This window comes from Vigna radiata, chromosome 4 (assembly GCF_000741045.1).
Source record: "Vigna radiata var. radiata cultivar VC1973A chromosome 4, Vradiata_ver6, whole genome shotgun sequence".
Lineage (NCBI taxonomy): Eukaryota > Viridiplantae > Streptophyta > Magnoliopsida > Fabales > Fabaceae > Vigna > Vigna radiata.
Window position 1 is genome coordinate 6,333,144 of NC_028354.1, and position 61,862 is coordinate 6,395,005.

General features: G+C 31.8%; 6 protein-coding genes across 10 annotated transcripts; 4 read left to right on the forward strand and 2 right to left on the reverse strand.

Moving 5' to 3' along the window:
- The first annotated feature begins 7,780 nt into the window (after positions 1-7,780).
- Positions 7,781-8,603, forward strand: LOC106759045. Its single transcript, XM_014642057.2, has one exon. The coding sequence runs from the start codon at positions 7,896-7,898 to the stop codon at positions 8,202-8,204; it is 309 nt and encodes a 102-aa protein (XP_014497543.1). The 5' UTR covers positions 7,781-7,895; the 3' UTR covers positions 8,205-8,603.
- A 4,279-nt stretch (positions 8,604-12,882) lies between these two features.
- LOC106759603 (ABC transporter G family member 3) lies at positions 12,883-18,921 on the forward strand. Its single transcript, XM_014642854.2, has 12 exons — positions 12,883-13,100; positions 13,867-14,502; positions 14,606-14,685; positions 14,785-15,071; positions 15,187-15,358; positions 15,619-15,732; positions 15,837-15,965; positions 16,560-16,751; positions 16,887-16,973; positions 17,921-18,193; positions 18,306-18,413; positions 18,538-18,921. Exons 2-12 carry the CDS (start codon positions 14,031-14,033, stop codon positions 18,796-18,798), a joined length of 2,175 nt encoding a protein of 724 aa, XP_014498340.1. The 5' UTR covers positions 12,883-13,100; positions 13,867-14,030; the 3' UTR covers positions 18,799-18,921.
- A 441-nt stretch (positions 18,922-19,362) lies between these two features.
- LOC106759486 (dolichol kinase EVAN) lies at positions 19,363-26,268 on the forward strand. 5 transcript variants are annotated; one of them, XM_022779710.1, is made up of 14 exons: positions 19,364-19,747; positions 19,814-19,926; positions 20,039-20,227; positions 20,448-20,552; positions 20,995-21,065; positions 21,161-21,241; positions 21,316-21,527; positions 22,180-22,369; positions 23,174-23,239; positions 23,489-23,577; positions 23,687-23,801; positions 24,858-24,909; positions 24,987-25,112; positions 25,753-25,878. In XM_022779710.1, exons 1-13 carry the CDS (start codon positions 19,512-19,514, stop codon positions 25,103-25,105), a joined length of 1,638 nt encoding a protein of 545 aa, XP_022635431.1. In that variant the 5' UTR covers positions 19,364-19,511; the 3' UTR covers positions 25,106-25,112; positions 25,753-25,878. The 5 variants fall into 5 exon arrangements, 3 of the variants coding, with proteins under 3 accessions (XP_022635431.1, XP_022635432.1, XP_014498160.1); XM_014642674.2 differs by having other exon boundaries at positions 19,366-19,747; positions 24,987-25,087; positions 25,753-26,148; XR_002667499.1 differs by lacking the exon at positions 24,858-24,909 and having other exon boundaries at positions 19,363-19,747.
- A 7,042-nt stretch (positions 26,269-33,310) lies between these two features.
- Positions 33,311-34,142, forward strand: LOC106758290 (auxin-responsive protein SAUR36-like). The gene has a single exon (XM_014641226.2). It carries the CDS (start codon positions 33,357-33,359, stop codon positions 33,999-34,001), a length of 645 nt encoding a protein of 214 aa, XP_014496712.2. The 5' UTR covers positions 33,311-33,356; the 3' UTR covers positions 34,002-34,142.
- A 2,209-nt stretch (positions 34,143-36,351) lies between these two features.
- Positions 36,352-40,825, reverse strand: LOC106759530 (ABC transporter F family member 1). Its single transcript, XM_014642740.2, has 6 exons — positions 40,606-40,825; positions 40,284-40,502; positions 39,070-39,143; positions 38,762-38,972; positions 38,438-38,672; positions 36,352-37,760 (listed from the first exon to the last, which is right to left on the reverse strand). Exons 2-6 carry the CDS (start codon positions 40,491-40,493, stop codon positions 36,703-36,705), a joined length of 1,788 nt encoding a protein of 595 aa, XP_014498226.1. The 5' UTR covers positions 40,494-40,502; positions 40,606-40,825; the 3' UTR covers positions 36,352-36,702.
- A 1,365-nt stretch (positions 40,826-42,190) lies between these two features.
- On the reverse strand, positions 42,191-43,531 carry LOC111241509 (heavy metal-associated isoprenylated plant protein 3-like). The gene is made up of 6 exons (XM_022780138.1): positions 43,523-43,531; positions 43,288-43,438; positions 42,978-43,147; positions 42,793-42,886; positions 42,515-42,711; positions 42,191-42,466 (listed from the first exon to the last, which is right to left on the reverse strand). The coding sequence occupies exons 1-6, from the start codon at positions 43,529-43,531 to the stop codon at positions 42,191-42,193; spliced, it is 897 nt and encodes a 298-aa protein (XP_022635859.1).
- Between the last annotated feature and the right edge of the window lie 18,331 nt (positions 43,532-61,862).

The window sequence follows — 61,862 nt, forward strand, 5'->3', positions numbered from 1 at the left end:
TGGACTGAGTTCATTTCTCGTTAATGAACTAAGACTCATTATTATTTAAGTCTTTACATTTTATATTTAATTGTAAATTTTAACTATTATTTAAAATATTTAATTAAAATTGTAAATGATGTTTTTATCTAAAAAAAATATCTAAAATCTTTAAAAAAAATGTTTACTCAATTATTTTTTTGGAATTAACTTTATTTTTTTTAAAGATTCTACGTCAATTAGATATAAAATAAATTTAGTGTAAATTTTATTTTATAAACCAATTTTATAAATATGAATTAAACTTAAAATTAATTTTTTAAAATAATATCATAACCATTTGATTGATACTTACCTTTAGATCACTATCGGTATTTAATTTGACACTTATATCTTCACTTGAGAAATATATATTAAAAATCCATGACTAAAAAGATAACAAATCGATTTAATAACGTTGAATTAAATTTAAATTCTCGTTTTAAAAATCTTTTAAATGTATTACACGACAACTTTCCTATATTTTGTATATTAAATGTTTGACTTTTATTTTTAGTTTTATTCCATATTTACATGGAGGTAAGGTAAATAGAAACTTACGAGAAAGATATATAGATGTGCACAAAAAAAAAAAAAAAAAAGCTAATGTAGAAGAAAGCGATGAAGAACAAGCACCGATTAATCTTTAAAAATATTGATTAACCGTATCAAAAGAATAGGCCATGTGTCTCATTTTGCGTTTGAAAACTACTCCCACTTAAATGACTTTTATAAATTTTTATGAACTATTCGTATGTAGTATAGACTGAACGGTTATCATCTAGGATCGGTTTAGACGCTACACCAACTAAGTTCAACTAGATTAAATGATGTTGGATCAACATTTGAATTATTATTGGATCAACAGTCAAGTGGAAGATAAAATAATCAAAGATATCTGATTAAAGATGTTGATAAACTGCTTATGAACAACTAGCCGAATATAAAAGTAAGTTTATTTTATTGGATTTGTACTACTTTAAGATCCATAAGATGACTTATAAATATAAAGCTAAAGCCAAAAGCTACGTTATGGTAAATTCAAATACTTAATAATGATAGCAATGCACTGAATCTTCAATTGTGAGCATTGCTTTTACCAAGAGTGTAAGTGAGCAGTCCAGACTGAAGGCAAGCGAGCGGTCCAGACTAAAAGCAAGCGAGCGAACTAGACTGAAAGTAAGTGAGCGGTCCAAACTAAAAGCAAACAAGTAGAACATACGACTCAAACATCAAAAAAACAATAAAATTATGTCAGAAAGATTAATCTCTCAGTCCTATAAATCTCTACCGATACACGAACTATCAATTTTTTTTAGTTGGCGCATGCTTTTGAGTTTTTCTGCACTATTCGTGAAAGAAGAAAAATTCATTCACCCTCCAAAAACATGTAAGAATTTTTTTTTTTCACTAAGAAGTGCCAATAAATATCAATAGGTAGAAGAAAGGGAAAGAAAAAAGAAAGTATAACTAAAAGATGACAAAGATTCGCTGAGGTTATTAGATTCGGAAGAGTGGGAAGCAGTGACATGTTTCGCGTGAGGAAAGTAAATTTGGGTTCTGCATATTTCTGAACCATTTGTCGCTTTAACGCAATAACCAACCCGTGGGGGTGCCCATTTCTCAATAAATACATAACCTATAACATATCATTTTTTCATATTTTATATAATCTTTTTCTATATTTAATAAATAAGTCTGAAATATTTTTTAAGGATGTTTTCTTTTTAAGTTAATTTAAAATTTTATTATAAATTAGATAAAGTTTTTCTTCGAATATTTGAAATATTGAAATTACTTATCGAGTTAAAATAGCATTGTATTCACTGGATCGAGGATTTGTCATTGAAGCATCCTCACGTGGAAATTGAATCTCTTTCATCCATTTAATGGTTGAGAAATTTATTGAGTTTGCGAAATATAAATAAGAAAGTATACGTGGAGGAGCATGTATGAATAAGGTTCTGTAAATGCTTCTGGTAGAATCTTAATCCCATTTCTTTTCAGTTTTGGATAAAGGAGTAAAAGTGCAGGAGAAGGACACAACCATGTCTATTACATTTCCAACCAAACATCACCAATTGTTCCCACTCTTGTTAATATGGAAGTTGGATATTTCTTATAGGAGGCTGAGAATCATGGGAAGCTGGACTTTGATTTTCACCACATATATTTTTCCTTCCAATCATTAAATGTTGCCTATTTATTTTGTTGTTATGGTTGGAAATTCCTTGTTCACCAGTACAAAATATATTTTTTATACAAGTTGTAGAATATAACATGTATAGAAACTTTTGATGTCGATTTTAGTTATAATTAATATAAAAAATTATAATAGTGACATTTTTATAATAAATAAGAAAACTTTTTATATTAATTATAATTATAATTGACATAAAAAATGGATGGGGTAACATTTTTGTAATAAATAAGAAAATTTTCTATATCAGTTATAACTGATATAAGAAATAATTTCTTATTTTGTTTTAACACTAGTATAAAAACGCTAATTAACGTCGGTTATTTTGGGCTTTTAACATCTACAAATGAATCGACATCATTTCCGGTGACGTCAATGTGACGTCGAAAAAATAGTATAACCGACGTCAGTCACTGACAGGTCCGACGTCACTAAACGTCGGTGTATGGGGAAAATGGATGTCTAAAGACATTATATAGACGTCGGTCTTAGCAATACCCGACGTCGAAGAGGCACTAAAGACTTCGAAAATGACACTGACTGACGTCTAAGAGGTACTATAGACGTCAATGTATACATTAACCGACATCTAATACAGTGGTTGTGTTTTAGTGCAGTTTTGTTCCCGTCTTTGGATAGCCTAGTAGCACAATCTCCTTTTGCTAGTTTCCCCCCAAAAAAAGCTTGTGTCTCTTAATTTCTTATGGATCTTTTCAACCCAAAACCGAACCTAGGTTCTTGCTTAGTTCCATTTTCATCCGCAAGAAGAAAAAATCACGGTGAAACGATAACTAGGCAACGACCCAGGGTCGTTTTTGGGTTGAAATGATCAAAAGAAATTCACTAGACACCGCTTTTTTCTGGGAGGCAGCTAGCAGAGGGAGCATGTGTTACTACATTACCCCAAGAAAGGAACAAAACTGCACTAAAACACAACACAAAGAAAGAAAATTTTAATCAGTTGAATTAGAAGATAATCGATGAAAGACTAAACAAAGTTTAAACAGTAAGCATAAAAAAAAAACCACGCACCTGGGATGCCGCAAGAGAGAAAAAGAAGAAGAGGCAGGATAAAGAAATCAGAAACAACAACGGAATGCCGCAAGAGAGAAAAAGAAGAGGTGCCGCAAGCGAGAAAAGGAAGAGGCTGCAAGAGAAAATGGAGAAGAGGAAGACGATATCAGAAACTGAATGTCGCGAAGAGTTTGCGGTTTTATTTAAAATGAAATTGGGCGTCGGTTGCTCCAGACACCGACGTCTATATTCACATAGACGTCGGTTATCTCACTAATATGACGTCCAAGTTAACATTTCAACTGACCTTTTGAATACCATTAGACGTCAGTGTCTAGGAGAGCCGACGTCCAGAAAGCTGAAACGATTGACGTTTGATTTCCTTTCAGGGATGTTGACGACAGTTGTGATGGGGCGTCGACGTCTATAATGATGATCATAATTACTTACAGGCACATAGACGTCGGTGCCCCTTCTACCCGACGTCTATGACCCTCGAGTTTAGTGAACTTAATTAATTACAAGCACATAGACGTCACTGCCACTGAACCCCGACGTCTAAATTGAAGATTTTTTGTCTTCCCGCCTTCCATTCAGGCCGTAGACGTCGCCTTTTGACTACGCGACGTCTAAGCGCCTGTGAATTAGGTGAAGAGCATTAATTGTAGCCCCATAGACGTCGACCTCCCTTGAACACCGACGTCAATGGACTGTATTCTCACCTACCCCAGACCATTAGACGTCATTTTGCGTCAATGTGGACGTCTACAGTGTAAACGACGTCGCCTTAACCTAAAACCGACGTCTAGGTTACGAAACTATTTACAATAATGTCATCGTCCACTCGTATACGTCGAGTTACCCACAAACCGACGTCTATTGGGTAACGTTAAACAGCGTTTTTGCACTAGTGTAAATAGGATATACTAAAATCCTAAACTTTCCTTAGTGACAACATCCATGCGAGCACCTTCTTTCCCATTCACACTCCCAACATGAGTGAGAACCTTCTTATTCCATCCATAGTCCTTGCACCATGGATCTACACATTTGTAGACCTTTAAGCTTCGTCGCTGTTGCAAACCATGACTATCAACGAGCATGCTACCATGTATTTGCAATGTTGGCAAGCTTTTTCCTATTATGGAGGCTTGCTCCTTCTCGTTCTCTAATTCACAGTTTAGTTTCATTGATATCGCATCTTCATCTCTCTTTCTTCTCTTTATTTTTTTGGCTAATTTCTGTGAGTGAATGTGAGTGTTGAAATGTAGTGACCCACTTGTTCAAAAAAACAAAATGCAGTGGCCATTTAAGGTTGTTGTTGGTGTTAATGACAAACTCATGATTTTTGTCAAGTATAAGGGTTAGGAGAACAAGTTTTGTGCGGAGGAAGTATCATATGCAGTGCTCTCAAAGATACGAGACATTGTAGAGGCACACTTGGAAAAGTATGTAAAAAAATACAATGGTAACTATATCTGTGATAAATGTTTGATAAGTGTATCAACTCGTTACAAGTAATACAGTGAATAAGTAAAAGTATCATCTTCTAAGGGAATATGAGTCACATTATTTAATCAAGCTTGTTTATCAAAAATTTACTGATGATAGCATTTGATTTCAAATTTGAAAAATTGCATAAATTTAACAACGTAAAAATTGAATATCGTAAAATTGAATAAAAGATCTTTGGAATTGGTTTTAAATTAATATTAGAGTAACATTATGAACAATATATAATCTGAATTCAAGCAATCACATCAACGTATCTTGATTTAATTCCTTAAAATAAGTTCTAAAGTCCTCTATTAGATTATTAATTCCTTAATTAATTTAATAGATAACTTTGTATTAAAATCTAATGTTAAGAATGCTAGAAGAAAAAAAGTTATTCCTAGCATTATGTTTAGTTGTTTTTCTTACGTTTAAGTTTCAAAAATACTTTCCAATACAAAAGAACGTTAAAATAAAATTATACTTCCCAATAATCACAAGTATGTCAAGAAAAGCATATGAACACAAATATATATTGCACGTAAAAATTACATTAATAATGAAGAATTATACAACCAATTCCAATGAACAAAAAAAATTAGCTACTTCTAGTCATTTAGAACGTACATAATTTTGCAATCTCTTACATACAGTATTGTCTGGATGCCTTGAAGTAGTCTCCTGATTTCTAAAAAAAACAAAATGCAGTAGTCATTTAAGGTTGTTGGTGGTGTTAATGACAAACTTATGATTTTTGTCAAGTGTAAGGGTTACGAGAACAAGTTTTGTGTGGAGGAAGTATCATCCATGGTGCTCTCAAAATACTAGATATTGTAGAGGCACACTTGGAAAAGTATGTAAAAAAATACAATGGTAACTATACCTGCCTATTTCAATGATTCTCAGTGCAAAGCTACCATTGATGTTAGTGCTATTATATCCCCTTAATGTTGTTCATGTAATCAATGAACACATCACTGTACCAATTTGCATATGGTTTTGATAAGAGAAATGATTCTGTTGCCAAAATGAAATATATATATATTTTTTTTACTTTGTTGGTGGTACATTGATGTGTCTCTTCTCAGAACAAGGTTTTCAAAGGGTAGGGCCACTGCAGGAAACACTCATATTGGCGGTGAGGACATTGATTTTTGTTCTTTAATAATTTGAGTAAAATTTGAAGAGATTTTTTCTACACCAGTTGTAATTTTAACCAGAATAAAAAGTGTCATTTTTTATACCAATTTTGAAATCGGTAAAGTCAATATTTTCTATACTTATGTTTTTATACTGGTTTCATATAAAAAATCCTTTTAAATTGGAATAAAAATACTTTTCTGTATTAATAATTATCTAAAAGTAATATTAATTTATTATACAAGCTTGATTTAGTTCGTAGTTTATAACAAATTTAAGTATTTTTAGCAAATATTTATATTTTTTAACTGAGTTTTTTTATTTACATTTTATTTATGTTAATGAAGTGACGTGGTTATTATCTCATTTAGTCGTCTTATATATTTGATCTCTATATTCATAATACAAAATAATATTACAATTAATATAAAATGTCGAATAATTATTATTGTTCTTATTGAAAAGGTTAACATTGGTAATGATGGTATAATAGACGAATATAACACCTCATTATCCAACATGTTTTCAATAAAAAATATTAAAAGTTATTAATATCATTAGCACCTAATGTCTTTTAAACATAAGCAAAAATAACAATCATGGATTCTTTAATAGAAAAATAAAAAACTCAACTAAAAAAAAATATGAACACTCAATAAATTAATACAATTTATTAAAAACTCAATTGAAAATTTAAGTATATAATATATAACCGAGACAACACTCATTTTATAAGAGAATATTGTGATTATATAAATTAATCATAAAATCGTTTCTAATATAGTTATTGTTAAAATTCAAGTTTAAAAATAACATTAAAGTTATTTTTAGAGTTATCAAAATGGATCACCCGACCCAACCCATCATCATGAGTTGGTCACATAGTGAGTCAATTCAATGACTCATTTATTAATGAGTCAGAAAAATTCGAACCCGGTCCAATCCATAGGTTGATGCTTAAACGGGTTGACTCAGTGACCCATTTAATTATAACTTTTTTAAATAAAAAATTATAAACTTTCTATAATTTATAACTAAACAAATTTCACTTCCAAATTTTACTCCCAACATGAGTGTTTAATTAATTTTGAAAATAGAGAACTTAAATAATTTTTTCAAACAAAAAATGATAATAATTTTTTTTTTATAAAATTAAAATTAAGATTTAATAAAATAAAATTAGGTAGGTGAGTTTGTGGATAACCTAGTCCACCACGGGTTCAATTCGTATGAGCTGAGTTTAAATGAGTCGGGTTGAAATTTTACCCACATAAAAAAAGTACAATATTTTTTCAAACCCAACTCGTCCAAACCTGTGGTAGATCGGATTGTGACCTAGTTTGACCCATCTAGTTATTTTGATTGAATTTTTTTTTTCTTGGTAGTGATTTAAGTCTATTGAAAATGAAATGGAACATATATTAAGGGATGTGAGAGAATAAACTTTTGTAAAAATCATGCAGTTTTCCATATCTTTACTAATAGGATTTATTCAGAATTTGTTTGTGGTAGGGGGCAAAGCAACCAACCCAAAAGAAGATTGTTTTGGTTTTCTTATTATATACCAACCAATTTAATGTGAGCTACGACTAACTTTCTTAATTGTCTTCAATTCTTACTGTGACTCATCAACCGCCATGAAGAAAAAACGCAAGAAACTTTTAACTACACCATTACGCAGCCATTAATGCCTTCTCCAATTGCTTGAGAAAAACCTCTATTATTTTACTGCTACAACATTTTCATTTTCTTTGTCATCTCAAACACATTACAAGTTTATAAATTTATAATAATGGTTTGGTGCAATAAGATGAACTCACGAGCTTCCTCACTTGCTGCACAGACCAAACGTGCACCCACCTCGCCAACTCATCACAGCCCCATATAATAGCCTACCAATGACCTATTCACGTGCCTATTTAAGGCCCTTAGATTGCAACCCTTTGCACCATAAATAAAAACCTCTTCTTTCTTCTAAGTCTGAAATCAAAGAGTGATAGAATCAAGCTACAACTTCAAAAAAATTTAAATGTCTACTACAAAGTTTTCCCTTCTTGCCATTTACCTTCTCCTTTCACTCAACTCTCTTGGCACAACCATGGCTGGAAGAATCATTCCTCCTAGTGCTCCAAGCACAGTTACCAGGCCACTCGTTTCCTCCGAAGTTGAGAACTACGTGAAGCCGCAGCTGAATCACAAGCAGAAAGCCCTGCAAGGAAGAGAAGTGAAGGGTTGCTTGCCAAAAGGTTCAAGGCATAACTCTGCTCCCAGCAGATTCGTCAACTACAAGACTCTAGGCTCTGCTGGCTGTTCCAGAATGCATTCTGGGAAACCTTGAATTCATGATTCTTGAGTATTAGAAGAACACTTTTGTATATGGCTTTTCAATGTGGTTCAGACATGAAAGGTGAGATGAGAAAATCAGTTTTGAACGATGTGCATGGGAAGTGAAGATGTTATTATATATTGTATACATTCGTGAGACATTACTCAAACATCGGAGAAAGAATTATGATGTTTGTTTTGAAATGCTTAGGATGTGATGCTGAGTGATTGGTTTCTAGGATTCGGAGCATCGAATGAAACTCCGAGATAGCTGGTTATGGTAGTGTTGTAGTTTTGCAGTTTTGTAGAAATATAAACACCCACGTTTAGTGTGATTTGTAGTTCAATTTTGTATTATGAGTGGGATATATATTATGTTTGTTTCCTGAAAACATTTGCTGCTTTCATTGTTCTCACAGACAACTCAAAAAAGTTTACGTTATTTTAACGTTATTTCTTGTTTTTTATAATTTTATATGGAAAATGATAAAATGAACAATTTGAAAATGGGAAACAAAGTGAAAAAAGGTAGAATTTTGTAATTATTATCACTGTAATAGATAAAAGGTTTTCTCAAACCAGACAATTGTCAAACACTGTAGTTTTCTCAAACAGAAAACGATTTTTAAAGTAATCAATGTAGTTTGGACTTCCATCCTTGAAGTAAAGTTTAGGTTAGAGAAGATATGAAGAGAATAAGTAAATGAATTTCGAAGAGATTAAAAAAATATTAGCTTTAAGTAAATTTGAAGTTTGTAAAATTTTATCTTATTAGTAAGGTAAATTAAAAAAATGTTTTAATAAATAAAATTATATACTAATTATTTTATCTTTAAAAATAAAAATAATATAAATTTAAATATAAATAGTAAAAATTATATTAAAACTAATTACAATTTAATTTAATCTACGAATGTCCATTACCAGTAATTTTATTTAGATCTCATTTTAAAAATCTTTAAATTATTTTTTATTTAAAATGTTGAAGGTATCCATAGCAAGTTTTAAAATAAAATAGTTATTTTGAATATTTAAGGTGAGCCAGAAGAAATTGGGGGATGCAGAAGTGAAAGCCCTCCGTGGATCAGTCAGTGGTCAAAAAGCCCAACAGAAGCACCGCAAAAAAAGAAGGTTGGGCTGAATACCATAACAAAAAACATTTATTTGAATTGCAATGTGTTTAAATGTTGTGCTACAAAAGAATACGTTTGAATGCATAAACAGTTCCTTAATGTTGTATATAATAAAAATAGTAATTTTATATTTTAAAAAACTAAAAATAAAAGAAATGTCAAAAAAATTAAAATTAAAAATAAATAACGGTGACAATATATTTAAACCATTGCGTTGATTTAGTTATGATAAGTTAGTGCTATCATGTACTGCAATGATTGATATGTTGTCATAATTTTGCTTAATATATAAGTTTGTTGGCATTAAAGCTTGGCGAATAAGGGTTGGAATACTTTACGAAAAGAAAGAAGAAATAAACTCATCCAATAAATTATGATTATCATTATGATAATGAATCCCGGATATAATTAACGTGCAATTAATACATATGTTTTATATTCCTTTATATAGAAAGTTTTCTCCCGAACAACTTTTGAGAAAAAATATATTTATAAATTAAAATTACTTTAGATAAATACTAAAAAAAATAAAATTCTAAAAATTATATGAGAATATTTCAATAAATTATTTTATAGATGAACAGACTCTAACTAAAGAAAATTTATTTTCATCTTTTTTGTTTTATATTTCGTTAGCAAATCTTTATAAAATAATTTATTTGAATATGTTTGAATCTGCCTGATGTTTCAGAATGACATCTATGTAAAACAATATAAAGAAAGATTATCTTTATTTTTCATGAATTGAAACAAGCTTATTTATAAATTAAAAGTATTGGCTAAATTATATAAAAAAGTTAGTTAGTATATAATTTACTTTTAACTTATGAAAAAAAAACTTTTCAATAAACATTTATGAAAGAAAAATTATTCACTTTAACATACTTGCCTTTTCTAGACCCTTCAATATGTTTGCATACAAAACATTTTCAATAACATATAATATTGTTTAAATTATGTTTAAGATTTGATAAGTGAAACTGCTTTACTTATGTTCTCTTAATCGATCGCGTCTTATCATATGAGACTGTGTATTTTTTAATTGATTCGTGAATCTTTATATACATTGTCTGCTAATACATGACTAATTAATGTTTATGTTTAATTCTTTTCTGACATCATTTTATTACGGATAAATTTCTCGAATAGTATCATAATCTGTTCGAAGTATATAGGGATGGCCAAAAAATTCGCGCCTGCGAATATCCGTGGATAAAATCCGCGACGGATAGTTGATACCCGCAGATATTTACTATCTGAAACCCGCGGATAGCGGATATTTTAATACCTGCTTATAAACGGGTCGGGTGCGGGTATTATACTATCCGTACTCGCGGATATCCGCTACCCGCAGAAAATAAAAATAAAAATTTATTTTTTATTTTATTAAGTTAAATATAATTAAAATTAACATTAATTTATATTTTAAAAGGTCAAATTTAATTAAAATTGTACTATATGAAATATACGGATCGAAATTAATTGTCATTTATTGATAATTAACATGTAGTAATAGGTTTGATTGCCTTCCTCTTTACAAAATATTCGGTATTGATTATTGGGTTTGATTGCCTAAAAATATACTGCAACGAATTAATTAATAAGTCAGATTGTCTTACTTTTTACAAAATATACGATATTAATTTATTTATTATACGATACTAATTATTTATTATTAGATTTGATTGCCTAAAAATACACTACACTAATGGTTAATCAATGAGCTTGTCTGTCCTAGGTTTTATAAATATACAATTCATATCTAGGTACAATCTTGCTCTTCTATCCTAATAAAATTTAGACCTTGAGTGTCACATTATCTTCTACACATCAACAACCCATCAGAGTGTATGATATTCTAAAAAAGGATTGAAGATCAAAAGAGAACAAAGCAAAGAAGGACGATTGACCATCGAATCAATTCAACCCAAACAAAAATTAAATTTTAACTTATATTTAATTTAATTTATATTATATTTTATACTTTTTTTGTAATTCTATTTAAATTTTATTTTAATAATTTATAAAAATATATTTTTTAAATATTTGCGGGTATCCGCAGATATCCGCTGGTTTAAAACATCCACGGATTTTTTTTAGGTGGATATCCGGCGGGTAGTGGGTCGGGTTTCGAGTACAGTTTTATCCGGCGGGTCGGGTTCAGGTATCACACTATCTGACCCGAATCCGACCCGTTGCCATCCCTAAACGTATAACAATATGTTGAACCATTTTAACAAATCTACGTGTAAGATATTCAATATCTGATGTTCATACATCAGTATTTACAACCCCTTTACGAGTTTCGTAGCAAGAAATTATATATTCGGTTAAAGATACTCTTTCGCGTAAATTGCTTAGAATAGATAAATCAATAGTCTATCCTTGTGGATTGATACGTGAAATATGGTTTTACTCTAACAAATAAACATATATTTTTTTATTGTGAATAAATTAACGATAACAGGTAAAAAAAATCTCTTATTGCAAACAACTAATAACGTTTAATTTATCTAAAAACAGAAAAGAATAACATTTCATTATTGCACGAGGGAACAAAACGGGTACCGTAAATGCCTAGATTTTGAATGTTTTATTTATTTATTAATATTTTATTTTATTTTTCATTATTAATATTGTTAGAGTTAATGATAGTATCCAATGCGTTGATGGTTTTGGAACAAGTTGGATTTAATTTTAAAGGTATTAAATAAATGAAATGTTTTAATTGCAGTCATAAGAAAAAATTATCGTCTATATAGATCCATGTATAAATGAATGGGCTAGTTGGTATGATATTTATGTATTATAAATAGTCAATTACACCTATTACTATTTATTTAATTATAAAGTGCATGACAACATAAACCCTACAACATACGACAGTGATCCATTTAATAAAAAAAATTGTATAAAAACAAAAGGTACGAACGAGGGGTTTTATATTTTAGTATTATTCTTTGATGAAGCCAAATAGGCTACAGTTTCATTTGCCTCATCAAATACGGGAATCAAAGTATAATATTATTGTACAATATTAGAATAAAATCTAATCAATATAAAAATAACATTAAGAGTTACGAAGTATAATGTTTTTCTTATTAGTACTCTAATAAATTTATTTCAGTTAGAATAGAAAAATTTGGAAAAAAATAGATTTTGTTTGTAATTTTGTGTTAATTAATGTGATTAACTACAATTAAGGTTGACAAAAAAGAATAATAAGTTTACTTAAATTTGTAATGGATGAGAAGACTTGAGGTAAAGTCTAACGTGGATTCGTAGTAACGATGTTATTATTACCGAATCTGTAGTAATGGGTTGAGTTGAAAAGGGCGGAGTTAACAGGTGGCACGCACTTATTGGCTGTTAACAAAGTGGTAACCTAGAATGGTGTCGCTGGCACTCGGAAGCGAACATCATTACACACAACACTTGTCTTAACAAAAAGGAAAAAGAAACACTAAGACTGTAAAAGAAAAGACAAGAAGGGAGAAAAATAGTAAAAAGAAAAAGAAAAATTAGAAATGAAAGAAGATAAAAAGAAGTGTGTGTGTGAGAGAGAGAGAGAGAGTGCGGGACACTGAGATGCGAAATACAAAGGAAAGAAAGAAGCAAAGTAAACAATACAAAAACAAAACCGGGTTCGGCGGGTCAAACCATATTCTTTCTCTCATTCTTGTATAAGCTACAAGGAGTGTTGTAGTTCATTCCGTTTCTTCACTCTCTTTCTCTTTCACATTCACTCTCTCACCACATGCTTTGCCTAGATCCGGGTATGTACAATGTTGTTTGTTTTCTATCTGTTTTTTTTAAGCAAGTTTGGACTTGTTGGTCTCCATTAAGGTTGAAGCTTTCGTGGGGTTTTGTTGGTTGGTCGATGTATCTTAGTAGTAAATGAGGGGTCTTTTTTTTGTTTCTTACCTTCTTTGGTTTTTTGGGTTTTTATATGTTTCGTGTGTCATGTGAAGTTTGTTTGTTTGTTTTTTTTTTTTTTGTGCTAAATGGTAAGTGAATAATGTGAAAGAGGTGTCTATGCTGGGAGGAGGGGTTTGTCTTGAAGGAAATACAGAGTAAAAAGGTTTGATTTTGAAGTTTCTTGTTTCAATTTTCGTGGAGAATGGATATGGGTTTTGTGTCTATGGAGAGGAGGTTTAGGGCATGCTTGCATTCTTTGCATTCCTCATTAACCCTTTTACCTGTTATGGTTCTGTCATTTTTCCTATTAGGATTGCTTTTAATCTCATTTTTCCTATTTTCCCCTACTATTTCATTTTCCTTGAATTATTAGTAACTTTATCCCATTTTTTCCTGTTCTGTTTTCCTATTGCTTCGTTTTGTCTTGCATTATTAATCATTATAGCGAGTTTCTATTCCATGAAAATAGCCAGACACTTTAGTTCATTGCATTATCCAGGCTGTCATTATGGTGGTGTCTGCTTTTTTTGTTCCATAGAGATTAGACTAGAATTGTGATTTGCGCTTAAATTTTGTCCATTTTTCTTTTCTCGGTATAACTTTTATTTGTGAATTGCAAAGCAGGTTGCTGGTAGACAGTGTTCCGTGTGTGCAGAAAATGTTGTGTATGAGAGATGTGTATTGTGAGCAGCTTGAATGCACAGTTGAATGAGTATGACACTGAGAGAATTCTGCTGCGTTGTGAATTATGCTTAAATTTTGATTTGAGGTAAAAGTAACTGGAAATTATGGAAGAAATACAGTCTCAATCAGATAATTATAGATCTTCATCGTCATCGGCGAGCAGCCCCGCGAGTAGGGTGCCATCAAGCAACTTCTTTTACCTGCGTAAGCCTGGTTCACTCAGGCAGCCCATCTCCTTTGAGGATTCACCCGAGTGGGATGATACTGATATTGATGTTAGAGTTGAGGAAGGAGTTGACTCTATTAATGTTGCAACTACACCAGCTTCTCCTTCCCTTTCAAAGCTCAACAGTGGGTCCCTGCCATCACCACGTCTACCGGAGGGTGCTGTAATTCCACGGAAAATTGCCGGCGCTTCTGTTGCGTGGAAAGATTTGACCATTACAATAAAGGGTAAACGGAAGTACTCTGATAAGGTCATTAAGAGTTCAACTGGTTATGCCCTACCTGGGACTATGACTGTAATTATGGGGCCTGCTAAATCAGGGAAGTCTACCTTATTGCGAGCCATTGCAGGTCTTGAAGCACGCATCCTTTGTCCTTTTTCATGAAGCATTTCATGATTGTACAATGAATATCTGAATTGCCCTAGCTAAAATGGATTTTGTCTTTACTTCAGGAAGATTGAACTCTTCTTCCAGGATGTATGGTGAAGTGTTCGTGAATGGAGCAAAATCACAATTGCCATATGGGTCTTATGTGAGTTCAGTATCTCATTGACTGTTAAATATTGGATCTCCATTGTGTTTATGGTAGTCAATTTGGTTGACCTTATCTGCCTATCCACTTTCCTTTCAGGGTTATGTGGAGAGAGAAACCACTCTGATTGGATCCCTCACTGTGCGGGAGTTTCTGTATTATGCAGCCCTTCTTCAGCTTCCTGGTTTCTTTTGTCAGAAAAAAAGTGTGGTAGAGGATGCTATACATGCAATGTCTTTAGGTGATCATGCAAATAAACTCATAGGTGGACATTGTTATATGAAAGGACTTCCTAGCGGGGAGAGAAGGCTTGTTAGCATTGCCAGAGAGCTTGTAATGCGACCACGAATTTTATTTATAGACGAACCTCTCTATCATTTGGACAGGTGTTTATCTTAATTCATTTGATTCCTTTTACTGTAATAATTCTCAGTTGCTTGATTGTGTTCTATACATTAAAGCCATTTTTATTAACTTTTTCTGTTTGTCTATGTTTTTAAGTGTCTCGGCACTTTTAATGATGGTTACATTGAAGAGACTTGCAAGCACTGGTTACACTCTCATCTTGACCATATATCAGAGCAGTACAGAAGTATTTGGCCTTTTTGATCGTATATGTCTACTTTCAAATGGAAACACACTCTTCTTTGGTGAAACACTAGCTTGCTTGCAGGTAATTTCTATACATTCTCCAATCTTGCTCGTGTAATTTGATTAGTTGAGTTAGTAATCCTTTTTGTACAAAATATTTAAGGGCCTTTATTTTTATGTTTTATATTTTGTATAGATACTCATTTATTAATGAAATTTGATCAAAGATGCGTTTTGCAAAATTGTAAAAATCTGTTTTTTTTGTTTTTTTTTTTCTAATCTTCTTTCAGTACATGAAATGCATATCTTGTTACTGACTTTTTTAATTTTATGTTGATGAAGCACTTCTCAAATGCTGGATTTCCTTGCCCAATCATGCAAAGTCCTTCTGATCACTTTCTACGTGCAATTAATACAGATTTTGACAGGATAATCGCCATGTGTAAAAACTGGCAGGTGAATATTTTTGGTGAATTAATGATTGATGTGCCCAATGCATTTTGGATGTTTCATTTGGACTTCTTATGATGCTTTATTAACATTTTGACATTATATGATAGGATGACAATGGGGATTTTTCTTCTGTAAACATGGACACTGCTGTTGCTATACGCACCCTTGAAGCAACGTATAAGTCATCAGCGGATGCAGCTGCTGTTGAAACTATGATTCTGAAACTCACTGAGAAGGTATATTGTAACTGCTGAAATAGAAACATTATACAAGTTAGATCTTCTGTTAATTTGGGTTTGGAGTTTCACCATAGCTCCCTTCCTTTATACATATCATAGTACAGATTGCCAATTTATAGATTTTAGTACATTATCTATGCTTAAAATCTGAACAATCCTTAGTGGTGGTTTGAAGTTTCAGATGCAATTAGTTAAAATAAGGCAATAGATATTTGACAGAGTGAATGCAAGATTTACAGTTTGGGCAAATATCGTCAGTTTGGAACTAATAGAGAAGGAAACCGAGCTTCCATTGTGGTGCATTTTTACAACAAATATTTAAGCCTTTGGATATATGTAATCTGAGGCTTTCTATGCTAATGGATAACTGGAGATTGTTTCATTGAAGACCATTTAAAAGGGCTTATTTTGACAGATGGTTTTGTTGAAGTATGGAATTTGCTTTTCTTACGATAGCCTAATTTTATTTAATCTGAAGAGCCGGCATAATTAAATTCTTTTTGAGGCTTTATTCTGCTCCACTGCATATAAAGAGCGTTGTTGTTGGATGTTGAGTTTTAGAATCATTTTAAAGCTTGTTGGATTTTGCAGGAAGGTCCAGTTCTCAAAAGCAAGGGTAAAGCTAGCAATGCTACTCGGATAGCAGTTTTGACATGGAGATCTTTATTAGTTGTGTCAAGGGAGTGGAAATATTACTGGCTCCATCTTATTCTTTACATGCTCCTCACACTGTGTATTGGCACTGTATTTTCTGGTCTTGGGCATTCTCTGTCTTCTGTTGTGGTGAGGCTTGACATGACCGTTGATTTTTTTTTTTTTTTTTTTTCATTGTGTCCCTCTTAGAATTTATATCTGCCAGAAGTTCTAGACAAAGTTATGACACATTGGAACTAAGTTTTAACATCTGTCAAATTGCAGACAAGAGTTGCAGCAATTTTTGTATTTGTATCATTCTGTTCCCTTCTCATCATTGCTAGGGTGCCTGCACTAATGAAAGAAATAAAGGTAATTTTGTGCTTGTTCCACTTTACTTCAATTTATTAGTTTCCTTGATGTGCTTAAATTTACTATGCATACAATAATGATGGTATTGGTCTGTTCAAACACCAACTATACAACGTAATGCCTTAATTTGATGATTCTTACTAACCGGTGAGAAGTGTATATATATATATATATATATATATATATATATATATATATATATATATATATATATATATATATATATATATAATTACTGGCTTAAATGTCGTGGTAGAAACATCGTAGATCTTCTACATCATAAACCATGCAGAGTGTAGTATTTGCATGATTGTGAGAATATTGTACTGATCGATTGTATTGTAGTAAGTTGTGCATTTTTCTTAGTAGTACAGTTAATTTCTAGTATTAGTAGTATCTCTTGTATTTTTAATAAATCAAGCACTTCATACTCCCTGTAACATCAACTTTAACTAAGTAAAATGAAGAAACACACTGTAAGCAATTCGAACATGTTCGGGATAGCTTAAATTGTTCATTTCAGCTACATCTGTTGGAAAACAAAAAACTAACCTCAAATTTCCCAACAACCTTTTTCTCTTTCAGCTTCGTACAGTCCCATTTTTGTAATTTACGGTGTAAAAGCTGATTTTTGTGTTGTATCTAAATGAAATTAATTATCTTAAAGTGCTTTTCAGGAAATTTATTCAAACAAAAATTAATTCTGATTCCAAATGATTATTGAAATAATCCAACTTTTGCAGTTATCTCAAAGCACATCCTACTTAGTAAGAATTGGAACAGATTTTTGAAGTAAAATTAGGTGCTACTATTTATGTTGTCCCTTCCTTCAGTGTGTTTGGCAGATACAACTTCATGATTTTTTGTTGGTCGACAAAGACTTGTCTCCTTTAAGGATTGAAATATGGATTGTTTACAGTTTCACTCAGTAATTCTTGTTTTTGCAGATATATTCCTGTGAAGAATCAAACCAACACTCCAGTACACTGGTTTTTTTACTTGCGCAGCTCTTGTCCAGCATTCCGTTTCTTTTTCTCATCTCCATTTCATCAAGTCTAGTCTTCTACTTCCTGGTTGGGCTGGAAGATCAATTTAGCTTGTTAATGTACTTTGTGCTCAATTTTTTCATGACTTTGCTGCTGAACGAAGGAATTATGTTAGTTGTGGCTACCTTGTGGCAAGATGTATTTTGGAGTGTCTTGACACTGTTGTGCATTCATGTGAGTTCCATTGTCTTTTATTATGTAAAGCAAAAGTTACATGCTACTCAAGGTCATGATTACACAAATTTCCTGAACTAGCTACTGATGCATATTATGTATGCCATTTCAGGTGGTCATGATGCTTTCAGCAGGCTATTTTAGAATTCGAAATGCCTTGCCTGGACCAGTTTGGATGTATCCAATGTCGTATATATCCTTTCACACATACTCTATTCAGGTAAAAAAAATTCTGGGATTCAACTTCTAGAATTAGGAGGGTAAACCAGAATATGACACATTCAAAAGATCCAATCTTTTTCCTTATATGGGTATTTATTGAAATTCTTGTGACTATTTGGTAGGGACTATTGGAGAACGAGTACCTAGGTACCTCCTTTGCAGTGGGGCAGGTAAGGACTATATCCGGGTTTCAAGCTCTCCAAAGTGCGTACAATATCTCCCAAGACAGTAATTCGAAGTGGAAAAATTTGTTGGTTTTGTTTCTTATGGCAATTGGTTATCGTATTTTTGTGTTCATTTTATTATGTTTCTTCATTGGGAGAAAAATATCCCTGCGTAAATGTTTCAAGTGTAATAGGGATACAACAGATCATACAAGTTGATGGGAACGGAATGATGTTCAGCCATTTACATTGTATAATTCCTTTTGATCCAGTTCTGCTTGTCAACTCTAGTTTTGTGAATTTACCTTTGACTAATGAAGAGAAAACGTGGTATTATTATTAGCCTGCTCTTTAACTCTAGTAATATGGTATTTCCTAGCTTTTCTTTCTCTGTTTTTCTCTAGTGTTATAACGTTAGAGCATACGATGTTTATTATGGGTTTTGATAAAGAGATAAAGTTACGTTATCCTAATTTTTTTTTTATACAAAAAGAAAACTTTCGAATTTTACAATTTGATAAGGATAAAATAGAAAATTTCTTATTTAAAAGATGCAGAAGAAAAATACGGGGTGCAAAAAGAAATCCTTTTGAATGAATGATTATAGCGGGCCAGGTGATTTAGGGCCTCCAAAAGTCCACGAGCCCACTATGACTGATCGACCCAAAGCTGAATAATCCAAAATCCCAGTAAGTTCCTAAATGGTAATCCAACAAAAAAAAATTGCAACCTAACATTTGAAAATTAGAAAGTAGGTTGGTTTTAACGGACGATTAATGAATTAGGAATATGGGTTATGATATTTGAAAGCGCGTAAATTGACCGTGACGTGACGAAATAATGCGTTTTGAAGAGAGAAGAGAAAAGGAATAGGAATCAGGATTGGGAATTTTGCTTCTGCGTGGGTTGCGTTTGTTTCATTCTTCTCCTGTATGCGTGATCTCATTCTCTTCCCGCGTAAAACCCGATTCTGGTGGCGTCCTTCCATGACGACGTCGTTTCTGAACGGGGAGAGAGCGGTGGCGGTGTGTTTCATCGGCATACTCCTCTATTCCCTCCCTCTCTCTCTCCTCTTCCATGGCGTCGCTCTCTCTCTCCTCACCCTCGCCTCCTTCTCCCTCGAAATCTCTTTCGACTCTTCCAATGTCCCTTCTCTTTTCCACACCAGGTACCTTCCAATCCCTAATTCTTGTATCTCTCTCTTCATTCACCGGTTAATTAATTCCTTTTTCAGGCCAGGTGCTTCGTCCGGAATTTTGCTTGGCGCCGTCACTCTCCCTTCTCTTCTTCTCTCTAAATTGGTACAGCTGTCACGGGGATTCTCACTTGCCCAACTTCAAATTCAAGGTCTTCATCCTAATTTCTTTATCATGATCCATCCCTGTTGCTTACATATTTTGTCACTACTAGGTGGGAGTTGCAATTTGCAATTTCGTGATGTGTAAATTTTAATTTATAGAGATTCAATATCTGACATTGCAATACTGGGCCACCTCTGCCAGCGCCTGTGGCGTCGTTTTGTTCCTTGCCTTTGCACGACGCCGTTCTCCAGTTCCCCTTTCACGTTGGGGTTCGAGCCTTAGCTTATGCTTCATTTTCCTTCAAGTTCTCATTTCTGTTGCTGCCCTTGCTACCACATCTCAAATTGGTATGTTATTGTTTGGAACTGCAAAATCAATATTCCTGTTCGCAACTCGCGTTGGGGAGTAAAATAATTTTATTTGTTGACGAGGAAATTAACAGTTAATATTACATGCACATGTTGAACAAATGAGAATGTTTTTTTTTTTTCTTACTTGGAGTAGCCAATTCATTATAGATTACGAATGCACCTTCTGCTTAAACTTTAATTGCCTTTTACTTTTCAGGGATGCATCCGGCACTGAAGCTGGCTTGGGTCTTTTGTCATGGATTGGCGTCTGTGAAGCTAATTCAGCATTTCCTCAGAACTTTTCCCTCTTGTGCTTCCATTGGTATTTTTATTTTACACTGACGGTCTTAGTCACCTTTTCTTCTTGGTGTTTAGGATTTTACTTTTGTCACAACACAACTAACGTGGTATTTAAAGCTCCATAAAAAGATGAAGATGAAACACCTAAATTAGCAATTGATCTCTTTTTATGTTGATTCTTTCATGTAACTATGGAAGTTTTTTGCCACATATGATCCATGCAGACCTGGTATATCAATTGAAATTGGAAAATAATCATTACAAGTAAACATGTTAATGCAAATGTTAGTCTGATCTTTGTTTTGTTTGTCCTTTGTTCAATAGCTGGGTTTATGTGGGATATGTATAATGTTTCATTACTGTCACTAGGTGTTCGCATCTCACCATAATTGCATAGTTGATTAGAAAAAAGTGTATTAAATTTGTCTGCTCTTTTAATAATTGTATTTTCCCCTTAATACCAGGAGAAGCATTTTTGGTGACTTCCGGTATTGTTCTCTACTTTTGTGACATGTTGTTACTTACTACTAAAAAGGTTAGTGCTTCTTAGCGTGATAAGTTCCTAGATGACCAACACACGCATGTATATATGCATGTGCATAACTATCGGTGATTACATTGTTTGAACAGCTACATGGACTATTGGTCTCATCAGAGTCAGTTAGTGCAGAACATGAAATAAGTAGAAGTGAGATAAGCATTATAATTCAGGTATTGGTTCATAAATTATAAGTTTATTATTAATAGTATAACACCATCTATTAAAGTTGTATATTTTTTCGTAGGGGCTTGTCCTTGGTCTTCTGGTATACCCAATAGCTTTGAAATATTTTCTCCAAATATGGGAGTGGTCTATAAATACATGTGCTGGAGCAAGAAGATACTACGAGATTGGGAGAACTGTTATTTTTCTTGCTTCCCTTGGATTTGTCCTGATTGTGATTGTACCATCATGGATGCAGTTCGTGAAGGAGTTTCGTGTGCACCCTTTTTTCTGGTATCACTTCAATATCTGATGCAAATGGATTCTTTTGGTAGCTTAGCTGCCTGTTACTGATGTTTACAGATGTCATCTGATATAACATGGAAGTGATATTAAAAGGACTCTTGGAAAGTAGTTTTATTAATGCTGCAAATTGGAATGATTAGGATATAGTTAATTTCATGCCCGCAGCTCTGGTGCATACTTATATGTAGGTGATAAGGAAATGTAAGCTGCTAATTCCAACTGAAACTGTGGAATGATGAATGTTGTCATATTATTTGGTTCCACTGCATCCACACTCAGTGAAGCTTACACATTTTAACCTTTTATCTAGTACTTTTATTTTTTTTTATATGAATGTATGTTAAAAATCTGATTCCAATTCTCTGAAAAATGTGATTTACTATAAAAGCAGGCTAAATTTTATGCCTTCCTATATCATATCCACATTAGATTGTTTGGAGAAAAGTTACTGATAGCAGAAACTGGATCTAATAAAACTAGATTTAAAGTTCCAGACAATTCAAGTAGAACCTTATTCAGACTTGTTAAAATTCAATTATGACTTTGATGGTAATTTCCTGTTCAAATTATTTTGTATGAAACAACTGCAGCTATTTTTGTTAAAGTACTATATATTCACGTTTGAAACATGTCATTGCAGGGTGATTTCCTTTGTTTTCTCGGAGCCATCCAAAAGGCTGTCTATGTGTATTTATTGGATGTGTATAATTTGTGTTTCTGTTTTGCGATTCTATAACATCTCCAAGAACAGTAAGATTGAGAGAATTCTTTTGAGGAAATACTACCATCTGATGGCTGTCTTGATGTTTTTGCCCGCCCTTATCTTCCAGGTGATTTGGGACTAGAGAAAAAGGGATTTCCCCAGACGGTTTACCTTATTTCCAAATAGCCACCCTTAACCTTCAAATTTGGATGAAAGGCCTTTATCTCTCTGAAGCTTGTAATAGATCCTTCCATATCTCTGAAGCTGTTCATTATGACTTTCTCATATTGATTAATACATATGATGGTCTTGAACTTGTCCATGTTATTTAAAAAAAAAAAAAATCCTCATTTTAGTTTTTTTTTGAAAAATATTATTATAGTTTTTATTTTTTACATGCAAAAAATAGATAAAAGCTAGTCATTTTTCTATTAAATAACATGGACAAATTAGAGATTGTAATAAGTATTAGCAGGCAAAAGGATCTGTTAGTATGTTTTAGAACACTTAAGGGCCTCTCACCTGATTTTAAGTTTAAGGTGACTCATTCAAAATAATTGTAGGTGGTGTCAATGCATTTTCTCTCTTGAAATCAAACTCACCAATATATATATATATATATATATATATATATATATATATATATCACATTTATCATATAGGTCCTTCTCTTGTTCTTCTTCTAAGGATTTTCTTAAATAATTCTTTTACATATAATATAGTGTTAGTTTTCATTTTACGGTTATTGAGAATATGACGGGAAATAATGATCATTCCACAATGTAATTTAAAGAGTTTATGTACTTTTAATATTACACCTGCATTATGGGGGCAACCACTAGTTTAGGTATATATTTTTGTTTTGGTCATTGGTACTACTGTTTTTGATGAGTTCATTGATACTAGTGTTTGTCTGTTCTATTTCTTTCAGCCAAAATTCCTTGATCTAGCTTTTGGTGCGGCTTTGGCAATTTTCCTAATGTTAGAAATTATTCGAGTAAGTAACTTGATATACACACAACTTAGGACTGGGAGTGGCAATTTCATATTTTGAAAAGAATGATGTGTGTTCATTGTGTATATTTGATCATGTGAATGATGAAGCAGTAAAAAATTTAATTCAAATACTTGTGTCTTTGTTTTCTCAAGTATTTCAAAGCAGGCTGATTGGTATACAAACTTTATTTAGATAGATAGAGAGATAGACATTTCTTGGTTGCTTTTATATTAACACTGTTTGACCTAGGTATGGAGAATCTGGCCCTTGGGACAACCAATAAATCAATTTATGAATGCTTTTACTGATCACCGTGACTCTGATCTTCTCATTGTCAGGTATCATCCCCTTTTCCATTGTAACTCAAATTGTAGAGCATACAGTTTATGATGCACAAGAGCTACATTTAGTTCCCTTTCAAGATTATATCTTCTGTTGTTTGTGCAGCCATTTTTCACTCTTACTGGGATGTGCCCTTCCTATTTGGATGTCTACTGGGTACAATGACCGACCTCTAGCTCCATTTGCTGGAATATTAAGTCTGGGAATTGGAGACACGATGGTAAGTTTGATTTTATTTTTTGGGGGTATGTATACGCACTCCCTGAACTTCTGAGCTTTTGCAAGTAACTAGCACAAACTTCTAAATTAAAATGTTCTAAAAAGGTGAATTATTTTTTCTATTAAGAATGGGAAAGAATGACCTTGTATCATAGTGCCTATGGTCAAATGTGGTGCATACATGCAACTTTTTTGGACCACTCAACAATGTTCCGAGTAACCATAAATGCAAGAACCTGAATCAATCTGGAAATTGATTCTGTTAGTCTGATAAATTTCTGGACAAGGAAGTTACTCCTTACATTTTCAGGAGTCGTGATGATTTTTCATAATGACTAATTTTGAATTTTTTAATGAGGAATTTGAATACTTAAAAAATAATTGTAGAAAAGGTTTTCAGGTGTCTGAGGGTTGATGATTGTGTGGATATTATTTTTATTTGATGGAGTCATAGACTAAAGAAAAGCATTAAAAAATATGTTTTCTTCCTATACATTTTATTTACAGAAACAAAAAGATGCAGTTATTCTGTAAGAGGTTAATTTTCTCTGTAATTTGTTGGTTATTTCAATCCACTTTTATGTATTAAATATGAATGTTCGTTTTGAATCTGAATCGTTACATCTTTTTTGTAAGGCCACATGTCTTCCGTATATTATACTCATTTTTGTCCTTTTTATAAGAAACAAATGGAAATGTTAAAAACTGTCATTTGCTTTTTGTAAAAAGGATTAGAGGTACTAACATACTCTCAGCTTTCATATTACGGGTCTGTTTGGACGATCTTTTCCATAAGGACTTTTAGGAGAAAAAAAAAATTATGTTGATTTCTCTGTAAGTTAAAATAAGTTTATGCATAAACCAATTTGTAGAAGTTCTCTCATAGTTTCTTCAGAATTCTCTAAATTTTTATTTTTTAATTATGCATAAGTTTATTTTAACTTATGGAGAAATTAATTTCATTATCTTTGTATTTTTTTCTCTCCTAGAAGTTTTTCTGGAGAAACTCATAAACATACTTACTAGTTTATAGTAATTGATTGTGTGATTTGTTTAGGCATCAATGGTTGGTCACAAGTATGGTGTTTTGAGATGGAGTAAAACTGGCAGTAAGTATTTTCGTTGTTAATTATTTTTATCAGAGCCTTCCTTTCGGGATTTGAAGTGTAGCTTTCTCATTTGACAGAGAAAACAGTTGAAGGTACCGCAGCTGGTATAACTTCTGTACTAGCTGCTTGCTCGTTGCTTCTTCCACTCTTAGCATCAACTGGATATATTCTCACTCAGGTGACACTCTCTCTGTGATATTTTTGTAAGTAAATTCCTTATTAGTAAAGTTGACGACCTTTAAGTGTTCTAGAAAAAACTTGATTTTTGCTGCATAGCTGATCTCCCGGAACCTCTGTTTGAGATATTTTATTTCCTTGATAACATATGAGGTATCTCAGTTCGGTACTCCCGGTCCATGTCACTCTTTGTGTAGATGAGGTGTCCCACATCATTCTTATTTCACATGGCCCTGGTACTTATAAGAGCACCAAAGCTCTCAAAGTAGTACATTTTGTTACACTGGTTGACATTTCTTGCATCAATGAGTTAGGAACATACTGGCCGGCCATTATTCACGCATATAGTCCAACTGCTGCATTTGCATAATGTCTTACGGGAGAGTACTTGCTCTCCTTTTTCCTAACTCTATTTTCTCACCACGGGCAACAACCCCACGTATAAAGGGAGGGAAAGTAATCGAAAACTAACATTATACTAGAGGGTAGTTTCGTCCTGTAGTGTCCCCATTTAATAGGGAAAAAGTACACGAAATTGTCATTTATCGGTCAGAAAGTGAAATGAATAAAGCCAAGTGAGGGAAACCTACTTTTCTATAATATTATTTTAGTTATTTTGGACTGTTGAGTTTATCTTTGATGTATTTTTTTACTAAATTTTTGCAGCATTGGTTCTCTCTTCTTCTAGCTGTGACTGTAAGTGGTTTGTTAGAGGCCTACACAGCACAACTCGACAACGCATTTATACCACTTTTTTTCTATAGTCTTCTCTGTTTGTAGGCATGAGCAACGGCGAGGTTCTGCACATATATATTGTGTCTGGACACATTGTTTTGGCAGAGGTCAGATAACTCTTAACCAATGTAATTGTATGACAGTTTAGGGTTGTGGATACCTAGTTAGGATTGTATCTCTACAGAAATGATAGGTATACGTGTTCATTTAAAGGGTTTATACCCAACAAACAGCAAAATGTATGCAGGAGGCAGTTTCTCATTTTTTATGAAGTCGAGGGCTCATCGAGAATACTTCATTTCTTTTACATAAAGAGACTATTCTTTTTGTACGGTTATGCCTCTAATCTCCTTACATTGGCCAAAACGTTGTAACTGGATATTGTCACTGATGTTAACTTCAACATTTGAAAATAACATCCATATAAGCATAACACCTTACCTCTAAGTATCATGTGTAATCATATAAGCATAACATGTCTTGGACTATTTGAGCGTAATAATCACTGTCATTCCTCGGAAGAAATTCGTTGGACGTAAAAATCAAATGTAATTATTGCAAAATTATAAAATTCATTTGACATTATTTTTTTATTACATCTATCGTAGAAATATACTATACAATCATTTACGCGTAAATATAAATTTTCTTGTCTACATTATAAATCGCATTATTAACATTATTAGCAATAAACCATACAAAATAAATAATATAAGTAACAAACTATGTTTTTTAAAACCAGGTTAATAAATCATAATTAACATTAAAATCAAGGATTTTTCTTACGAATTGTAATTAATGCTTATATATATATATATATATATATATATATATATATATATATATATATATATATATATATATATATATATATGTAGGTATGTTTATCATTAAGAATTTGTTTCCCTTACCAAGTTTTATATGTATCATGTAATTTGTTTTTTCCACCACTGAACTCTCTAAATGACTAACATGAAAGTTCTTAATTACTCTTTAAATACTACTGCTAATAATACTAAACAATACAAATGGATCAATTAAAAAGATTGTTCTATTACAAATGATTGCAAAATCATTATGTCTAAATATGGATTTAGGTAGAATAGAATTAAAAAAATTGAACATATAAAAGAATAAAACATAAACTTATTATCTTATCATTTTGAATTAAATATAGTGTCATAACCTCTTATTTATACGTATTCACGATTCATTAATGTAGAATTTTTCTAATAAATATTTGTTGAAAGAGCCAATAAAATGTAGATTGTTACAATGCGTAATCTAAAATTATAGATTTGAAGTCGTAATTAACATTGATTATTATTCATGTAAAATAACTTGTTGATGATATGGGTAGAAAGATTGTGTGGTTGTAATTACATCACATGCATGGATGGTGGTGGCAGTACGAATTCATAATTTCTGACATAGTTTGGTTAGTTCTCTTGTTCGTTATTGGGTAGTTTTCATGTTCAGGGCTTATTTTCGATGTGTTTCTACTTGCTGCAGATTATATATATGTGTACGTACCCATAATGTCTTTTTCTTCTTTAATTCTCCTCTTCATCACCTTTCCTATAATTTACTTCAAACACACACAAAATAACATAAAATATTTTTGTCATTTGAAGCAAAGGAGATAACTAAGAATATTAATCTACGAGAGTAGACAGCTATTAAATCTTTCTATTGCACTTTTTCATTCGCATTTTTAATGTTTTCAATATTTATATTGGTACAGTATTGAGTCGCTTTCTCCTAATAAATAAGAAATCATGGAAAATAGCTTTGAAAGTGACATGACTTTCACCATAGAAACTACTGTCCAAAAGGCTACATGATCTAATTTTTGAGAAAAAGTTATACCACTCGTAGAAAGAAAGCAACTGATAAGATTAATGAAACCACAACTATTCTTAAGAATATTTCTTATGCATAGTAAATCAAGTGCTTATTTATTTTGAATTTACTATTTCAATTCATGTTTAAAAAGCTGAATAGATTACAGTCACGATCGCCTTTCATAATATTAAAAACAGAAAATGATTTTATTATAACATTTTTGTTGAAAAAAGATATAAGAACGTTGTGTTAATGGTTGTTTGAGGACATAGATTATTGCCTGATGAATGAGAAAATAGTAGGGTAGATAAGTACGTGAATGTGGGCATGCAACGTATTAAAGAAACCAAAATATATCAATGTATGTGTCTGAGGCATGTCCACCCCATATCATGCACGCATCACAATCTCTCTATAATTATTCTCACATTCATAATTTTTTCTTTTAAACACTAACTAATTAAATAAAAGAAATTTTATTCCTCCATCTATTTTCATTAATCTTTTGGCAATCGATTTTGATTCACCATTATAACTTTTGTATACTAAAGTGGCATATATATATATATACACTTTTATGTTTTTGAAAACTAATAATGTATTAAAAGTTGAAGAAGAAAATAATGACTATGTTTGCCGTTTTAGTAATCCTAATAGAATATTCCAAATTTTTAGGATGATTTTTTGTTAAATGTTTGTGAAGGCACCACATTCTATTATGTAAAACTTAAAAAAATTATTTTAGAAGTGATGATAATATAAAAATAGTAAAATTTAGTTATTTTAATATTAAATGGTTTAGTTATAAATAATTTTGTTATAAACGAGTTTTATTATTTTTAAAATTTACGATTTCTTTAGAAACCATTTTTCTAGAGTTCTCTACTTTTTCTCTAACTGTTCTTGCTCCTAAGTCATCTGTTTGACGATCATGAGGTGTCTAGATAATCACGCCGTCAAGGTATACAAATCTAGCCGATCAATTTCAAGAATAGAGTAAGTAAGTTTCGACTCCTTTTTCCTCTCTAGTTCTTAATTTGCTTTTAGAAGAATCTTGTACTGTTGCATGTGCAATCATGCTTCTCCTAGTCATTCTTGGTTCATCTAGAGTTTTAAGGACTTTGTCTGTTTCCAATTTGGTGTCTCGTAAGTTTGTCTAAAAATTCCTTGCATTTCAAGCAATCAGCAGAACATTTCTTTGAGTTGGACGGTTTATTGCAAGGTAAGGGAAACTAGACCTTGTCTTAGTTGTGTTTGTAGTATAAATTTGGTATTTCTATGATTTATAGACGTTTTAGTGAAATTTATTTGATTGGGTAAATGTTATGTTTGTTAAATTGATGTTTTGATAATATGATGTTGTGTACAATAGGTGTGATGAAACAGTGATGTTGGATACTCTTATAATTGTGTATGATAATGATGATTCATTGTTTAAAACCGAATTCAAATGATTGTTGAAAGTATTGGTTAAGTCACTTAGGTTCAAGCTAAAAGAGGGAGTTTTGGTTAGTGAAATTGAGAAATAGGTATGGAAGTGCTATAATAACTGATTTGGTACTGTCATGATGTAAATTAGGACTTGTTTGGAGGGCTAGAGGGTTGAAAACTATTAGGTAGCAAAGGGAGGGTTTGTAGTTGAAGTTTTCAAGTGTTTTTGGTGTAAAAAGAGAGTTTTGAGTAGTGAAATTTTGGAGTAATGAGTATAAACTGCTTTGGAAGGTTAGATGTCTATTATTATACCTATTTGGACTTGTTTAGGAGCTAAAACAAGTAAAATTTGTTATGGAATTCATAGCTTCATAAATTGAGTTTTTAGTCCATTTTAATGGCTTTAATGGTTGAAAATGAGAAGTAGGACAACTGAGACAAATATGAGGTTTTAGAAAGTGTTAGCAAGTGTATTTAGACTTGTTTATGCAAGTTATAAACTTATATGAATGTTTAAAAGTGTAGAATTGAAAATGAGTAGCTTGTAGGAGTGAATTTGGGGGTTTAAAGTGTCAAATTGAGTTGTAGCAGTGTTTTTAGAGTTTTCTCAAGGTTTGGTTGGTCTTAGGAGTCTTTAGAAGTTGTGGGATAAGTGTAGGAAGTGATGGTATCTTCTGCCCGTTTCCAAGGGTGCCAGTGTTGAGCGCTAGCCCTAGGCGCTGAGCACTTCTGGGCAACACTTTACCAAGTTTGGGGAGGGAGGGGGTCAGGGTTCTGGATGTCCGTTTTGGACATTCTTTAGGTCGTTTTGGAAGTTATGACCCTTCCGAAGTTGTTGGTAAGAGTTTCAAAGGTGTTTTCCTTACCTAAATATGAGTATCAATATGTCATGAAGAAATTGTGTTATTGTGTGATTTCTGATGACTTATATGAGTGTTTCTTTTTCTTTAGTGTATAATCAATAGTTTCATGTATTGATGTACTATGTGAATGCGAAACGATCTCAATGGTTTCAAAGGTATGGAAGAGAGTTTCAAAAAAAAACTTCTCAATAGTGATTTCAAATATTGTAAATATATAAAAAACCTTAATCTTAGAGGTTATTTTAACATTCTAATGATTGTCCATTCTAAAGTAGAAAAAAATGAAACATGTCATGATTTCTCTTATTTCTTGTAATTTCAAAATATTATATTATATTTTATATTTATTTTTTATTCTTATGACGTTTTTACTACTGTACAATCTTAATATAAATAAGCGCGTCATCATAAAATATACTTGAGACAAACTTTTTTTACATACACTTTCCGAAAAGAATATAAAATTAGTTTTTTCCATAAATTAAAATTGTTTACACATAAATAACTTAAAACAAATATTTTTGTATAAATTTATATTTGAATAAATTGTATAAGTTCGTTCTAATATATAAAAAATAATTATTTAAGTTTTGGGACAAAATGTTTGAGATACATATTCTAATTTAGTAAATTTAAAATGAGAATATTGTAGGTATTTTATAATGAGTAAATGGTCCTAGCCTTAATATTTGTAGGTAATATGTTGTTACAGAATCTAACGGTAAGATGAAAAAGTGTATCTATAGGCACAAGATTTTGGGTCCACTGGACAAAAACTTTTCCCTCTGCGTGTACCTTTAATAGGACAATACAATATAGGCGTGAAAACGGGTAATCCGACCCTTTCTCTCCATTCTATTCACGGATCCGACTCATCTAAAAACAAAACGAATCATACATTATAATGAGTGATGAGTCAGTGAATTAGTCTGTTATTTTTTTTTTTAAAATTTGTTTCTATATCTTTTTAAATAAATATTTAACATATTTAGTTAAATAAATATATTTTTTAGCTTTTAATTGATTATTAATATTTTTAATTACACTAGACATTGTATATGATTATGATATTATTTAAAAAATATAAAATTTAAACATAACTGGTAAAATTTCACATACACACACACATATATATATATATATATAAATTTGTTTTGTATCTTAATCAATATATACTTCAATAAACAGTTTGTTCAAAACAAATATATATTTTCCTTAAAAAATTGTGACTAGTTTTTTCAAATGCTACACTTAAATCATCAAACATTCAAGATATGCTAGAAGTGAAGCTTTTATGAAATATATAACTAATATATTTTCTTATGATTTTAATATCTTAATTTTCCATCATTAATTAATTAAATAATACTCTTAAGTATATAATATTTTATCATTAATAAATATGGCATATATAATAGGCTAGATCTAAAATTCCATGCCATATTCTTTGAGGATATTTATGAAATATGTCATATTTTTTTCATCCCTTCTTTTATGAGAAAAAAATAAATATATTGAATATCGATAATAGGACTCATATACAATAAAATAATTATAAAAAAAAGAAAAGAGAAGTGATACATGTCCAAAGACAATATTCAAGAAAGAGATGTTTTATTAGAAAACACATTAAACAATCTATAGAGTATTTTATTTGTACATATATGAAGTAAAACTTCCTTTACTTTTTCTATTGGTATAACTAGAGTTCTTACTCAAGACACGTTTTTTCAGTGGTGGAATGTATATCTCTAAAAGAGGACTTCGTGAACAAAAAGATTCATAAAAAATAATTCACGTGTTTTTGATTTGTAAGTTTAATTAGGGTTGTCTACAGTTCATGTTGCAAAGATGATTAATTAAATATGTAAATAAGGTTAATTTTGCTTTTAATCCTTATTAGACATTTCAATAATTTCATCTCATTGCTAATCACATTCATGCACTCTTAATTATTTATCAAATAAAATTATCTTTTTCTTTAGTTAAATCATATTTACAGCTAAAAACTTTGTAGCCATGAGATTTAAAATTGTACCTATGTCAGTATCAGACTTTCAAATACCACGCGCAATTCTTCATCGCAGTACCAAATTTTGCCCTCCTTCTATATTTCAGTGTACCACACTAATTAATAATATACATAAAATTTTATTTATTATATATAGATGGTTATAGCTTTTAAGATAGAATTACAAAAAATATACATATATATTTTAATCATTGTAAATTTTTGTTTTATTTTCCATCCCTTCAGCTGTATAAATTATTATTTTTTATACTACTAATAGAAGTAAAAATAAGTTTAAATATTATTTATAAACTATTTGAGCTTCAACTGCTAAAATTTTGAGGAATTTTAATAATATTTTAAAAGCAAATTTTAAACTTAACACTTTTATAAAATAAATTTGAAATGTGAAGATATAAATTTATATGTCATTATTTTATTGGTTTATATTTTTGAAACATGACCAATCGAACCGTCACATAAGATATTGTCAAAAATTTTAAAAAAAAAATTGTTAAAGCTTATGAGAAATTAGGTTTAAGTCAGGACGATGAGTGATATGACAGCTGGATGCAGATGTTGAGATTTGGCAAAAACGGTTCCTTAAGAATGAATATGGATGAATGGTTTGTGTCATTTCTCTGGATTCCTAGTTACATTCCATGCACATATGCCCTATACCAATACAAACTCTCATTTATGGATCAAAGGTAAAAGTCTCAGTACAAAAACAGAACTACAAATGTAACATGAGCACATGGAATTCGTACGTTAATCTGTCATATGTATGAATACAACCATCTGAGGAAGAAGAAACTTAGTCAAAATTGGCCAGATGAAGAGAATCAATTGCTACTCAGCTCAATCATACGCTTGCCCAGCATTAGCAGATAGATACCCAGCAGCCTTATTAAAGACAAATATCTAAGAACTGTCCTTTGGATAATTCACAAGGTAATAAAATGTTGGAAATTTAAATTTAAACGTGAATTTCTTAGTAATTATATATGTGTGTGATATTATTATCACGTTATAAAAACTTGATTAAATGTATTACAAACAAGATATATGAATAATGTATTACAAAAACAAGATATATGAATAATTAGTTTGATCTAAGTTGAACTTATTATGCGTTAGATCATTCAGTCTAAATGCAGTGTTGACTATTTTCTTATCCAAAGGTTTTTGCATTTTAAAGATAAAGATGATGATAACTGATAAGGAATTGTGATCTGGTGAGATTATTATTTTCGCCATTTCTGAAACAGATGTTAAAAATAGAAAGATATTTTACAACCGTTAAGAAAAGAAGCAGAAGGAAAAGTTAAAAGTAGGCAAAAAATAGAAAGTGTTAGCATTAGGATGGAAATGGTGATAGAATTATGGAGAGAAGATGGTTAATAATTACGTATCCGACACGACCAGCGAAAAGGGACGTTGCATGGTATGAAAAGTCCTGTAACACTGCACCCACATGCGCTGTCTCCCCTTCACCCAATCTAACACTCTTCACGTTTTCTCAATCTTCATCTTCAGCTACCGTCCAAATAACCTTATCTATATATAACATGCTTCAAACACTCCAACAACATCAAGCATCAAGTTATTACATTGTTAACAACCAACAAACACTTGTAAACATGGCCAAGCTCAGTGTAAGAAGCAGCAAGAGAATTGTCAAGTTCAAATTCGTGGAGAAGCTCCAGAAGAGACTCTTACCAGGGAGAAGCAAAGAAGCTTCTGTTTCAAACTCAACTTATGTTCCAGAGGACGTGAAGGAAGGACACTTCGCTGTGATTGCTGAGGGTGGAGAAGAACACAAGAGGTTTGTGCTGCCACTCACTTGTTTATCCAACCCTAAGTTTTTGAAGCTGTTGGAGCAAGCAGAAGAAGAGTATGGCTTTGATCATGAAGGTGCTGTCACCATTCCTTGCAGGCCCAGTGATCTTGAGAGGATACTGGCTCACCAATGGCATCATCAACCAACTCAAACTTCTTCTCCTTACAGAAAATCCATCGTTTTTTAACCAAATTTTATCATTCTAAAATGAAGCTGGAATCTTTGGTTAACTTTCTTTCCTGCACCTCTGGTCAAATTCATTTGACTGTCTAATTAATTCTTCCATCAAGAGCTAATAATAAAATCTTCCGGCTCCAGATTACTCGCACAATGATACTTTGTTCATCTTCAATTTTTTGATTAATTTAACTTTTGTTTTAAGGATAAACACCTATCTTATTACTGCTTTATTTCACTCACGACCTTATGCAGTTAGGACATTGGTACAAGTCCTTCAAACATAAATGGACATTGGTACAAAACGACACAGTGTGTATTTGTTTCTCCATTGTCCAAAGGTGACTTAGTCAAATTCTTAAACTCGTGTTCAAGGGGTTTTGAAAAGTAAAAAAACAAAAGAAAAACAAACTTGTCCTTCAAACGTGTAAACTTCATTGCTTTGTTCACGGCCAAATAAACACACCATGATTGTAATAATAATAATATGATGATTAGGAAGACAAGAACTATAATTCAAAACAAGATATGACGTGTGAAATTTGTAAATTATGAACAAAACATGCTATGATAATCTGAAACTGCTGGGTTTTCTGATAAAATATCTTCAACGTGTCTGTGCTCCAACCAGCTAAGATGAACTTTTTGGCCAGTCTACTCCCACCAAGATAGAAGGTGTTATTATAATTAGGGACATTTACTTACAATGAAATTATGGCTGCGACCAATGATGCTGCTGCTTGTCGAATGACTTTAATGCTATGCAATGAAATTTTTTTGGCATTTATATTCATGTATAAAGTTGCAATTTGGGATGGTAGCAGCTGTCAATGTACTATGAATAATGCAAAATGCTCAAATTAGTACTATGCTTTGTGCATCATAATTACAAACTCAGACTAGCACTCAAGTTCAGGCAGGGCATGAAAAATAAATATCATGAATGAACACACCATGCCTATTTCGTTTCTTACCTAAGACATGTACAAAATTTAGTTGTATCTATAAATTACTTTACAAATTTCTTCTAAATCCTTTTTCTATTTACTAATCACCCTCGAATGCAAGAATAATATATAATAGTCTCTATTTACTAATCCGGTTTTACTATGTAGGTTTGAATAGTTTTTTTAATATTTATAAATATATTCATCGAAAACATATAATAATTATTGTTTTGCTTAAATAACATGTATGTACAAAAGTCCTCTTATTGATTTACGATTTTATATTAAATATGATAAAAAAAATTCAGATGTGTGACGAAAGCATAACTGAATTATAAATATGTTTTGTACAGTTATCTAAGTTTGTGATAATTTACTGTGCATACAAACAGAACAGAAGAGTGCCTAACACAAGTTTGTTTAAGATGGATGATTTGAACGAAATTGTGTGTGAGTTTACACGCAACAAAGGAGTGTTCTTCACTATTGCGATGAGAAAATAGGTAAAAACGGAAGTTATTCACATAGAAGAGAAGGAGAAAATAGATTTTGCAATTATAAGAATTTATTCTCCTTTTTCTATGTCTTTAAGAGAATCGATTTTCCTTTTCCTTATATAAAATAAGAATAGATTTAAGGATTAAATCTCCTTAAATACATTCACTCATTCTTCCTAAAATCTATCTATCAGAATAACACACCGTATCTCATTTCTCAACATGTTTTCCTTAATACAACCAACTTTATTTTGACTCCTCCTTTCTCTTAAATCCACACAAATTCAATCTCCCAAATCAATAAAAATGTGATTATAAGTGAAGCTGAGTCAGATTATGCTAAGTCACATCATAAATTTATGAACTCTTTTAGGAATTGTCATAATCGGCATGGGTATACAATAGTGGGGGATGTTTGTAAATTTGTGGTGTACGGGACGTTTAGTCTAATCAGAAAAGATCCAGTATTTTGAGTACATCTTGTACTCAAATAAATAAATATAAACAAAAATGTAGGTCATAACTTTGTAGTATACGTTTGATCAGTTGACATGTTTCATAAAACGTGTTCCATGCTTAACTTTCAAGCAGCGGTTGGCAAGTGACACAGATCTATAACTTCTACTTTATTAGGTTGGTTAAAATTTATCATAGGTTATAAAATTGGAAGAGAGAGTTATAAATTAAAAGGTAATTTTTTAGGGAAATAAATGAGGGCTCTGGTGATTTTTTTTTTCGAACAATAACTTTATAATAATTCAATGTGAGAAACCAAATTTACAAAGGGAGTAGCAAAAATAAACAAATTAGTCAACATAGAGAGTTTGTACAATGCGCATGGCCCAATTTAAGTAATGACTTTATTGGATATTTTTAATTTATTCAACTAAATTTGTAAAACCTTGATTCGATAAATTTGAAAACAAGGCTTATAGATATATAATTTTATATAACAAGTTGTTACTAAATAAATAATCAGCTTATCGGAGTACATAATGAGAAGAGGTATATGGCTGCTATGGAATTGGGAGGTAAAGAATTATTAGGAGGAAGTTGGGGGAAAGTAGTGGCATAAATGATGAATAACATAGACCCAGGACAGAACATACCATTCATAACAGTAGATTCGGATAGAAATATGTAGTAGGTGTAGCGTCCTATGATGGTGGTCAGCAACCATGATTTCTGAACCATAAACTATCTCAAACCTCAGGTTGTAATATAAACACGTAATTAGACAATAGTGATATCAACAATTTTGTTCAGTTCAGTCAGATAAACCCGCTTTTGATCTCAAGTGCTCCTTAAAGTCCATGATGTCACCTTCCCATCTGGTCACAGCTTGATCAGCGCACACCCATATCTCGTGGGCCACTTGATTTATGAGTCTAAAATCATGACTAACAAGCACCATGCCACCGTCCCATTCATTCAGTGCCTCAGCCAATGAGTCAATTGTTTCAATATCTAAATGGTTAGTTGGCTCATCCAGAAGTAGCAAGTGAGGCTGTCTATAAGCTAACCATGCGAATATCACGCGGCTCCTCTGCCCGTCAGATAAATTCTTCATCGGCATCACCTGCGTTTTACCCGACAGTCCAAATTTACCAATTGCTGCTCTCATCCTCTCCTCCTCATTTCCAGGGTATTCTTTTATCATAAACTGTAGAGCAGACAATTCCAAGTCTAGCTTTTCAGCCAAGTGCTGGTGAAATTGTGCAATTCGAAGGTGATTGTGGCGTCGAACCATGCCATCCACAGGTACCAGATCGCCGGTCATTAGCTTCAGTAACGTACTCTTCCCAGCACCATTGGGTCCAACCAGAGCAATCCTAGAGTCTAAATCAACCCCAAAGTCAAGGTTCTTGTAGATCAGATTATCAGTAGTGTAACCAAATGTCACCTCGACAAATTGGAGGACAGGGGGTGGAAGTTTTCCCACGTCAACAAAGCGGAATACCAAAATTTTGTCTCTTACCACCTTCTCTGTTAGTCCACCCCGCTCCATTTTTGCTAGAGTTTTCTCTTTACTCTGGGCTTGGCGTGCAAGTTTGGCTGATCCATGACCAAATCGAGCTATATATTCCTTCATGGAGGAAATCTGCTCCTGCTCCCATTTGTACTGCTTCATCTGGTTCTCTTCCAGCTCAGCACGTGTCTGAACATATTGGTCATAATTCCCAGTATAGAGCTTCAGCTTCTTGTTTTGCATGTGGATGATATTTGTGCAGACACCATTAAGGAAATCCTGGGAATGTGAAACTACAACCAGAATGCGGTCAAACCTTTTCAAATTCTCTTCTAGCCAAACACAAGCCTCCAAATCTGCAAATATATTTTTAAAAAACCTGTGAATCAGCAAATATTCCAGGAGCAAAGGTGAAACATATTGACATGTAACTAAAAAACAAGAGCAAGAACATCTCACTGAGGCTAATACACAGAAAACAAATAAATTTAATTTATTTTGAAAATGTAAGAAATAACATCAATGATGGATGTAGTTAAGATTGTATTATATCATTTGCATTAGCAGAATTACAACCACAATAATAAAATGATAATGGAAAGCAAAGGGTTGACAATTTCTCAAGTAAAATGTAAAATATAATACGAATTTAAGAAAGATCAATGGAATTTGATTGACATTTAAAAGTGAAAACAAATGGATCTGACATTCACAAAATCAACCATGTTGATATAAAGCATCTAGTGAACTATTAGCCTACCCTGAAGCAATCATGCTACGGCAATCCTTTTTCTATACACTAAAGTAGGCGCCAAAGAAAATAGCTCTAAACACTATACAGAGGCCTATCCACGGGTAAACCAGGAGGATTCAACAAAATCAGGGTTACTATTTGATAGACATAATTTATAAAATAGATAAAGAATCTGCAGGGCTTTCCACTTAAAATCACAAATGATTCAGCAGAGAAAATTATAACACCAGCCACACAAAAAAAAAAAAAAAAACCATTTTTTCTAGGAAGGAGGGATACCGAGGTGATTGGTTGGTTCATCAAGTAAAAGAATGGTCGGGTTCATAAATAGAGCACGAGCTAAAGCTATCCTCATTCTCCATCCACCAGAAAAATCACGGGTCTTCTTTGCCTGCATCTGCTTGTTGAAACCAAGACCAAATAAAATTTCAGCAGCACGCTTTTCTGCAGTTGATGCATCTAAGGCTTCCAATCGTTCATAAACACGTTCAAGTGTTTCACCACCCCCATCATCCTGGACCCAAGACCACCAACAATTAAGTGAGCCAGGGATCCAAAAACACAAAACGTGGAGCAAAACAGATTAGATACTACTAAACATACCTGAGCTGCCAAAGCTTCAGCTTCTTTCTCCAATTTCAACCTTTCCTCATCACAGCTTATGACAGCCTCCAATGCAGACATGTCAGAGGCTTCAATTTCTCTGGTAAGGTGATAAATATCCATGTGATCTGGAATAGGTAGCTCTCGACAACCTATTGCCGTAAGGAGGGTAGATTTTCCACAACCATTTAATCCGAGCAAGCCATAACGTCTGAAAGGAATATACGGTAAGCATAAACACTGAAAATATTAGTTATGAATTACAGCATCCTAACAAAAAGCAGAAAAAAATTATAAGGATGACATACCTTCCATAATTTAGTTCTAATTCAGAGTCAACTATCAAATCATGTCCATGAAAAGTAACTGAGAGAGATTCTATCTGTAATTACAGCATAAATATGTTGTCAATCAATAATGATCATTGTAAAGTTGTAAGCAACTACCTACACCTAAGGCACAAATATTTTAGCACATAAGATTACAGTGTTAACCTTCCTATAAAAATTCGTTATTGGAGAGTGTTTTCTTACATGAATGAGAACCAAGTTCTTGACCAAGACAACATGGTAGTATACCAATGCTACCAACTCAGTTGTTTTGCTAGGCACTCATGCAAGAAAAAAATAAGTCAAAAGACCCACTAAACTGGGAATGTCTACTACATTTTAGAACTCAAATATTGGAGGTATAGAAAACACGTACTAATAACTAAAGTTTTGCATTGATTATCTCCTACCGCTGTTCCATTTCTAGGGAAGAATGAAGTATACGCGTACAAAAAAGTAAGGCAGAATAATTTTGTATGAGATTGTACATCACCAACAGATATGACCAAATTACAATATATAAACAAAGTCAAGCTCATCTTAGACCCATTTTCTAAGATGTTATTCAAGTTTATGACAAGGAGATTAGTGTTATAGGGTTGACTTAGGTCAAAACCCGCTTTCTAAGAACTTTCAATTATAAATATTAAGGCAATTTTTCTTAAAAGCCAAAGGGAAACATTGTGCAAAAAACAATTGATGACTGAGACTCCACAGAATGAGAAAAATGTTAAATCTAAACTACGATGATGGGATGTAAACTTTGCCATCCATAACAGCATAACTTAAGACAAATATCATCATTATATTACATGGAGCGAAATGCGTGGGCACCAGGGTATTTAGGAAACTGAGGGCATCAAGGTAACTACGCAAGAACTTTAGGTGCAAGGAAATGTATTTGTACCCTCTAATAAGAAAACAGGAAATAAATCATTCAATTATTTAGAAACCCGATTCTTGGTTCCATACTCTTCAAGATTTAACCGTTTCAACCGAGGGTTACATTATCTAAATCAACGATTTTCCTCAACAGTCAAAAGAAGAACGTCACAAATCATTCTAAACTCAGCCTCAATCAACAGAACCGAAACACCAAATGCACAAACTCAAACTCCACATTATGATAGTAATCAACAAAGTTGACAACAAAACAGAGTATCCAACCGGTGGATATGTAACACTGTACTCACCCTAATATCCCTAGAAAGAGGATGAGAGCAGAGGACGCCGGTGCAGGTTCGATCGGAAATCTGAATATCCCCAATTCCGTCGGCGAGCTTGTCGGCTGGCTTCTCGGAGGTCGACGTTTTGGATGAAGCAGCTACCGCTTTGCCACCTCTCTTGGCCGCCGCCGCCGCCTTCTTCTGTGCAGCCTTCTTCTTGCTTGCGTCAGACACCATCTTCAATATCTAATCTCCGAATAACAACAATCAACTAGGAACTTCGAAAGAGAAAAAAGAAAACATGTATGCATGATTATAAAGGCGAAAATCAGAGGAAGGAAATGCAAACCTTTGATGAAAGAGCCAGAAGACGATAGATCCAAAGTCCTCCGTTGGATTGATGGTATACCGTGAAAGTGTAAAATTCTGATGAAGCGAAGGCTTAGGGTTCAAAGCTTCGTGTGCAGGGGAAGAAGTAGGAGTAGGAGTAGGAGGTGAGGTTTGGTACATATAGAAGTGTGCGCTTCCACGTGTCCCCTCCGGAAGGACTTGCCTTAACCCTTTGCTTGCAAAAGAAACGTTTTCCTAATATATATCCTCGTATAAAACTGAATAGAATGTTGTAGAAAAATGCTCCACCACCATTCATATTTTCTGAGTCCTGAATTTTTTACTTACGAACATCTTAATCCAAACAAAGCCTTAGTAACACTTTTTCACTGCATTATTCTATCATTAACTATTTATATTCAACTCTTTCCGAATTTCAACCATCCAACCAAGATCATTTTCTTACCATTTCACGATAATTTTTTGCATCGACAAAATAACTTTTGAGTGGAACACAAATTATAACATTCACATTCCACATGACAATAATTTGATTATGTCTTTAGTTTTCCAAATTTGGGATAGTTTAACTTTTTATCTTATGAACTTAAAACTGCCTTGTGGTATTTCTATGGTTAGGAGTTAGAGTTGATGCCACTACTTGCATATCCTCTGTTTGATATAGAGCATGACTGAATTTCTCACCACATTATTTTGGCAATATCCATACCCATCTGTAGTTTTTCTTCATTGTGAAAAATGGATAAAGAAAAACCCTAATGAAACAGCACAAAGTTAATAGGATCATAGAAAAAAAAATAATGAATTATATCAATAGGAATATGTTCCGAGTTTCATTCCCAAAAGTTTTCAAAAAACTCAGATGAAGAAAGTGCTTCTCTTAACCTAAGAAACAACACAAAATAAGAATCAGGTAGGCTATATTGATCGGTGTCATAAATGTGAGTGAATATTCTTTGTAAATCACAGGAAGCAATTGAAGACAAAAACAATACGGTTGGTCTCAACGAGTCGTTCTCAACATTTAGACATGAAAACTGTTTACTTTAAAGTCCAACAGCAACTGTTAGTAAAATTTAACCAATCACTTTCTCAAATGCAGGTCCATTCATCTCAAGATAAACCTGATTTCTTGTGTGCGTAAAGATGTTCTCATTACCTCAAAGCAATTGCAATACAATGGGAGTTAAAAATATCTGACCCAAGCTGATGAACAGGACAACTTATACAGGTAGAAAGTACAGCTAAGAAACTACTAGTATAAGGAAAATCGAGTGCACCAGCATCTTCTCTGTTATAATACTAATGCCTATTCAACGTGAAAAAAAAAAAAAAAAACACAAATTGGGTCATAGCACTTTCTTTTATCATTTCACTTGCATTATATACTATAATAACAAAGCCTGTATAGGGTGAACAATAACAGAGTCTATCAATCGCAAAATTCTCTCTATGCTATCCACACCTGCCTCAAATGAAGGGTTTTCTTCTTAAGTTGAAAAATAGCGACTCTTTTGTACCCGGAGCTCTTAGAATCACTTCAAATCCATTTCTTCGAGTGTCATAAAAATGTCAAAGCTTCTTCACATAATGTGACAAGCATGGGGATTTTCATCACTGAACATCTCTGATGCAGGATAATATTGCCCCACGTAGTAGTAGTATTCACCATAACCATAACCACATGCAGGTACCATATAATTGCTATCATTTTTTCCAGTTTTCGCCTGGCCTTTACCATCTCCCTCGTTATCCTTATCATTATCTCCTTCATTACCACCTTTTTTCTTCTTCTTGGTGGAGCCACTCCCTCCTTTGTCACCTTCTTTCTCAGTTTCATTTTCCTTCTTCTTCTTCTCCTTCTCATTTTCCTTTTCCTTTTCCTTCTCCTTCTCCTTCTCCTTTACTTTCTCCTTCTCCTTTACTTTCTCCTTATCCTTCTCCTTCTCCTTTCCTTTCTCCTTCTCCTTCTCCTTCTTGGCAGGAACCACCTCAACCTTCCTCCTAAACTTCTCTGACAACTTCTGCACCAGAGCTGTCACGTCCATTGTGCCCTTAACCATAACCATCCCCTTCTCTCTATCTGTACTCACTTCCTTAACCCCTACAATACCTCCAGCACGTGTCAAACACAAAGACAAAAGTAAACACTAAATCCAAAAAAGAAAAAGAAAAAAAGAAACACCTTTGAACTTCAACACAGCCCTGCGAATCCTATGGGAGCAACCTTGGCACGGGCAAAGATTAAATACCTTCAGCACCGTTGTTGTCACCGGAGCCTGTCACATAAGCCAACAAACCACCAAAAATAAAATAAAATAAGTAATATAATAATAATAACTTGCTATTAAATTAATATAACACTAAAACCTCTTTGTCTTTGGTTTTCTTTTCGTTGTTTTTGGGCTTGTTTTCCTTGTCCTTGTTGGGAAGAGGAGAGACAATATCAACATTCTTCTTCGTCTTCCCAGAAAGCTTGTCCTTTGGTTTGATGGGATCAACGCTTTCTGTCCTAATCTCCGGCTTCACACACTCCACACCTTCAACATGAATCGGTTTCAACGCTTCAGTTAAGTCAGATAAAAAAACAACAGTGAATAAAATAAACAATACTTGTTAAAGATTAATTAAAAAATTTGATAGGAAAAACATGTTTGTGTTCTTGATCGAGTTAGGGTACCTCCGAAAGCGTGTAGGCATTTGATGACTTTTGATGCGCATTCGTCACAGTGCATGTCGATCTTCAAGACAACGGTGGTCGGGTACGACGTTTCCTCGTTCTTCCTTGCTTTCTCGTTCTTGTGGTCATAATCGTTCTTCTTCGCCTGTTTCTGTGCGCAATTCAAAGGAAGAGATTAACATATAACAATGTACGTAGAAAAGAGGAGAAAAGAGGAGAATGGTCGAATTTCAACCTGACCCATGAAACTAGCAAACAAATCTCACAATAACTGACTGAGAAATTTTGGAGTGGTGGAGGTGGGAATGATACAGCATGTATATTTATACAGGTGGGTCCTACCTTTTCCATCTTTCTTTTATTTAATTTTTTAATAATATTAATTTCGGATTTTTGCATTGGGTTGGATCTTCTTTGCTCTTTCACATTGCACTCTCACACTATTTTGAATCTCATATTTTTTAAACAATTATTTTTATAGATACAAATATCAAAATATATTTATTATCTAAATGAAACACAGACAAATGGCTGTCAAACTAGTCTATAAGAAAATTATGACAAATTAATTTTAAATAATCATATCATTCAATGTTCATTAATTATTTAAAAATTATTACAATCAAATATAATTAGATATTTTTAGATATTATATAATCAAATATATTATTTTTTATTGACTTCAATATATTTACTATTACATATAATATTATCTTTTCTCTAAAGGATATATCTTAATTTAAATTAATTATAATTAATATAAGTTCATAAAACAAAGATAAATTATTATTTGACAAAGAAAACCTTGAATTAACTTTTGTTTAGGATTCATCCCAAATTCATGAACTTTTGATCATATTCAATAAAATTATTAATTATAATTTTTAATTGAGTAATTGAACTGTATCACTTTCTAATGTAGTGTTTATTTGTCTGACCATCATTATGAACAAATAATCACTATAGATTGTTTCAAATAGAACATAATGAGAAATTTTATTTTTGTGAGTATTGTTGGAACTTATTTACATTTTGACGGAAAATTTATTTATTGATTAAGTACAACAATGATAATCAACAATAGTTAAAAAGTATCGAAAACTATTTATGTTTCACAATCAAAGTAATGTCGAGCATGTGAAGTTGGCAGGAATAGAGAAGTATTTATTTTGGAGAATTTGTAGTTTATTAATAAAAGGATATCCAAGACAAGAATGTTACAAATTTCTAGTTTTATTGTGTGAAGATTCATTTGTAGATAAATGAACAAAAGTATGAGGAGAAACATTAAAAACATATAAAACATGGAGATTAATCAAACCAATCCTCTCATTGATTTTGGGAAGGAGAAAAAAAACGAGATTACAATGAAGATATTAAATGGTCTGTGAAACTGAAATGAGGTTAAAAGAAAAAGTATGAAGATATAAAACATTACAAAGTTGAAATTTGTTACTAAATATAACAATGGCAGAATAATGAACTAATATAATATCACCATTCAGCAGAGTAATAGAAACCAGATATATCCTTTTATAAAAGAGAAAATTAGTTAAGGAAATGCAAATGTGGTCTATAGCTCCCAAATATAGAATCCAAATATTAGAAAATTAAGCCTTAGTAGAAGAAATGATATTGCTTGGGAGTAAAAAAAAGTGTAGATTAACTTGTACTAAGATTAAAGTTCTTAAATAAATTTGCAAGAAATTGATATTGTTGAAGAGTGAAATGTATGTTTTCTACATAATATCTATGTGGAAATATTACCATGAACATTTGTCGCAACTACCATCAGATGTCGTTTTTGTTGAACAACAAGATAAAAGATCTTGGAAATCAAACTCAAGAAAAAGAACATGAGATTTGATGTTGGAGTATTTATCCATGACACGGTCTTCACGTTTTCATTGTCTTATGATGGAGAAAATTTGACTTGCAAGAACTTGATGGGTCTAGTCCAAATCTAACCATCTTATCCCAAATGACTCAAAGTTTAGTAAAGAATTATTTGACTAAAAGATCTCCGTAGGAGAGAGTAGTTGCTCCTAACTATAAATCTGAAATACGAGCAAGGTCTTCTTGGGAAAAGCAATTCTTGAGATCGTTCTAGATTTCTAGTGTGTGATCCATTCAAATGATGATTTCCCCTATAGAAGGTGAGACAAAATGAACTAGTCATGAAACGACTCTGTTATTACAGTGATATTAGGCTAGACAATTTGTTAGTGTCTTGGCAAGTTGTAGTGTCAAACCAAAAAGAAGGAAGACGTTAAGCGACAAACATAAGTGCATAAGAAACAATGCAAGAGAAGTTTACATGACAAAACAAAGCTTACCAACATGCTTTGTTTTTTTCTTTTTTCTGTACTTTGTCATAAGATTTCATTACACATTTTTTACTTGCTACTTAAAGTTAACACCTTTAACAACTTGATTTGAATATTTTTTTTACATAAAGATTCATTAGCGGAAAAAGTAGATTTTATGACGACTTAGTATGAGAGTTAAATTCACTTGTCATAATAAATTCACCAGTAATATTTTTGTAATAAAAGTAATAATTATTATGATTGGTAAAAAAAAATACCTATCATATGTCATAATAAGTTGCACAATAAAAATTTTATAATAAAAGTAATAGTTATTATGACCGATAAAAGGGAATTCAATTTATCATAATAAGTGAAAAGGTAAAACTTATTATGACAGATGAAATTCACCAGTGATATTAAGTTGGACACAATGACAACATTGAAATTATGTTCAAAACTTATTATGAAAGATGTAAGAAGCCCTATCATAATAAGTATTTACCATGACGGTTATTTCACCATTTGTCATAGTATGTCTGAATCTCTAATTTCACTTTTTTTTTAGTTCATTCCACACATCATCTATGTTTCTTTCACGGATCCATCAAGTCGTTGCCTCCATGCTGTCGACGCCATTACCTCCCTACGTTATCAATGTCATTGCCTCCCCCTGTTGTTGTCTCCTAGACACCATCAACGAAAGACGCTGTCATTTCCCACCGATCGTTGTGTTCTCTACTTCTATTTGGACAATCAGATTTTGTCTCTTTCCTTTACGTAGTTGTTTGATATGTTGTGTTTATGATTGGTTGTTTGAACTTCAGCGAAGCCATACTCTAGCAGCACTTTTTATTGTTGCATTTTCGATAGCCTCCCCATTGTCTCTACTGAACTCCATGATAGTGTTTATTTTACCCTTTCAATCACAACAATGCTTTGGTTAGGCACATGATAGTTTGAGTAAGATCGATAGATATAGTAGGATGATGATCATCATTAGTAGAGAGAATATGAGTGGTAGAGGAATTATCAGTGTGAGTGAAAAGAGTTAAAAGATCATCATAATTATTGTTATAATGATTGGGTAAAGGTAGAGATAAAGAGTTATCAGTTCTATGAATATTGCGATAAGGAAAAATATGCTCATGAAAAACAACATTACGTAATATAACAATCTGATGATTTTTGAGATTTAGAAAGAGATAACCTTTTGTGTGATGCTTAAAGCTTAAGAAGATACCAAGGATGGCACGATCATCAAACTTCTTTCGGTGCGCAATAATGGTGTTGGCATAATAGAGACAACCAAAGATGCGTAACATAGAAAGATCACAAGGTGAACCATGAAGACATTCATAAGGGGTATCATTCTGTAAGACAAGTGTAGGCATTTGATTGATGAGAAAAACAACATGTTGAGCTGCATAACATCAAAAAACAGTGGGAAGATATGAGTGAAAAAGCAAGGCACGAGTTATATTTAATATGTGTTGGTGTTTACGTTCAACAACACCATTCTGTTTAGGAGTTTCAACACAAATAGTTTGATGATTAATCTCTTTGCTTGAGAAGAGATCATGCATGATGAATTCAACACCATTATCAATTCATATAGTTTTAACCTTTTTATTAAATTGGTTTTCTATATTGCAAAGAAAGTTGAGAATATGTGTCTTGACAAAAGATTTATCTATCATGGGTATGCTCCATGTAAAACGAGAGAAGTCATCAATGATAGTTAAGATGTATTTGAAACCATTCATAGATGGAGTACTGGGACCCTATATATCTATGTGAAGTAAATCAAAAGAACATTTTGCATCAGATGTGCTAATAGTGTAAGAAAGCTTCTTTTGTTTAGCACGATGGCGAGCATCACAAGGAGACTGAGTATCATTTTTTATATAAGCATGTTTGGTTTATAAAATATGTAACCTATCATTTGAAAGATGGTCAAGACGAGCATGCCATAAATTGTGAGTCTGAATAGTGCAAACAAAACTACTACAACTATTATCATATTTACAATCAGAAGAATAAAAAATGTATTGGCCAGTGTGATGTTTAATCAAACTAATCTTCTCTTGATTGTGATTGTCTTGTATAATTTAGCCAAAATAGAAAAAGTTAGTTTGCATTTAAGATAATTGATAAGTTAAGAAACAAAAATAAGATTGAAAGAAAATTCAGGAACATATAAGACATTAGAAAGATAGAAGTTTGGATTAAAGGTGATAGTGCCACTGTAATGAGCATGTATAATTAGGCCATTGGGTAGAATTATAGGAATAAGAGTAATCTTCTGATAGAAGGAAACCGATTTCAAAGAAATGCAAACGTGATCGGTTGCACCATAATCAAGAAGCCATATATTACCAGAATTCACTTGAATAGTAGAAATAATATTACTTGGAGAAGTGTTGGTGGAAACTGTTCCAACTTGATTAATTTGCACAGTAGACGGTTTTATCTGTGAATGTTTGAATAACTCTACAACTTAATATTACTGTGACGTGATTTGTATGATCTTGGTAAGAGATTTATCTTGAACCAATATGATATTATGTGCAGCATTGTGAATCTGGCCAGGCTTGGATTTTGAAAACTTATATCCAAGAGGATAACCATGTTTCTTGAAACAAACATCCATAATATGCCCAAATTTGTTGCAATAAGTGAAAATTTTACGATTATTATTATTGGTGGTTTTGATAATCCGGTTTTCTTGATTAGGAAAGCCATGTTTTCTGAAGCAGGTATTTTCATTGTGGCCAACCCATTTACAATAAGTGCAAGTAACAAAAGCATGAACAGTGGGTTGAGAAGAGGAGTTAGAAATGGAAACACCATGTATTTGAGTAGTAACATGTTCAATCATGAGTTGTTGCTTTTGTTAAATGACGAGAGAAAATATTTTGGAGATGGGAGGAATAGGATTCATTATTACAAAAATCGCGTACAATGTCAAATATTTTGAGCTTTTAACGGCGAATTCGTGAACGATGTCACATCAAAAGACGTTAAATTGACTCGAATTTTAAAAAATTTGACATTAAATTAACGTCAAATTTTGTCAATATACGATGTTAACTTAACGTTGAATTTTTTCAATATATGACATTAATCAATTTTTTGTATTTTTTTTAATTAATTGTGATCCTTTTTTACAACTCTACGAGATCTGAAAAGGAAAAAAAAAACAAATTTCAGTTTTTGGTATTTTATAAAGCATGAACTATGATCAACAACAAACAACAATAACCAACAATAAACAAGTTCAATCAAACAACAACAAACAAGTTCAACCAAACAACAAAACCAAACAAGTTCAACCAAACAACAATCATAAAGTTCAACAAAAAAAGACAACAAACAAGTTCAACAAATAAGTTCTTCAAAACGAAAACGAAAACTAACCTTCAAAAGGTGAGTTTATCGGAATAAAGTGTCGTCACCTGTGAGAGAGAAAGCAGAATGCACCTATGAAGGACAATAACACGAAAATAATCGGTCAAAATAAACGAAAATCATACATAAATTAGTTAATTAACATGCATTTGTATAAAATGAAAGAAAGATTACCTGTGATGGTCGTCAAACTTCGCTCGAGAAAAGTTTGAGAAGAGAAGAGGGTATCACGCGCTAAGATAAAGTGAATGAATTTTCAATCTCCAGCTCAATTTTTATTGAATTCACTAACCTTTTAACGTCTAACGTTGGGGCATTCGACGTTTTATATCCTTTTATGTCGAATTACAATTATAAATGACGTTTAATAATTGTATTAATTTACAAAAATGACACTGATAATTTTTAATGTTGGCTATTCAGTTGTTGGATGTTGAACGCTTGACGTTATACGATATTTTTGCACTAGTGATCAAGTAGAAGAATATGAGATTTTATATTGGTATAATGGTCGTTCAAACCTCATAGGAGTTGCATAGCACGATCTTCACATTTCTGTTGTGGAAGGAGGGAAGAAACATTACAAGAACACTTTGGCTTACATGTGTAGGTTGGGTCTGGACAGAAGCTATCAATTTCATCCCAAAGAACTCTAAGCTTGGTGAAAAATTCTGATACAAAAAGCTCACCTCGAGACAAAGTTGATGCTTCTATTTGTAAGTTGGAAATTCTGGCAAGATCACCTTGAGAACGATTCTTAAGGTCAGTTCATATGTCAAGTGTTTGATTCATCCATAAATACTCTAACGAATATAAGGGAAGACAGAATGTGCAAGCCAAGAAACAACCATGATGTTACATCGAAACCAAGCTAGGAAAGAAATCTTAGTCTTGGTGGGTTGAGGTGTCAATCCAAGAACAAATTCAACTTTGTTCTTTGTAAAGAGTGTTATGATGACATATATGTTCCATGAGTGATAGTTTGTAATGTCAAGAACAAGTAAAATAAGAGATATGATTGGATTTTCATTAGGATAAAGATAAAAATAGGTATGTGCAGGATCTTGAAGTGGTTGATGTACTATAGTGGCCATGATAAGGAAAAAAAGGAAAATGAGAAGAGAAGGTTGGGAAATCAGAGTAAGGTGTAGCAAAGTTCTTCATCTAATGCCCTCATAGGATTACAAGATGGCAGAGAAGCAGAAAGAGAAAACCATAGAGAAAAACAAGAAAAATGATATGTTGTTGTACCATATGGACCGAACGGAACACGAGGGAAGGTTAAACAGGATCACAGCATGAACATAAGCCGACCAGAACGGACGGTCAGTTTAACAAAAAATGACCAAGTCTTGTAAAACTATATACCCATTATTCCCTATACCTCGCCACTACTCCTAGAACTAGACGTAGCGGATGGTCATGCTGACATATGACGATTATGACAGTAAGGGTTTTGACGAATATCTGTATAATTATCATAAGCCGGTTTTGTCCAGAATACCGACCGTCCGGAGCGGACGGTCGGCTAGGCAGAAAACTATAATTAATATCGCATTATGGAATAAACACAATTAGCGATGATGGGCCCCGGATTGGGCCGCAATTAAGAATCAGCTAATCATAGGCCCATGACACACACTATAAATACCAGTCAACAGGTGAAAGGTGGTTGGTTACATTGAATGTTCATTTATTCTTATTAGACACTTTCTCTTTCTATCTCTACCCTTTAACCACCTACTGACTTGAGCGTCGGAGTGCCTTTAGCAGGTATTCAGCCGGTTTAGACAGGAACAAGAGGCGTTAGCACAGTTACACAGAATAGAAGAGTAACCGGACGTTCAGGACAAAGTGTGAAGGAAGAGGTGAATTAAAGTCTAACCGGAACAGTTGTTATTAATCAAAAGGAAAAGCAAATGTATATATAATAAAAGAACGTAAGAGAAAAACTAAAAGTTGTTTAAGTAGCGAAACTGTTATCAAATTATGCCATGTGCTTATTACAAGTGTTGTTTCAGATAAGTATTTAAGTTAATGGAAAAATATTTATCATCGTGGTGTTGTGTTTCATCTTTCATGTAAGAAATTTATTCATTCAACCATGATTTTGTCTAATTTTCTATTTATCAGCTAAAGAAATTTCGTTCTTTCAGGTTGACACATAATTAGTGGCACGCGGCAGTTTGTTACTTAGAGGATAATGCTCCTACACAAATAATGTTAGAAATATTTGTATAAAATAAACCAGAAACAAGTTTTAAATAATTGTAAAAGCATATGTGCCTCTGTTGGGCTGCGTCTTTCTTTGATACCAAAGAATACATATATGCCTATTGCATGTACACTTGTAAAAACTGACAAAGGAAATCCAAATAAAAGTTGGAATAATGGTGCACAACAATACAAACCCACAAAAGATATATTTGGATTTTTTTTTAAATGTAAAGAAAAAAGTTTTGATGGTTAAAAAGCAAATTTATCTTAATTAAAATTAAAAATTTTAAATCTTAAGTAAAATGCAATTTTTTTTCCATAAACAAAATTATTCTATATATTAAACATTTAATTTCCATTTTCTCTTTAAATGAATATTCAAATAAGAAATTCATTATACTCAAAATACTCAATTTAAAAACAAATATCTACTTTAGTATATCAGCACACTCCTTTTTTTACTCTCTCCATTTAATCTGCAAACTTATAAAGACTATGCTGTTTTAATTTGGCCTAAAAGTTAACTTTTCTGTCTTCAGAACAAGTACAATACTACTATAAATACATGCATGATTAAAAACTGGTTTAGAAAAAAAAAACATTCATTATTGTATATCATTTATGATAAAGTGGTGATTCACAACAATAAATAGGCTTAAAATATTTCTATGTTTGAACTTTCCAACAAATTTTATTTAGAAATTTAAACATTATCTAAAGCATATGTTTAATACAGAAAAAAAAATTAAAACTTTGTTTAACTCCCAACAATTTTACAATGAAAAATAGGATTTTAACGCGCGAAACTTCCTAAATAAGATTTTTTTTTCTAATAGTACTAATTATATGTATTTTAAATTAAGCATCTATTTAGTCATCGTCAATAAGTACAACTTTTATCACTAAATCGAGTCATGTGTATGGTTTTTAACAGTGGATGCACATCTCTAACAATTTTCAATGATAATATGAACATAACATTACATACTCATTCAATGGAAAAGGTTCAATTCTTCCTAATCCAAAGTATATGAATCAAACAATATAAAAAATTTAAAGGGAGGCTATTCAAATAAATTAAAAGTGTTTTCTGTTTTTTAGAAAAGATAAAGGGTTAAGCAAGAGACTCCCACTCAAAAGATACAATAAAAATAACAAATTTTAAAGATGAAAAGACTTATTCTCATATAAATCATTTTTAATTTGATAACTTATGTGACAAATATAAAAGAAAATATGCTAACGGAGTACACGTCGGAGGCATGAATCATGCTGCTTGTAACAAATTTTATTAAAATATATATATATATATATATATATATATATATATATAATATGGGAGAAGAAAAAGAAACAAACTAACCGATCGATAATAATAACACCACTTATCAATAATAGCAGTATCATACTACCGAACGATAACAACAACACCACTAATACCGTATTATCGAATGATAATCATTACTACACTACCGAACCATAATAACATCAATACACTACCGAATGGTAATAACATTACTATACTACCGAACAGTAGTAACAACACTATATTACCAAAGGGTAGTAAACTTGAAAAAAAAAAAAAAACTAATTATGCTTAAGATTATGTAAAATTTCATAACTAAAATTTATTCTTCAGTCACAAAAATAAAAAATAAAAAACTCCTATATACACAAACTAGATGCTAAGTCTAGATATTTTTGCTAGAGAAACATGTCATGATAAATAATTTTCAAAAACAAACAAGCTGTGGTCCAAGTATATATCCGTCTCAGAAAATTGTTCATATATGAGATAAAATAATACATTCAGAGATAATATATACCTTCTATTAAAACAATTTATTCTGTTAAGATATAATTAATTTAAACGTTGGAACTCTTTTGAAGCATTATTTATAACCTAATAATACATCCAAGAGATTCTTATTATATAATGAAGCATAGTTTGAAATCCCAGGAAGACGTGTATTTAGTATGAGTGATGCTCTGAACAAAACATGTGGAGAAAAAAAAATAATGGAATAAGATGATATGCCGCAAATTTTGAAAATGAATGGCTCGCTGTGAATAACATATCTAGTTTAAGGATATTATTCTTTCACTTTTCTCTTTGCTGAATCAAACTTACTATGTCTTATCTTTTCTGAACTTAAAATGTTATATTAATATTAAAAGTTTCACATCGATTAAAGATAAAATCAAATTATAATATATAGATAAAGTCTAAATTTTATCTTACACCCTAGTTTAATACTAATCTCTTATTCCTAATTAATACTAATCTCTTATTTCTTATTCTTTATTTGTAATTCAAGTTTATTTAAACAGAAGATGTTACAAAACTAATAATGGAAAACAAAAGTATGAAAGCAACAATTCTCTGATATCTGAATGTGGTTGTACAAGTGTAGGGTTTCTGAAGCTGGTTTTGTCTCAACATGAGCCTCTTTTTTTACCTTTTTTTCCCAACCAACAATTTAAGAAAGAAGTACCCAGTGAGCTGGTTGGCAATTGATTTTCAGAACTGAATAATGAATGCCTTGTGAGAGTGAAGGCAAGGAAAAGGATCAGGTTTGTCCCATTTACAGACTAGAAATTCAAACTATATATATATGCAAAATTCATCACTTTTCCACTGCAGATTTGTCCACAACCTAAACTTTTTGTTTCCTAACTATGTCTTTCCTGATTGATTAGTGCCTGTTAATTTGGATTTTTCAAATTTTGCAACATCTAAAAATTCTAAAAAGATTCCTTTTTTAATATTTTCTATAAAATTTGATAGAAGAAATCAGAAAAAAATTATAAAAAGATGTTGACACTGTATCTATATTTTGTCAGCTTGTGTTTCTCTTTACACGTTAGAGAAAAACAGAATACCCACAAGGAGACATAGTCATGGCAAGTGAAGAGTCAATCCAATGTCCTAGGTGGCAGTATGTGATTGGTGGGGTGGTAAAATCCCACGTGGTAGTGATGCTTTACATCACGTGGGCTTAGACCAGCTTGTTGTGTGGCAGACATGCGCACACACCTCTTTCTAGCTAGCTAGCTTTAGATATCAGAACAAATAATAATGGAGACACATCCTTATCCACACATAAACCTATCTCTAATCATAGTATTTCCTTTGCTTAATTAATGTTTCCATGCTTTTCCCTTACCCTAACATTATGCCGATAAATAAATAGAATAAGCACAGACGTGTGAATATTATCTTTATATTTTAATTTATCTATTTCTTCGCAGGAAGGACATATGCCATTTATCTAGATAGATTGTGTCTACAAGAATTGGTCCAAAATCTCTTGTGATTTGAGTGAATCAATCTCAACACTCTCTCTCATAATCCTTTTCAACAGGAATTTCTTATTATATAAATGTTAGCCGCATCCAAATTTCTTAACTTGCAATATAGCAAGTCATTTTAACACATGTTGATGCCGATATGTTGCCTTTATCTGCATTTGCACCTGCACTTTACTTGGTTTCTCTGTAACATAAATGAGCACATGTCAATTGAGGAGAAAGAGAAATATATTATATTATATTATATATATATATGTATATGAATGGAGAAACTGAGAATGAGGTGCAGGTGCATATGCAGGTGAATGTCATATCGGACTAGTGGCTATGTGGTCAGTAGTAGATAGTTAGATAGTATGGTTGCAGCTGTTTGTGCTATATATCATAAGGGGTAAGATATTTCATTTGCTCTTCTTTGAACACCCAGATTAACACACAGATTTGGTTTTGGTTTGAGTTCTTCTATGTTCTTTTTAATGTACTGCAATATATGTGATATTTTCTGTAGTATATATCTCTGCATACACTTACAAACACGGTTCTTATGCAGATCCAGCTTATGGTGATATTGAATCCATAACTTTGAAGTTTAGACAAAGTTAGAATGAGTTTCTAGTTCAGCTGGCGTCAGTTTAATGATTTATATGTGTTCTGTTAACCTACTTTTTTTTTCTCATCAACTGTTTGATTTTCCAAGAATATGTTACAGAAGAGTTAAATTAGGAGATGTCTCCGGTTCTCGCCAAGCATTAATGATTAAAAAGGTATTATTTTATCTGAAATTTGAACACAAGTTTTGAATACCTGCTCAGTAATGTTAATTTATAGTTAAAGGGTTTTTTAATCTTTTCAAGATGGGTTTTAGGGCCTTCTGTCTGAAGGATTCTGCACAGTTTATCTGCAGAAAGGGTTTGCTAGTTAGTTACCCCTTTTTTCCTTTCCTTTCTAAGGTTATTAAAGTTATGAAAATGACACGAGTTAAATTAATTAATTCTTATAAGCACTTGTTTACTGTGTTTTATGAAAAGTGGTGGTAGTCTCCCTTAGATATTTTCTGGATAGAGAAATGATGGAACCCTCAGTTGGTTTCTAGCCTATGCTTCTTACTTGAAATGGACACATGGTCAATTAACAAGATCAAGTTCTTTCTTATTTTTGAGAATTTTCCAGCTTTGGTATTTATATATATTTGTCTTCTTCTAGACCAAATCCATCTTCCCAGTGGAGGAAGAATATAAAAAGATTGATTAAATTAATAGAGAACCCTTTGTCTGAGAGAGCATATTATGCCCTAGTGCCAAGCCAGTGATAAAATAGACTCTTCTAAAACCATAAAAGAACCAAATTTACATGTTGAACAGGCTTACCATGATAAAATGTGATATATATTGGCTGGAAAATCTAGCTAAGACTGTCATACAGCTTTAATATTTGGATAATTTCTTTAGGGGTGTGGTTGAAATTGAACCTTCTGCATACACTGATACCAATAAAATTGTTGTTTAGAAGGTACAGTTTCCAGAAGTGTCTATTAAATTAATAGCTATAAGCTACTATATACTGTCAGTGTAACATTTTGGAAGAATCAAAAAACTTACGAACCACAGTAGTTAGCTAACTGCACCACTGTCTAAAAGAAGGTAGAAAGGTCTGGAATCAAATTAACGCAAAACATGGAAGATGATGAAGCTCAACTTTCAGTTGAAGAGATGATGCTTCAAATCATAACCATTCTAAGTGATCATGATCAGCATTGAAGGATGGATGCATTTTCAAATATTTATCATCCTTACAAAATATTCAAGGTTGATTACTTCTCTTTGGAAATCTGTGTTGTGTATTACTTTTAACGGATTCATACATGGTCTGCAGATGTTTATATATATATATATATATATATATATATATATATATATATATATATATATATATATATATATATATATATATATATATATATAATCTTCTAAAGTGTTAATGAAGTATTTATCTAAACAAAATGTTTTCCATAATAAGGTGTTGTTACAAATGTTTAATAAAATTTGAATACTTATTGAATGTGTTTGTTAAGAATATTTAACTATATTTATGTTTTACATGACCTTTTATACTTTTAACTTTTAAAATTAAGCAGTCCATTTTTATTATTATATACCTTGGAATGTATTATAAAGTAAACTTAAGAAAAAGAAAACAAGTAGAGACATCAGTCCAACTTTTAATAATTATATTTTTTTATTCGACATTTTATTTTATATTATAGAATACAAAACACTCTGATAACAGTTACAATTTGTGTAATGTTTAAATTTTAAAATTTTGTTTACTTCATTGGATGCCTATAAAAATAGAGAATGAAGATCAAGCCACTGACACACAAAAGTGAAATGAAAGAAAATAACACATGTTTATGTTTTTGGGGTGATTAAAAAAAAAAAAACTTATTTTTTACTTGTAAAAAAGCATGAGAAGTTTTTGTTTATATGGTTATTGCAAGAGTTGTAAATAATATTTTGTTAATATAAATTATTCATTTGCCACAAAAAGTGGAAGGAACTGGTAATATTGGAGTCACAGTAATTAGACATTGTTAAAAGATATTAGAAGAAAACTACATTCATAGAAAAAAATAATATAAATAGAAAAAGACTTGAATCAATTTTTATATAAAAAGGATTAGAAATTCGACATCTAAGAAATCTTTTGGGAGGTCAAATTTAGTCACGCCTTTCTCCTTTATTTTATTTTATTTTAATGTTACTTTTACTATTTATGGAATTCTAAACCTTTAAGATTAATTTTCTTATAATTTTAATAATAAACTTTGAGGTCTAAATTATGTAATGAGTTATTCAATTTATTTATTTATTTATCAAAGTTTATTTTGTTATTCTTTTTATATTGAGTTCTGATTATTATCTCTTTTAAGATTATCTTAAAATGATATTGAGAGTGAATTTTATGCATTGTAATTATATTAATTTATTATTTTTTAATTAATAATTTTTTATGTGATTTTTTATATGTATATGGTGGAGCATATAAAAGATAATCAGTATAATGTGGAACAAAATAAATTTTATTAGTTCTTTTTATTTATATATGATAAAATAAGTGAGAAAAACTAATAATGAATTGATTAGTACTATTCTAGTTAATTCAATTTGTTTAATAAAAAGATTAGTACTTTAATCATATACAGTGGAATGAATAAAATATAAATTGAATCTTAGTTATATACCATGGAATAACTAATTGAGTGATTATTTTAATTAATTTGAATAAATTAATTGAACAACATTAAAATAAAACCATGAAAAATCATAATTTGAAAAAACAAGAATATCAACCTAATTTCATAACATTTATTTAAGTTTTACATTAATTGTTATTTTCTTTTACTACAAAACAATTATCTCAATTTTATCTAATTAGATGCATTCAAATTTGTACAGCATTTGCATTTTCATTCATTAAGTTACATTGCTTACAAAGATTTAGGATAATTAATTTTAGGCTTAATAGCACTAATGGTCTCTATTTTCGTCATGTGCATTCGTTTTGGTCCTTATATTTTTTTTTTGTTCAATGTTGTCCTAAAGATCGTAATTTGTGTTCAATTTAGTCCATTTTACTAACACCGTCTAAATCAATAACGGCCAGATCTCCACAGGTGCAATTAGAGAGTGAACTGTCATTTATGTTCTGACGTGAAAACTAGATCAGTCATCATCATAGGGACCACATTCGGAAATAATTAACAGAAATGAGAACTAGATTGAACAACCTTCATTCATTACAAAACACAAAGCCACATCACCATCGTCTTCAACCTTTAGTCCAACCAAAAGTGAAACCCTACTTTCTTTCTAAAAATCTAATCCTAGCGCCGCCACACCTAAACCCTGAGGCCACCACCGCAATCACCACAAACCTGTAAACAAAAATTCTAAAAATCATAGAGTGACCAAAAAATCATAGATAAACTCAACCAAGACAGTGAGATTTTTATTACACCTCCCCTTCAATCTGCGCGCAATTTCATTTTTGTCATCTAAATTGTGTTTAAAATTGATTCGTTAACTCGAACCATCTAATTGCATAAAGACCCTATTTGCTGGTCTTGTTTACCATTTCCATCTTTGCCTCATAAGCGTCACCTTTGAAAGAAAAGCAAAGCTAGAGAATATTCCAAGTACCATGATCCACCTTTGAAAGTAAACCATCTTTTTGAAGAAAGATTTTTTCCTTGCCCCAGAGACTCCAAAAACTTTCATATAAAGTGACCAAAATCACATTCACACACCCTTTTTATCAAAACCCTGTCAACAGTTTCAATCACAACATCAACAACTCTAACTTTACAATTGAAGAGAACCAACAAGGAAAAAGAGGAAACTTGGACATTGTTCACAAACTTGGGTTAGTAAAAGCTTTAACTTGTCGGGAGAAATAAAGGAGAACCCATTTATTGCAACAATAAGAAGAAGATTGGGAAGGAAATATGGCTCATCAACCACCAAGATTGGGAACAAGATTGGCTAACCACGAAACCCTAACCCTAATTTCACTCTCCACCCTCGTCAAAAATTGGGTTCCATTAAATAAATCACATTTCTTTCAAAATTCACCTCAATGTGGCTGACGGATTCCATGTGGACAGTTAAATGTCACATCAACACTGTTCTGCACAGTTGGGCTGTCTGCAGTTAACGATTTAAACGGCGTTTACAAAAAGGACCAAATTGAACGAAATTTATATTCTTTAGGACAACATTGAAAAAAAAATATGAGGACCAAAACAAATGCACGTGACGAAAATAGGGACCATTAGTGCTATTAAACCTTAATTTTATAGTAAATTTTATAAGAACTAAATTGTTAAAATTATGAGTTTATTTGAGAGATAACTTGAATTAGTTTTACTCTAATTAGTATTCTTGTTTACTTATAAAACAATATTAAAATTATTATAATAAAATAATATGAATTTGATCGGAGAAAAAGGTATGACTCCAATAAATTTAAAAGATTTTGTAAAGATGAAAAAATAGAAAAGAGTAAAAAGACAATTCACTAGTAATTTAATAAAATGACGTTTATGGGAGAGGAAAAATAAAAAAGTTTAATGGAGTTGATAAAGTTAATTTCATATAAGAATGTCCACAGAATGTTAACAAAAGGTTGTTAATAAACTATTCAGTTGTTATTAGTTATAGTTTAATGTTAAAAGAGTTATAAACTTTACAAATTGAAAAATTAATCAAGATCCATATTGATGAGAATACTTATACAAATTGATCTTAAATGTGAAAAAACAATTTCAACATGATTTATCACCTAAAAAAATTGAAAAGTAAAATAAAAAATATGATAAAAATTAAATAGAATAATCACTGATTTAATAATTGATTTTTTGTGAAAAAAAAAATAGTCACTATTTCAATTATTAAATCATAAAAAACATAAAATTAACTTTCGATTATAGTAGTATGAATTTTTTTTCAGTGACTAATTGCAGTTACTATTCACCGATTTTAATTTGTAGTAGTAAAAAAAATTAAATTTGATTGTCTAATAATAATACTTAACTCTTTATATTTCTAATTAATACTCAGAGCATTGCTATAAATTTTAAAAGTTATTTTTTATCTATATAAAAAAAAATCAATTTCTAAATTGTTTCTTTTTTTTCTACATTTAATATGCAAAGTTTTACTAAACAAACTAAATTTGTTAATTTGATTATAGAGTTCATCAAATATGCATATGTAATAATTATGTAATAGTTTTACATTCTGTATATAACATGTAAATTCACAATTTAAATAGTGACATATTATAATAAAAGGTTTAAAGAATAATTCTGATGTATTATTTTAAGGAATAGAGTACCATATATATACATACAAGGATCCTATAATCCTTCATCTATTAAAGGAAAGACATGTGCACAAATCTGCATAAATTATAATAATATCAAAAATATAACTTAACATAATATTTGATTGCCTAATATCCTTTAATAGAATATTTGACATATCTTAATACCCCGACTCAAGTTGGTGCATGGATATCACACATTCCTAACTTGAATAGAGACTCATCAAACAATCTTCTTGACACTCCTTTGGTGAGAACATTAGCCAGTTGTAATTCTGATCTTACAAAAGGAAATGAAATTATTCCAGCTTCAATTTTCTCTTTGATGAAATGTCTATCAATCTTCACATGCTTTGTTCTATCATGTTGAACAGGATTATGAGCAATTGCAATAGCCGAAGTATTGTCACAGTACAAACTCATAGCTTCATTTAGTTTAAATCCCAAATCTGATAGCACATTTTTAATCCATAAAAGTTCACATACACCTAGTGTCATGCCTCTAAATTATGCTTCAACACTAGATCTTGCTACTACAGGTTGTTTTTTACTCCTTCACCTTACAAGATTTCCTCCTACAAAAGTAAAGTATCCAGAGGTAGATCTTATATCATCTTTTGAACATGCCCAATCTGCATCAGTGAACCCTTCTACCTTCAAGTTTCCGTTATTTGAGAACAAAATTCTTTTACCAGGAGCGGACTTCAAATATCTCAAAATCCTCTCAACAGCATCCATGTGAAGCTTTCGTGGGTCATGCATAAATTGACTAACAACATTCACTACATAGGTGATATATGGACGTGTATGACACAAATAAATTAATTTTCCTACCAGTCTTTGGTATCTCCCTTTGTCTATGCTTGCTGAATTTGAGCATTGAAAGAGTTTATGATTTTGTTCAATTGGTGTATCAGNTGGTTTACTCCCGAGCAGCCCAGTTTCAGATAGTAAGTCAATAGTATATTTTCTTTGGCATAGGAAAATACCATGTTTTGATCTAGCTACTTCAATACCCAGAAAATATTTGAGATTTCCAAGTTGTTTCATCTCAAATTCAGATGTAAGGTATTGTTGTAAACTAGAGATCTCATCTTGGTCATTTCCTGTAACAATCATGTCATCTACATATATAATCAAAGTTGTAATTTTTTCTTTTCTTCTCTTCAAAAATAAGGTGTGATCAGAGTTACTTGCTCTATAGCCAAACGCCTTCATAAACTTGGTAAACCTTCCAAACCATGCTCTTGGGGATTGTTTTAATCCATATAAAGCCATCTTTAATTTGCAAACCTTCATTCCATTTGAATCTGTCATGCCTGGTGGAGAATCCATATAAATTTCTTCTGAAATTTCTCCATGTAAGAAAGCATTTTTCACATCAAATTGTAGAAGAGGCCAATCTTGGTTTGCAGCTGGCGACAAAAGTATTCTCACAGTATT

Bases quoted from the DNA above. Each gene is read 5' to 3' on its own strand.
- LOC106759045 (XM_014642057.2), top strand. From the start codon at position 7,896: ATGTCTACTACAAAGTTTTCCCTTCTTGCCATTTACCTTCTCCTTTCA.
- LOC106759603 (XM_014642854.2), top strand. From the start codon at position 14,031: ATGGAAGAAATACAGTCTCAATCAGATAATTATAGATCTTCATCGTCA. The intron at 15,733-15,836 runs GTGAATATTTTT...ATTATATGATAG, and splicing joins CCATGTGTAAAAACTGGCAG to GATGACAATGGGGATTTTTC. The intron at 16,752-16,886 runs GTGAGGCTTGAC...GTCAAATTGCAG, and splicing joins ATTCTCTGTCTTCTGTTGTG to ACAAGAGTTGCAGCAATTTT.
- LOC106759486 (XM_014642674.2), top strand. From the start codon at position 19,512: ATGCGTGATCTCATTCTCTTCCCGCGTAAAACCCGATTCTGGTGGCGT. The intron at 23,240-23,488 runs GTAAGTAACTTG...TGTTTGACCTAG, and splicing joins TAATGTTAGAAATTATTCGA to GTATGGAGAATCTGGCCCTT. The intron at 23,802-24,857 runs GTAAGTTTGATT...TGATTTGTTTAG, and splicing joins TGGGAATTGGAGACACGATG to GCATCAATGGTTGGTCACAA.
- LOC106758290 (XM_014641226.2), top strand. From the start codon at position 33,357: ATGGAGAGAAGATGGTTAATAATTACGTATCCGACACGACCAGCGAAA.
- LOC106759530 (XM_014642740.2), bottom strand. From the start codon at position 40,493: ATGGTGTCTGACGCAAGCAAGAAGAAGGCTGCACAGAAGAAGGCGGCG. The intron at 38,673-38,761 runs GTATGTTTAGTA...TCTTGGGTCCAG, and splicing joins CTGAAGCTTTGGCAGCTCAG to GATGATGGGGGTGGTGAAAC. The intron at 37,761-38,437 runs GTATCCCTCCTT...ATATATTTGCAG, and splicing joins TGAACCAACCAATCACCTCG to ATTTGGAGGCTTGTGTTTGG.
- LOC111241509 (XM_022780138.1), bottom strand. The intron at 42,887-42,977 runs GTTTTAGTGTTA...CTTATGTGACAG, and splicing joins AGAAAACCAAAGACAAAGAG to GCTCCGGTGACAACAACGGT. The intron at 42,712-42,792 runs GTGTTTCTTTTT...GAGGTATTGTAG, and splicing joins GGCTGTGTTGAAGTTCAAAG to GGGTTAAGGAAGTGAGTACA.